Source organism: Emydura macquarii, unplaced genomic scaffold, assembly GCF_026122565.2.
Source record: "Emydura macquarii macquarii isolate MOO-44397 ecotype Brisbane River unplaced genomic scaffold, CSIRO-AGI_Emac_v2 contig_2863, whole genome shotgun sequence".
In the NCBI taxonomy this organism is placed as follows: Eukaryota; Metazoa; Chordata; order Testudines; family Chelidae; genus Emydura; species Emydura macquarii.
In genome coordinates, this window is record NW_027133000.1 from 229,347 (window position 1) to 290,294 (window position 60,948).

The following is a 60,948-nucleotide window of genomic DNA, read 5'->3' on the forward strand; positions in this document are numbered from 1 at the left end:
TATTCCTGACTACATTTCATTTTGGTTCTGCAAATGCTTATCCAACCAGACAACTACAAATCTAAAATAGTCTTTAGACACTTCTGATATGAAAGCTTCACTGTAGAAAAACCCAAAGCAGGAGTGATTTCATATTAGTGCATCAAGTTAACAGAGCACTTTCTGTTTCAACCTACCACCACCTGGAGGTTGAAATATAAATGCACTAGTACAACATGAAGCTTAATGGTATCAAATACATCACCAGGCTGCAGAAGCCTATACTGAAGGGGACAAGAGTAGCATTGCCACATATTACACTTCTTGTGCTTTTTAGTTTGTGGCGGCTGAATCTCTACAATGCCAGCTTTGTCCTATTTCTTCAAGATATTTTATCAATTAGAGCATTTAGTGTTACCATACCATATACCCAGATCCATCTATTTCTGTACCTGGATCCATCTAATCCTGAACCTAACCTCTTGCAGTGATCAGTACTGGATTCTTCAGCTTCAAGAAATACAGACCATAAAGTACCTAGGCAAAATGCTGTTTATGGGCAAATGGGGGTTGAAGGAAAAAAAATCCTTCTTGACCCTTTGACAACGTCCCAAGCATGAGAGTGGGATGTTCTTATTTTAGCATGAGTAACTACAAACATTGAGTTATACATTCCTTTTTAAAAGTCTACCACACACAAAGGCATGCATATAAAGACTGCCCAAGTTATCTTCACAAGGGAACTGATCTTGCAGCCCTCAAGTCAATGGGAACAGGATGAGAGTCAAAGATGATAGATCAAATCTGAAACCTTATTGCAAAGTTAAGGAAAGCCACCTTTCCAATTACCTGCTAGAATATTAGGTGGTTAGCTCTGTCCATTCTTACAGTCATCATAATTGAATGTTGTCTGTGTTCTCTTCTGCTGGATTTATATGCCTTACAAATAGACTACATAAAACAAACAATTCTCATAGTAAAAGTAAAATTGGTTGTTATCAAAATGCTTTTAATTTTAAACCATGTAGTGGCATAGTACATGACATCTTTAAATATTTTAAAAAACAAAATCCAAAGGTTATAAACATGACTTGTGCTTCTTTGGTAAAAATATTAAACTTTATAAAAGTTTTTAAATAAATTATACACTTCATAATCTGTGTTTCTTAGTTCAGTAGCCCCAAAAGCTATCAGTCTGGCAGGAAAAAAAAAAAAAAAAAGAGAAGTAATTCTTTATATTGACATCACTGCAACTACAGAGCTTTGTAAATTCCAGCAGTTCACATGGCTGATTGCTGTTTTCCTGTATTCTGTCCTAATGTAGCTTTGAACACACATTACACACTGCAGAATATAAAGAGCACACCATGCTGTCAAACATCAGTTTTAGAAGTTTTCTTACGTGGCTTCTATAATTTCACCTGCATTTGTTTCTTTAACACTCTTTCACGTAGTACGTTTGATCACAAAACTCCTTGGGATTATATTATATTTTAATTGCTCATTCATTGTATTTGCAGGGAACACAAGATGGCATAGTATGCTGTAAAAAGTTTCACTGGCCTAGGCTAGCATGCATTACGAGTGGCAGAGCAATGAGTGAGTTGTGCAAATAATCCCAGCAGTGTCAATAAAACCTTGAAACCACATCACAGCATTATGTACAGTAGAACCTCAGATTTACGAACTGACCGGTCAACCACACTCCTCATTTGGAACCAGCAGTATGCAACCAGGCAACAGCAGAGAATTAATTAAATTAATTAATTAAAAAAAAAGCAAATACAGCACAGTACTGTATTAAACATAAACTACTAAGAAAAAAAAAGGGAAAGTTTAAAAAAAGATTTGACAAGGTAAGGGAACTGTTCCTGTGCTTGTTTCATTTCAATTAAGATGGTTAAAAGCCACATTTTTCTTCTGTATAATAAAGTTTCAAAGCTGTATTAAGTCAGTGTTCTGTTGTAAACTTTTGAAAGTACAACCATAATGTTTTGTTCAGATTTATGAACATTTCAGCGTTATGAACAACCTCCATTCCCGAGGTGTTTGTAACTCTGAGGTTCTCCTGTACTCTGTAAATGCCACAAACTATTGTAGAAATCTTGAAAGGATTTTAAAAAACTATTATTGGGACTATTTCATTAATCCCTTTGTTAGTAAAACCTATTGTTTTAGGCCTGTGCTTAAGGCCAATTCGATTCAGCAAAACACATATTAATATTCCACTGGCCTAAAGTTAAGCATGTGCTTAAACATGTGCTTTGTTGAATGGGGGCATTAGTTACCATGAGTCCAACTACACAGAACTCAAGGGGAAAAGTGCGAGCTAAGAACGTGAGCCTGTGTTCCACATTTTCTCTCATTTCATTTCACTTTACACTACTCATGACGGGTTGCCGTAAGAAGGCAGAGACACATCTCTCCACAACTGCAGTTCCTGCTGCCTTGCCATGACTGACTTCATGACATGGTTTTGCAGCAGCTGTTCATGAACTCATGTTCAGTGCTGCCAGCCCAGTGCCAATTTCACATGAATAGCAGCAGAGCAGGGCCAACAGCTATGTCTTTGCAGAGTGGCAGCAACTCAGCAAGAGTCAGGCATGCTGATGGATTTCACAAGCCCTAACATACATTATTTGTGTGTAACCAGGGATGAAGATCTTGTACTAGACTTAATGGGCTGCTGACTGGAACGGCCAGAGGGGCTGCCACAGTTAAAAAATATCACTTAGCCCACTCTTCCCAGTGTGACTGTGGGGCAGCAATGCAGAAGATCAGACGTGGTGAAGGAGTGCACAATCAGAAGACTGGGAAGTGGACTGCGACCCCTCGATGATGCAGCAGTTAGATGGCTAAGCAATCTAAATGTCAACTTGTGACACGTACTAAAGAAATGGGAAAGTGAAACTATAACTCATACATTTAACTACTGTCTAAACAGCCTTTCACCATATAAAAAAAAAACATGACGTAGAGGTCCAATATCTGACGCCTTCCCAGGGCCAGAAACAAAACTTGAGATCCCCTGCCTTGCAAAGGGGAATACCCCCCATGATGTAACGTTTTAAATTCTAGTTTTGCAAAGTCATGAGATATTGGATTTCAGACCTGTCACTGGTCCAGGAGTTAATACAGCCATCATGGGTCAATTTAGTTTTAGAAAGAAACTTTCACTTTTTTACTTGGAGGAGGAGGAGGAAGAGAAAAACAGGGTTACTTATCAGTAACTGATGTTCTTCAAGATGTGTTGCTCATGTCCATTCCACTATAGGTGTGTGCACGCCTCCGTGCACGGTTACCTGGAACTTTTTTCCCCTTAGCAGATCCCGTAGGGCTGCTTCTGGTGCCCCCTGGAGTCCCACTCACATGCCGCGGTATACGAGGCACTGCCGGCCCTACGCCCCCTCAGTCCCTTCTTTCTGCCAAGTCCGGCAGTGGGGATGGGGGGAGGATTGTGGAATGGACATGAGCAACACATCTCGAAGAACATCAGTTACTGGTAAGTAACCACATTTTCTTCTTCGAGTGCTTGCTCATGTCCATTTCACTATAGGTGATTAACAAGCAATACCTTGGAGGTGGGTACGAGTTACCGGTGAGCTGCCCTCGGCACTGCTCTGCCGAATCCCATGTCCTCTCTTGCCTGCTGGACGATGGCATAGTGGGATGTGAAGGTATGCACTGACAACCAGGTGGCGGCCTTGCAGATGTCCTGCAGAGGCACTCTCTCCAAGAAGGCTGGGGATGAGGCTTGCACTCTGGTTGGGTGCGCTGTGATGGTTCCCAGAAGCAGCATCTTCACCTCCTCTTAGCAGAACTTGATGCATGATGTAATCCACGAGGAGATGCGCTGGGTGGAGACAGGTGAGCCTTTCATCCGTTGGCCACTGCGACGAAGAGCTGCGTCGATTTCCAGAAAGCCTTTGTACACTCAATGTAGAAGGCCCAGGCTCATCTCACATCCAGTGAAAGCCATCTCCTCTCCTCCTCTGAACCGTAAGGTTTGGGAAAAAACACGGGGAGAAAAATAGCTTGGTTACAATGAAATTGGGAAACCACCTTGGGTAGGAAGGCCGGATGCGGCCTCAGCTGTACCTTGTCCTTATAGAATATTGTATAAGGGGGTTCCGAGGTCAAGGCCCTAATCTCGGAGACCCTCCTAGCTGAGGTAATGGTCACCAGGAAGGCTACCTTCCATGAAAGCAGGAGCAGAGGGCATGAAGCCATGGGTTCAAAGGGCGGGCCCCATGAGTCTCGAGAAGACCAGGTTGAGATCCCAGGGAGGCACCGGGTCACGGACCTGCGGATAAAGCCTCTCCACCCTCTTGAGAAACCTGACCGACATGAAATGGGAGAACACGGATCTCCCCTCTAGTGGCTGATGGAAGGCTGAAATGGCCGCTAGGTGAACCTTCAGTGAGGCCAGTGCCAGACCTTGAAGCTTTAGCTGGAGCAGGTACTCCAGGATCGCCTGTATAGGCGAGAGACTGGGTGGAATACCCGGGGACTCCGCCCAACAGGTAAACTGTCTCCACTTAGCCCAATACACGACCTGTGTGGAAGGTTTCCTGCTGCCAAGCAGGACTTGTTGGACCTGCACCGAGCAGGCTCTCTCTCCCTCCGTCAGCCACAGAGCCTCCGGGCCATGAGGTGCAGGGAGTCCAGGTCCATGTGCAACAGGCGACCATGGTCCTGGGAGAGAAGGTCGTGCGGCCTCGGGAGCTCCAGGGGTGGGGCAATCGAAAGGTCCAGCAACATGCTGAATCAATGCTGTCTCGACCAGGCCGAAGCGATGAGTATAACATTCACCCTGTCTCTCTTTGTTTTCAGCAGGACCTTGGGTGAGAGCAGAATGGGCGGGAACGCATATGAGGGCCCCTGTCCAGACCATGAAGAACGTGTCGGAAATCAACCCAGTCTCATGACCCCGGAGTGAGCAGAACCTTGGACACGTCATGTTCCAGGCCGACGCGAACAGGACAGTTGGGAAATGCCCCACTTCTGGAAGATCATAGCTACCTTTATGTTATGTGCACAGTACCATCTCAACTGGATTTTACTGAAGTGTTTTGTTGTGTTTGTTTGTATGATACGCACACGTATATGGATACACACACATTATGCCATTTCAGAAATGCACAATATTTTTCCTTTAACGAAAATATATTCTTTTTCCTTTTTAAACTTCACATGTTAAAAATGTAAGTGCTGGACATAAAATTGATTTAAACCCCTACCGATATTAAGGGAAGCCCGAAGTCTACTGTATGCACTTGATGTACCCACAATGCATACTATAAAAACAATTCAGTATTGTTAGTATAAGCGGGCAGCTGCACACAAGTATGGAGTTCAAATGCAAGTGCTCCCTCCTCAACTAAAAAAAGAATATAAAATGGTCCGTTCCTGAAAGTTGCATTAATGACTCCGTATCTCTGATTGGAATAGGGGAGCAGTTGCTCCAAGAGCTAGCTCCTCTGCCACTCCAAGATTCAGTTGGAAAAAGGTGCCCTGAGAGCAAAACAACAGGCACTTTTTCACTTCAGCTGGCAATATCATGCACCCTGACTGAAGGCTTACGGCAGGCTCAAGGGCAGGAGCGGATTTTGATAGTGATTAGACAGGAGGTTTGAAAGGTGGGGAGAGAAGATACAAATTGTAACAGGTTACTTTGGAAATCAGATCTGAATTAGATTGTACTGAATGTGTAGGGAAAACTGATGAAACAGTAAGAAGTCTAGTGTTTGAATTAAGCAAAATGAAGAAAAAAAACACATCTGGGCCTTTTGCCCCTCCACTGAGATATTTCTGAAGCAGAATCAATCAAAATGTACATTTCCAGATATTACTGCACGTCTCATCCACATGGAATCTGTCTTTCTATAAAGATCCATAACACCCCATGCTAACAAACCCTGACAGGTACATACCTTACTTGTAAAAACTGGGTGGGAGGGGGAGACGCTTTTTCAGATATTTCCTTTTTCCCACAGATGCACAGAGCGTCCACCACTTTCCAGCATTCATTTTGCTCTTGTGCTGGTCTGTTCAGGCTTCTGAATGCCACGCTAATGGATCTATGGCTCTATAGTTCCATTTAACGTTTCTCTAGGTCATCTTTCTTTTCTTTCCAGGTGGTGTCCATATTTTTCACTTGCCATGGCAGTCATGTCGGTGGTATCCTAAAAGCATGTCCTAAATATGTCCATCATTGCCTTCTTACCATAGTTGATGCTTTAGATTGGTCTGCTCTCTTCAGAATTTCTGATGTTGCAAGAAACTCTTTCCGATGGACTCTGAAGATCTGCTGCAATCATTTATTTTGGAATGAGTTGATTTTATCATTTCCTATTGTAGGGCCAAGCTCTGTCTTTGCAACTTAGTCCTCCAGCCAGGTCACTGTGTTTTCCCCTTCTGGGGGTTATCAAAGTCTCTCCCCGTCCAAAATGGCAGTCTTCTCCCTCACTGCCCTGACTGTGCCACTTCCCCAGTGGCTGGCAGGTGAACCCAGGCCCACCCTCTACTCCAGGTTCCAGCTCAGGGACCTCCTAATAACCAGCCAAAGTCTGCAATGTCCCACAGCTTGCTGCCATTTTTCTTTTCCTACTCTGCATTTCTCAGGCTTTTGCTCCACCACCTTACTAGATAAACAGTTCCTCCAAGGCCTGGATCCCCCTAGGTTTTTTACTCTCACCCTGGGTTTCCTTTCTTCTCTAACAGCCAGAGTGTGGCTACAGGCTCCCTCAGGGTAAATCTTCTTCTGCTGCCAAGTTCCTGGCTTTTATATTAGCCCTGCCTGTTCCTTTTCATCTAAGCTCCCTCATCAATCTGGGGTTACTTATGTCACCTAGTTCCTCTCAGGTGTGGCCTATCTGCTTAATTGGCCTCTCCTCAGCCTCATTAACTCTTCCTAGGCTAGTGTGGGGTGAACAGCCCATCACAGACAGACATGATGCCATGTTAAAAAATCCTATTTTTGTGTCAGCGCCAATCTTGCTAGTTTCCCCACATCTTTTCAAGTTTTTGAAAGTTGTTTGCGGCTTTTGCTATTTGTTGCTTGACATCTAGCAGGGTGTCACCATCACTGCACATCTCACTTCCTAGAGAGGTGAAACGACTCAACTCGTCTAGTGTTGCTTTGTCCACGCTAAACATGCATCTAGTTACGGCAGGCACGTAGAGTACAGACACTGCACGCCCAGCTAGCCTGGGTATAAATAGCAGGTAGATGATGAGGCACTGTCCAGGCAAGTAGAGTGCCTTATATGCCTGAACCCCCGGGTTCTCTGCATACCCAAACAATGCCCCCCTTGTCTATGTTACTATTTTTAGGAGCGTAGTGTCCCATTGCCTCTCCACGGCCAGAGCCTTTCTCTGCTGCTGTGAAAGGCTCTGGCGGGGGAGGAGGCAGCAGGGAAAGGCTCCAGCAACAGGAAAAAGTTCCCTACTACTGGAGCCTTTTCCTGTTGCCTCTCTCCCCTGCCAGAACCTTTTCTTGGGGCACTGAAAGGCTCCAGCACTGGGGAGCTTTCCCCTGCGTGCAGCTATGTGTAGTTCCTATAGCCCACGTACTGCCGTCAGTGTAGACCTAGCTCTGTGGTTACTTTTCTGACACTGATAGTCACATATTGTCCTCCCCTGGTTGATGAACAAACCAGCTTGTTTTGCTGTATCTGCCCAAAGCTGTGTCTTTTCCATGACACAATGTACTGAACTAAACAGGACAATGTCATCCACAAAAACAACTCATCCAATTGTGCTTTATCATTTTCCCATTAAACTCCTCAGTTGCCATTTGCAGTTACTTTCCTCATGACAGTCAATGACCAGGGCAAACAATAACGGAGACAGAATACATCTTTGCCTTACTCTGTCGCTACAAACCGTTGGCTAATGCTGTCATCGTCTCTGACTGTACTTTCAGCATGATCATATAGATCTTTGATTAGGCTAATTATTTTTCTGGTGTTCGCTAATATGCAATAATTCTTCAAAGACTATGTGTACGCTGTCAAAAGTCTTCCAGAAATCTATACAATTTATCACAAGAGGTGCTTGGGAACCACACTTTGTTCTATAATATGTCTAAGCACAATAAGGTCTCAAATATATCCACTCAATTATAACTTTCTTCAGAACTGCCTTTCGTTCAGCAAGGTGGAATGGGGGCATCTTTCTGTTCCATATTTTCATCAGTGCTCCTCATTGCATTTTCAGGGACACACATCATTTTAAATTGTGATTGCTATTCTTTTGTCTTAATCACAAGGGAAAAACGACTGCTTGAAGATGAAAGGCTGTTCCTTTCATTTTCTTCACTATCCACTGTCAATCCAGTTACCTATCATCTGTGCAAATGATCCACATTTCATGGATCAGACGTGAGTGAGGAGGAGAGTTACAGGTGTTAACCCTCTGTATTTTTTTAAACAAGGATTTATTTTATCTTGATAAAACTATAGAAATTCAGATGTCAGAAGTATCCTCTAATAATCATATTTTCCCAGCCTGTTTGGTGCAACCCATGGGTAGGTCACCAGGGGCCACCAGCTGGGTCACACCTCACAGATTGGAAAAAAAAAAAAAAGTAAGTCAGCGGAATCTGTGGTGGTTGGGATCCAGCAGGAGCCACGGAATGGCAGGAGTAACTCATCCTGCCCAGCTCCTGCTCTGTCTGCAAGCGCTGGGGCATGGGAAGTGGTGCTCCTAGAGGCGGTGGAGCTGGCCTCAGAGCTTCCTGATGCAGCAGTGTACCAGGGTCGAGTTGCGTGTGCGGGGGAGGGTGCAGAAAATGCAACACCCCTAGCAGTAGCCATCTCAACATTAAGCAATCCCTCCCGTCAGCATCCCAGCCAGCCCCCTACCATCTCCAAGGCTCAGTCTTCCAGCAAGCCACTCCCACAGGCATCATACCAATCCCCTGTGCACCCACTCACCACCCGAACCCTCCTGCAATTTCTTGCTATTTCTGAATCCCACAATCCTGTGCAGCTACCAAGGACTACAAGAGATTTGGGTGGATCACAACAAGAAAACGCAGGTTTGGGGGGGTCCCAGATGGGACAAGGCTGAGAATCACTATCTTAGGTGCAGGATTATTCCATACACTGTGCACCACTTGTCAGGTGCATGGTCCTGTCTAACTTTAAAGGGCTCCAGGGGCTCTTACCTCCTATTCCCCAATCTCTGATCTCACCATGAGAAAGTTATTCCTGATATTCAATAAAAAATTTCTTCTGTTTAAATTTCATCTCATTACTTCCAGTTATATAGCCTGAACAGCTATTTTTCTGTGGTGCTTACACCCATGTCCTTCAACTAACCATAGACCATTATCCTATCCCATCAGTCATCATCTAGGCAGCCTATGTACTGTACACTTATGTCTTTTCATCTGTCCCATAAGGCTCCATTAACAATTAAAAATATTTTGTAAAACACTGGGGCTGCTGTTTTAATAGGACCAGTAACTGATTGTTACTTATTTCAGTTTCCTTCAGAACAATACAGATATTGTGTTTACTAAGGAACCAGTAGCAGCAGTTGTGAGACCATTATACTTCTTTCCTATGCGGGCTCAGAGAGTGCTGCTTCTTCTCCTCCTTCAACACCGTCCTCCTCTTCACCACTGCTTATTTGAGCCTTCTGCAGAAGTTTGGGCCCTGCCAGGCCAATAACCAGTGCTCCAATTGGAGCTGTGATCAGGATTGCCAAGAATGCCACCGTCAGCACATCCATTCCATACTTTTCCAGCTGCTTATCCTGTTGTCCCCTGGCTGTATCTAAGGCAAGGGAACCTATTGCAGCCTACAGAGAAAGAAAAGCATTGTTAAAGAAAACAGTGAAATGGAACAACTAACCATTTACATTTAAAGATAGAACTGAAGTGGCTTAATCCTACACTTGAAGGTGTGTGTGGACATGTGCGCATGTCCATTCCATTATTAGCCTGCAGACATTCTGGTGGCCAGGAGGATATCTGCTTTTCACCCAAAACGGCTGTCATCTCTCTACATTTCAAAAACACCCAACACCATAAGACGACTATATACAAAATTAAGGGTTATGTTATATTTGTCTAAGAATGGCATTTATTCTTCACCCATTTCAAGCTGCCTTTTCAAGTGCATTTGCCCTTGGTGATTATCATCCTTGAGAAACAAGGTTGTTACGTTACTCCATTATTAGGGAAGGCCTAATTAAAGAGATGAGTCTACATTTTCAAAAATGACTAGTGAGTGCTACCATTTTTAGATGCCCAGTTCAATCCCAATAAGGGGCCCGATTTACACTTTAACTTGTGCACCCAAATCACAAGGCACTTTTGAAAATTTAGGTCATGAGTCTTGCAGTAGGCCTTAAAAGGTGCAAAACTCAGGTTTGTCTCATCTCTGGAGACTGCAGATCCCACAGGCAGGGCCCTCTAAAGAGACAGCTTTGCCTTCAGTCCCTGTTAACTTTATTTGAGGATTGTCAGCAATGGCATCTCCTGAAGATCACAGCTGCCAGCTTCAGTGGTGGCTTGTCAGAGTGGGTTTTAAACAAGTGCAACCCCACGTGGAAAGCACCTTGAAAACGCTTTAGCCCAAACTAACATTATGCAAGATAGGCTTATTGCACTTGAACTGAAGTTGAGGCAGCTGACTCTTTTTGGCTCCAAACTGGTATTTGACACACAGTTTTTATAATTATATGCTTTTCAGCCTAGGGATACTGCTGTTAAACAGTCTGGCTTTGCAGATGGTCAGACTTTGCTCATGACACCCAAACCTCCCTGGGACAGTATGGAAAGAGAGGTGCTTTCCCTTGTTTGACAGTTTGCTTCCTGGCTGCCTAGAAAGCTGCAGTGAAGTCCCACCTCATGGCCAAATACATATTTAGCATAGCTTTTCTGCTGCTCATATGCTGTCACTACGTACTTTCACTTTTAAAGGGCAGATGAAGGAGAGCAAGGGTTGGAAAAGCAGCACTCAGAGGAATCTAGTCCTGACTGCTGAGGTAGCATGTCTCTCTGTTCAACTAGGAAACCAGCTAGTTATAGGATGGCAGAATGAAAGACAGAGAGAAAATACATAGAGGATGAAGGCGAGAGACCTGGAGAGAGACAGAGACAGAAAGGTTCCAAGCAAACCAACAGAACAGCCACTCACCTTAGGCTATGTCTTCACTGACGGCGGCAAATTTGCTGCCATCAGATCGACTTATCTGGATCGACTGAACAGTCAGTGAAGACCCACCCAGTCGATCCAGAAATCGACGTATTAAGACCACTTTCTCAAGTGGCGCAGTGCAGTGAAGATGGCGTGCAGAACAGAAGCACAGAAGTCGACGGGAGTTACGCAAGTTTTTTGCGTAGTTTGCATAACTCCGGTCGACTGCCGCCAAATCTCCAAGGTAAGTGTAGACAAACTCTCACTTTGCCATTTCTCTCCATCTCCTAGATTGTCACAAGGGACTTACTTTTCCAGTCACTGTCATCAGTTTCTTTTTTTAAATTTCCACCTATCCAGTTGGCCAGTATCTTTTTTTAGCTGTTCTATTTATTCGTTTCTGTTTACAAATGACCAAGCCACTGAGACCAGGATCAATGGCATCAGAGAATAGGAGTGCAGGACCCATGTGGCAGCCCAGGAATAGACAGGACCTGCTTGGGGCTTCTGAACAGTCTCTAACGATAGGCTTCTCAAATCGTCCACTACAAATATCTCACAAAACGTAACTCCCCCGTGCTTTTCCAGTATGGCCCTCCCATTCGCTTTGGGTAGGCTACCTGTGTTTGCAAGAGGAAATGGAGTGTACATTTGTCCATGAAAGCCAGGCCCGCCAACAGCAATTCCGGGCCCCAGTCAAGGTCCTCTAGAAAGGGATGGCTGAGTTTTACAACCATGAGATGGGCGGTGGGTAAAACTGTTCCTCAGGAAGGCTAGCTCCGCATCCCACCTCTTCTGTCTGTGGCCCTGCCCACACTCCACCCCAGGCCCCACCTCCCTCTTGCCACCATGTCCCTCCTCCCCTGCTCGGTCCCTCTCCTCTTTTCCACACCCGTTCCTCCAGGTGTTGAGTGACAGCAGGGGGACTGAGCAGAGAGTGGAGGAGGGACATGGCGGCGAACAGAGAAGGGGGCAGGGCCAGGTCTGGAGTGGAGCGGGGGTGGACTGTGGGTGGGCCCACAGGCAGAAGAGGTGGTACAAGGAGCTAGCCTCCTTGAGGGGAAGCTTCACTCGCTGCCCATAGCCTGGGCCCTTTTAAAATCACCAGGCCCCTGGGCAATTGACCCCTTTTCTACCCCTCTGTTGGCGAGCCTGATGAAAGCTCTTGAAATCTTTGTCACAAAGAAAAAAGGGCTGTGATATTCTATAAATGGTCCTACTAATATTAAGATAATATTGAATATTAAGAGTACATTTGCCTATACAAGTCACTTTCATTAATTGCTCTCCTTAAGAGACTGCAGTGGGCTCCACTCATTGGGTGCAGCTGCAACACTTACTGCATATTCTCCATATTACCATGCAGCAGTAAAACTAAACTGCTTTCATAGATTCATAGAATCAAGGCCAGAAGGGACCATTGTGATCATCTAGTCCAGGGGTGTCAAACTCATTTCCTATGGTGGGCCAGATTTGAATTAAATGTACTTCAAGTGGGCCATACATACCATAAATCAGAACAAATTTTTTTAATTAAAATTATTGTATTATATTGGACTGTATTACTGTATTATAATAAAGTTTGACAATTTCATTATATATAATCAAACCTAATTTGCTTCTTGGCATTTCTGCCAAGAATGAGCAATAACACAACTCTTCTGAAGAAAAGAAATTAGAATAGGAATTTGAAGAACCATTAAATTGACATTTGTTTACAGTATGTGTGAGGTCACTTGTTTTACTAGGGAAATCAGGAAGTAGGTCTTATTTTTCAGGACCTATAGGAATATAAATGACCAATTAAAGCAAGTTATTTGTTCCTTTTTTGGAATTTCAAAATATCTCTTTTTTTCTCTCCCCCTACCTTTATCAACTTTATCTTCCCCACTGGGATTGTTTGTTTTTAATCTTGTGAAGGCATCAAACAGATTTATAGAACAGTGAGTAAAATGTTAAACAGATTTAAATATCTAGCAACCGCTTACCGAGAGCTGTGTCTTGTGCACACAGTGCTCCATGCGCTGCCGCCAGAGTACACAGATCTCATGGCAGCACGCTGCCGCTGTGAGATTTCGCGGTGTCATACCCTCTGGCGGCAGCGCGCGCCGCCACGAGATCTTGCGGCGTTGTACCCTCTGGCAGCAGCGCGCGCCGTCGCCAGAGAGTACAACACCACGAGATGTTGCAGCAGCGCGTGCTGCCGCCAGGGGCTGGACCAAAAAGGTACGGCCCGCGGGCCAGATGTTTGACACCGCTGATCTAGTCTGACCTTCCATATAACAAAGACTATAGAACTTCCCCAAAATAACTCCTAGAACATATCCTTTAGAAAAAATCCCATCTTGATTTTAAAATGGTCAGTGATGGAGAATCTGCTATGGCCCTTGGTAAATTGTTCCAATTGTTAATTGCCGTGACTGTCAAAAATTTATGACTTTTTTCTGGTCTGAATTTGTCTAGCTTCTACTTCCAGCCATTGGATCGTATTATACCTTTGTCAGCGAGACTGAAGAGCCCATTATTAAATATTTGCTCTCCACGTAGATACTTATAGACTGTACTCAAGTCACCCCTTAATCTTCTCTTTGTTAAGCTAAATGGATTGATCGTTTGAGTCTATCACTATAAGGCATGTTTTCTGATCCTTTAATCATTTTCATGGCTCTTCTCTGAAGCCTCTTCAATGTATCGACATCCTTCTTGAATTGTGGGCACCAGAACTGGACACACTATTCCAGTCGCACAAGTGTCAAATATCAAGGTACATAATCTCTCTACTCCTACACAAGATTCCCCTGTGGATAATAGGGCTGCTCTTGCATTTTATAAAGACATACAGCAATAACAGTAAGTCCAAGCATTTGAACTTTCAGGTAGTAAAAATCCCTTGCCATTGTGTCTAAACTGTGAAATATACTCTTATTTAATGTGGCATATTTATGTCAGCCCTGGAGGATCACAAAGCACTTTCCAAACATGAATAGCAAATAATAAATAACCTCCTATTTAGCCTTTTCTTTGATAAGCCTGAAAGCACTTAATGAGTTTAGCCTCCAGCTGGACTTGACTCTGCAGAACATCACAAGATGCAAAACCTTCAGAGGGACTGGAGGACCCTCAATCGATTTCAATGGGAGTTATGGGCCCTTCGCATCTTGCAGGAGGTATTTACCCTTCTTAGGTTGGGCCCAGTATCCATGTGATACAGGTACATATTTTACAGATGGGGAAAGTTAGGCAAAGAGAGGGTTAGTGATTTGCCGAAGGTAACACCATAAGACCGTGGAAAAGCTTGACTACCAGTAGTCCCCAGTTCAAACCACTTGTTCATGCTGCCTATCCAAAATGAAGCTGAGGAACATAAGTGGAATTTCTGAGCCAACCAGTGGCCTCTGTCCGACTGAAAAGAAAGTGACGTTCTGTCTCTAGAAGTATGTACAGAGACTGAAAACCAGTTCCTTTCTGCTCTGTTGCCAGCCTGGGAAGGGAGGCACAAGCAGAGACCTAAACTTAGATTTCCTACAAGACAATGGACAGGAAACTTAAGCTATGTCTACACTGCCATGCAGCTTAGACCACAGTGGCGTGGACAGCAGCATGCACCCAAGTGTCGCACTGCAACTCTCCTGCCCATTTCAATGTGGAAACACAGAATTCATTATTTCAAAGTGCCACACAGATCAGTCCATGGGCCTAATCCTTCTCTCACTTGCACCAGTGCAAATCAGGAATAATTCTACCAAGGTCAATGAATTTAGACTCGTGTAAAACTGGTGTGAGAGGAGAATCAGCCACGGTGTTTTCTATGATCCTGTCGTTCCTACTGTTGCCATACTCTACCTGGACAGTGGCTTTGGGGATCCACGCCAACGAGACAAATATTTTCTCCTTGAAGTTAAAGCCGGCAAAAGACACCATCAGGAATGTAGCAGTGATTCGTACTATTAAGGCAATACCCAGTGTGGCAACACAAAGTCCTACAGCAGAGATAAAAACAACTTTTTGAAACAGTGGGCATATCTGAGAAGAATATGCAGTTAAAACTGCAGATTAACAACATTTCTGTGTCAATTTTTTTAATAAATCAGAAAAACAATGTAAAGACTATAACCAATACCATGTGTATTTTATAAAGCTAGCTTTTTCGTGAATCGGTAATAATGTAGGCGTCTTGAGGTGTGGAGGATCTACTTCGGACAACAAGGACCAATGCAGGAGATAATGCAAGATGATATCTTGACAGAGCAATTGTCACTTAAAACCATTTGTGACCGTGCATTTGTGCAAATAATGTTTTCAGCATACAGGGCCCAATTGGGCATTCCTCACTCAGGCAAAATCCCACAGAAGTCAAGTGTTTTGCTTGGATAAGGAACACAGGCTTGCCCCATAATGTAGCACTTTGCTTATAATTAACTCTGCAGTACTGATTAAAATGCAGACTTTATTCAGAACTTGAGGAGAATGCTCAAAGTCCCACCTGCCACCCATCACTGGCAAACCCTACCTGTTACACAAGTAAGATGCTCAGAAGAGTGTTTGCTGCAGTAGGCCTACGGCAGGTAAAACAAAGGAAACAAACTTGTATAGCTATGCCACAACCTACAGGTAAATAGTCATCACAAACTGTTTTGTAGCGATTCTTTCAGCAGGATAGCTAGCCAAAACTACTGGCCTTCCAAGCAGTCTTACCAACAGTTTCAGGCCTGAGAGAAAAAACAGATATTTCTGCTCCAATTAAACCAAAAAGTAAGGGTTGAAAGATGTCCCATGCGACTGCAACAATTTCTTCCACAGCCATCTGTAAGAAAAGGGGGGTAATCTGTAAAGTTACAAAAATTGGACCATGTAGCTTCAGCATTTGATTCATCACAAAACAGAATGAGATTGACTGAGATAGTGTTCTGTGTCCATTTTTGTATGTGTTATATTCCAAAATTAACATAAAAACAGAGAAAAAAGTGATGTAATGGGGTTGCCAAGATACAGACATAGCCCATTATGATTTTAGGCAAAATTATTTTGGTGAAGCATCATTGCACTAGGCCTGTACAAGTCATAATTCATAGCAATTACCTTCTGTTTGATAAACACAGTGAGTGAAAGTGCATTTGTACTGCTCAACCCTTTGCCATGTGATTTCTTATACAAAGAAGGATTTTGCAGCTAGAAGAACAGGGAAAAGACTCATTATACAAAAGGAATTTGATGTTTCTTTCATGACAGTACATATTGTACCATTAGCAGGATACTGTGAATTTGCAGGAAGAAAGACCAAGTTCCTGTTTCCTTATATGTTTATATTTCCAGAGACTTATTCCTTCAACACAGCCAGAGAAGATCTTGTATCTCTTTTCTCTGTGTGTATGTGCATCTATACCTACATGCACATATATACAATAGTTTTCAAACTACAAATCCCTCACATGCTGAAGATAAAAACTGCCAGATGGGATCACTATTAAGGCAGATCAGCATTGACATCTAATGTCTTTGCCAGTGTCTCCGTACAAGCATTGCAGTGTTAGAACTGAAGGATTGTACAGGTGTTCTCCATTACTATCCCATGTATACTGACCAGTTGCAAAAGCAACTACATTTGTTAGGCACCAATCTGCAGAAATACTTTATTAAATAAAACTCTGTTTAAGTTACCCAAAAAATGGGAAACATTCTTTAAGAAAGATATCCACCATGCACTAATAAGTTGATTCTAGTTTCTCTCACTTAAGGATGGGCATTGCCTTATAGCAGAATTTAATGCCCGTGGCCGGGCGGGAAGTGCGCATGCCGCCGAAACCCCGCCGCCGTCTGTTCATTTTCGGCGGTGGGGGATCGGAGACGGTCACTGGTCCACGGCACTCCGCGGACACTGTAAAACTGCGCCGCCGAAAAGGCGGAAACGGCGGCGGCATTTCGGCGGCCGGGGTGGAGTCGGCGGCGGCGCGGTTTCACGGCGGCGGCGGGCAGTGCCCCTTTTCGGCATGGCCCGCGAATGACCGTAGGCATGTCAAAATGGCCCTTGGCAGGGAAAAGGTTCCCCACCCCTGCCTTATAGCTATGTGACCCTACTCCTGCCCTGAACAGGTTCCAGTTAACACCCTCCAGACATCCAAGATCACAGTCTCAGCCTGTGTGATTAAGGAGACTTTGGCTGGCTATGAGGCATGAGTATCTAAACATTCACCTTTTCATTGGACCATCCCATGCTTGCAATGAAGGACAAGACCAGTGTGCAGAGTCCTCCTGATCCTGGGAAACCGAAGTATAGGCTGCCAAAAACAGCAAATATGGATAGACCCAACACAAAGTATGCTCTCTTCCATACAAGAGATGCCTAGAACCAGGGAAGGAACAAAAAAGTACATTTAAAAAAAAAAAAGGATAAAAGCTTACTTATATTCATTAAAACATCAATAAGAAACTGCACCAAGATGGAGGAATTATAGCTTCCAGGCGTGACTTTCAACTATGAGGGTGTTTTGTTTGTTTTGTCTTCTTTTTACTTCTATTCCTATAGAATTTTAATTTTGGCTGTTCAATATTTCCTTTGTTTTGTTCATCAGAAATCTTTGTGTGCAAAGGGCTTTTTGTAACATAGGGATTGTAAACATGAAGTTCTATACAAACAATCTTGTTTAACCACGACCATTGTATTTAATTATCTGGTTGTTTCTGTAATGTGTTCTTCATGTTGATAATCAAGAGACTAAAAGATGAAATCCTTGCCCCAGTCAAATCAATAGGAATTTTGCCATTGACTTCAATGGGGCCAGGACATTACCCAGTATCTTTTGGATATTTTATAATCTCATATTCCTCTAGTCTAAAGGCATTATGCAAAAGGTAAACAAATTTCTGTCCACTTAATCTTAGAGCCAACTACTGAGACCTTATGTAATTTACAATAATGTAATCTTAATTTTTATTGAAGGCAACAAATACATAATACTATTGAATGTTCAAATATTATTCAGAACATAACAAGCCAGTTAAACTCAGGAAATTCAGTACTATCATTGTCACTTTGCTCTTAGTTCAGCATATTTTTTACCCATCGCAGGCATCTTACATAAAAAGGAATGCCCTCAGCACATGTGTGAAACACCTCAATCTAATTGATGCTTACATTATTGGCTGAAAACCGGGGCCAGATTTTGCTCCCGCTGACGATGAAAACTCCCAGTGACTTCAATGAGAGTAGGACTGGGGAATATGGGTCTAAACTCCCAGCACATTGAAGGATTATGAAATCACACATCATTACTATAACAGTAACAATAACGTAATCCGTTATAATAAATAATAACATCTCACCAGATTCACAACACTTGGTACCAGACACATGCCATTCTCTATGAAGTCATATCCACCCTCATTCTGGGTTAGGAAATGGATTGTCTAGTTCTCCTGCTAACTATTCTCTACTCTTAGCAAGAGAATTACGTATACCTCAGGTGGTATCTTTTCAGAAAAGTGTTTTTGGTTGTTTTTTTACCTGATCTTTGCTTGGAAAATATTTAATAAAAAGTCCTAGAAGCCCACCAGCTGCTATGCCAACTGCAACCTCCAGCACCCCTCGGAGGACATTATAAAGTGTGGAACCTGTTCATAAACAGTAAGAGAAGAGGGTTTAGACACAAGTATTTATGCACAACTCGTCTCACACCACCCACTGGTCACCAGACCTTCTGCAAAAGAAAGCGTAGAAAGAAGCAACCCAAATGTTGGACAATAAATAAGGGTCAATAAATAATGACCCCAGATACATGGTAATGTTGTAGTTTTAAACTATACGGTGAGCGCTTCTACTCTTCTGCACAGAGGGAAGCAAAGGGACACGAATGCAAGGGCCCAGATGCTATGCCTGGGGATGGAAATAGTGCTGTACTCTATGCTCTCTCCGCAAGATTGCAGATATGCATCTGCACAAAATATGACGGAGACTTTGGTCTTTTCTGTGGACAGGGCTGGATTTAGGGGCAGGCAACCCAGGCAACTGCCTGAGGTGCCAGGCTTGGGGTGCTATTTTTGTTGTAAGAGGAAACAATTTTTTTTATTTGCTTATATATGGCATGAATAAATACAGATTTATAGATCCTAGCGTGCAAATATATTGTCTTATATGACAGGGATAAATCATGCATGCAAATCATGCATCAAAGTCATGAAATGGGCCACAAATGCAATAAAAATAAGATATTCAAAAGTTTAACAAATTAAAGGGGAGGAGGTGCTTAAGACACTCCTCCCTGAGGTGCCATTTGGTCTAGGGCCGGCCCTGTCTGTGAGGGTAGCTCAATCCCAAGGTAGGGGCAGAGTTGAGGAGCAGGAGATATACATGGGAGGCCTCCCTCAGGTTCCTCGGTGGAAACCAGTGTGGGAATTAACAGTGCTCACGACAGCACTGATTTCCCCTTCTGCTTCCTAAGAAAGAGATTAATGTGCAATCTGAATGGCAAGAGCTATCAGGGAAGACAGGGGAGCAGCACAGAGAAGCAGGGTCCTCACACAGATGTCTCACAATCTGTCTGCCCAGGACATGATGTCCCCATAAATCCCTGGATGCCATATTATTGCTATATTACATATTCTGCCTCCTACGTGTGGCTGCAAACTTTTCCCCATGACGGGATAATATCTGGAGCTCTGAGTTCATACTAGAAGATTTAGAGTAGTCTTTTTCCCCTTGTGTTTTTTTTCTGGGGCAGAGGAGAATTTTGCTCACACAGCATGGAAGTCACATGCATGTCCTAAGAAAGATTAGTTACTTTGTGAAATACAGAATTACTAAAATATTTAATTTGCAAACATTTTCCCCTTATTAGCCATTTGTTGATTTCTAGCTACTGGTATTGATGATACAGTATTTCTTAGGTCATGTCTACACTACAAAATTAAGTCAACCTAACTTACATTGGCATTACAGTGGTCACAGTAACTGCATCACTTGTGTGTGTTTACACTTTGCTCCTTGTGCTGGTGGTGCGCATCCTCACCAGGAATGCTTGTATCAATTTTACTATCAGTGGGGGACTTTGGGGGATGGCTCCTGAAACCCAGTGACAGTCGAGTCGACATAAGCAACACAGCATCTACACAGCTCTGACATCAACCTAACTACCTCAACCTTGACTCTACACCACTCGTGGAGGTGGAGTTCTTAAGTCGGAGTTGCGGGGCACTTACGTTAGTGGGAGTAAAATTTAAGTGTAGACACTTCCATAGTTAGGTTGATGTAAGCTGCCTTGCATCAACTTCTCTGTAGTGTAGACCAGACCTTAACGTTGGCCTATGTTTCCCTTCACTGCTATTCCTCCTCACACGAACAAGACACTACCCTTGTTGCCACTTAGACAAGCTGCCCCTTAGAGATACATTAAAATTTTAATTGAGTTTACAAAGCATCTAAACTGGGTTCATCGAAAGCGCTTAACACTAACTTAACTCTGCTCCCATTAAAGTGAGAGTTCTACCACTGTCTTTGTTGGGAGGAGAATTAGGCCAATGCTAAGGTGCTCGGAAAATCCCACCCCTAATTCACTGCCCTAAAACATGACTTCAAGATTGTGTTCTAACTCTGCCTTATTTTCTAGTGAAGATAAACCTTGAAGAGGCAACCTAGTTTAGGACAGCGGCCTGGTTAATAGTATTTCTCATGGGATGAGCAACAGGGAGAGTGGGAAACGTACACCATCCTCACAGGGATAAGATGGCCATATAGGCCATCTTTACCCTATCGTCAACATTCAGTAGCTGCAAACGATAGCAGGTGGTAGGAGATTTAAAATGGTGTAAAACAAATTAGTGACAGAATTCTCAGTGATAACAATAAGAACTATCTATTTCCAACACTCCACTCTGGAACTCTTCCCCTAAAACAGTCAGAGGGAGCCTTTCAAGGCAAGTTAGTAATAATATCTGGTAAATTTTGTATTTTTTCAATCAACTGAGACACTTTCCTGCCACTATTTGTTTTAGTGAAAACCAGTTACTTGATTATTTTAAAACATGGATTTGTTTTTTTAGTAAATATCACAGTTTGTCTAATATCTGGGAAGAAGATGTTGATTCACCCAAATGACTCTCTAACTTTACATGGGCAGCACGAAGTGAGTGAGGGAAAATGCTGATGGAATAGCTTGCCACATGTCCTTCTTCAGAATAATAAATTACTAAAAATAATGAAGACAGAGAGTTTTAAGAAGGTGCCGAAGGTCACCCGGCGAGTCAGTGGCAGAGCTCAGAACAGAACTCAGGTCTCCCAGGTCCCAGCACATACTAATGTACTTTCATGCACACCTACTGAGTAGATGTGCATCCCTCTGTACATGGGTAATTTCACTGATAAGTATTATCTGAGTCTCCAGTATATTAACTGAGCCCCTAAAGACTTATCGTTAATTGGTCACAACGGACTACAGATTCCTCATAATATTTCAGTATTTGCCCTAGATTTTACCATCTTTGGATTAGCTAGCATACCTGTAGAGAAGGCCATCCCCAGGCATGTGTTGAAGCCAGTGATGGCCAGGATGTCATCAATGCTGCCAGCAGCCATTAGCAAGGTCGGGACACCCTTTTCAACACCATACCCTCCTGCTTGCAAGATCAGCATAGAGGGGACCACAACAGCAGGCGAGACAGCACCTAGGACAAAACTAAACAAAGAGAAATTCATTCAACCCTTCTTAAAAATAAAATACTCAACTGGAAAATCCACCACAACCCTTTTTTAGACATACAGAATTCTCCCCGTTTTGTATTTCCCTTCTCAGCACTGCTGATTACCAAGACAGGTCCGTGTAAACCTACTGTCCGCTTTCGCCACCTGCCCAAATGAGTGACATCAAAATAAGGGGCATGAGGAAGATGATGAAAAGGCACCCCTCCCCCATGGAGATTGTAGCACAAGCGGAGGACACATCAGCTACTAGCACTTGATTTTAATGGAACGGCTATGCTATGGATGGCTCTTTAAGGGGAAATTCTGAATTCCAGTACTTCCCTATCCGAATAGTATGCCTGCAACAACATTTCTTTTTGCTCCTAAAGACCCCCAGCATTCCAGACCAAGCCCCCAGGATTCTATCACCCCACTGTTCTTTTGTTTTGGCCAACTCTTCACCCTCAGGGGCCCACCTCACAAGCAGCAGCCCTGCCAGACTAATGCAGTGAGGCTAGATTCCCTTTCTTGCCTCTGAACACCTCTCCCCTACATCAGCCGCCGAGCATCGCATGGAGCTGCTAGTCATTCTCCCCCAGTGGCTGAGCTCAGCTTTCACAGCATGGCACCACTGCAAGACACACAGGCAAACCGGTATTGAGCCCATGTCTGCTGCCTGGCAGTGCACTAACGACGCACTGGGCCAGCTGTGGCATTCATGAGTTCAAGGGAAGATCCCTAGCAGGGAGATAGGCAGTGTGAGGTAGAATTAAGCCATTTTTAATTTTTACAGAGGAGAAAGGAGAGCACATTACCCTAATATAAATCCCCATTGCCATGGCAAATGCATGAGTAAGTGGGCAAGAACAGCAGCTGCGCATGTCTCAGTGAGGCAGGGCCCGAAAGAAAGCCTTAGACAGACTGCCTTTAACTTCTTCAGAGCCTGAAAATATAAACATAGTGACACATTAATAACATAATCTTTCAATTTCATGAAGAGAAAAGTAGCTCAAGATCTGCTCTGGTTTATTACTGAAGTCCCAATAACGGAGTATCGCACAGTATAGTCTATGGTAAAAGCTAGGACTTAGGGTATTTAGTGGCTTGGACTAGCTTTTGTCTCCTTTGGCCTGAAAATGATCACATCACAGAGGGAAAAGAACTCATATTCTGAACTAGACATCCAGTCTGTGTGTAATGATGTACTCAGACACAATGTTTGAAAGTCCTCTTCAAAGTCTTCATAAAGAATAGGATGCTACATTGGAAAACGGACATTTTAGAGAATAACCATAGAACTGTTGCAACCTGATTTTCTCAGGAAAAATCTCACGTCACGTCATATCATACACTTTGTATCTAGCCTTTACTTTGACTAGAAAAAGTGTATGAGTTTAGGTAGACTTAGCTAACGTGTGCTAGTTATGCTTCACCTCCACTCTACCTGTGTTAGAGCGTAGAGACAGGGCAACGCCTTATAGCATGATTTTAGTTGGTCAAGTTGTAAACTAGGCAGGAGCCCCTCTTCTTTCTTCCCTCCTTTATTAGCACTGATGATATCAAGTTTTGAAGTGGCTGGGGGAGGGATCATAGCGATATCATGGGATTTATTATTTATCAGGACTGATGTCCGATGTCTTTTCAACTAGGGCAGCTGGACTCTTTTTTACAATTAATATCCTCTCATAAAACATGTAAAAAAACCATGATTTCTATAAAATATTACTTGTAGGGCTTCCTTTCTCCAGAGTGTCTTTCACACATTCTCTTCAATGTCCTGGATCCCTGCATTGTTTATCTTACTTTTTTCTCCTTTTAAATGATCTCTTAGCTGGACAACAGACTGTATAGGAAAACTTACTAAGCGTATGGAACTCTTCACACTACTTGACAAATCAATAAAAAGCGCATCTAACTGAGATGTCGGCTCACAAATTTTTTTATTTTATTTAAGAAAGAATTGTATTTATTTATTTAGTGAAAAATCACAAAATGGACAGCTCACCAATCCTATGAATCCTGGTGACAGGGTATAGCTATTCTTACCGTAACAATATCTTACCGTATTTTAAATCAATTCCAATAGAAACAAGGCTATGATATGCAAAATGTATTAGATTTAACAATAGTATTAACAATATTTAACAATAGTATCTATTTCAAGCAAACAGCTGATCAAATATTTGTATACTGTTGTGGGTTGTTTGTATAATTCTACACCAGAAATGTCTGATGCTGTACCTTTGGATCAAGGCCAAGCCCTGCTCGGACCAAGATAACGGAAAGGGCAATATTTCTCAGTGCTGCAGACCACTTCATATTTATCTGGACTATGTCACTGATCAATGGCGTATTTCGGATGAGAAAACCGGCAAGCAACATCCCTAGAAAGAAAGAAAGAAGGCAAGTATCTTTTGAAAGAGTTGTTGTTATTATTAATGTATTTCAGTCGCGTCTAGATTGAAGTCAAAATCTTCTGTGGAAAATTTCAGTGAGCATATTAGGATCTGCTATGCTGGGACAGGAGCACGTCTCTGAAGAGTTAATGGCGTACTTGACAGGTATTAATCTATAACCTGAGATTTCAATTGAAAATTGAAAACTTAAGAGGACAGGAGGCAAAGAAGAAACTGAGTAGGAAATTACGATGGTGAAGGTTATTGGAAGTCATGTGGTTTGACTGACCCATATCACACTGGTGGTGGATTCAGTGCTATTGGTGAAATGTTGGCTGAAATGTCCTATATTAAATGTAAATTTGTTATGACAGTAAACAAAGTGAAGCTCATATCAATTTAAGAAGTTCTGCCTGAGGTGGTCAGAGACATGCAATTTGATGGCTCTTGAAAAAATGTTTTTTTCTAATTTCCAAAGGGAGTTAGCAGATCCACAGATCAGCAGTGAGCATCATCTAGGCCTCCTTTACATTACCGTTATTACTTGCATTACTGTAGTGTCTAGACGCCTCAGCCAATAATGGGCCCCCCGTGTACCAGGTGCTCAGACACATAGGCCCTACCAACACTAAAGATTTTTGTTGTGCTGTAACTTAAGTCAACTGATTGCTAAATAACTCAAGCTGTCTAACATCACTAAAAATGAAAATGTAGACACTCCACAACCATCGGGCCATGAGTCATTCCACAGCTCAGCCTAGGATTAGAAGCCACATCTCCTGACTCCCAGTCCAGTGCCCTATCGAGTGCACCATACAGCCACCCTTTCAGTGCTCTCAGTATGGGTTTTATAATCGTCTCCTATGTACTGCAATCATGTACTCAGAAATACAATAAATAAAAGCAAAGAGATCTAGAGTCATGCATTAGGTAAAATGAGGAAGTGAGAGATACAAAACAATAAGATGGGCAGCAGGAAGAAACATATTGAGGCCTGATTTTAAAACCTTATTTTTCTTAAACAAATACACTGAACACACATGGCACTGGGGATAGACATCGGAATTAAGATCTGCCATCCAAACATAGCCCATTCCAGACTACATAACCCACCATGAACGCAGACAGCTTTATGTCTTTTAAGTGAAACATTTTTTTATCAGAAGAAAGGAAGATGAATTAATATTTGTCATTTATTTAGAAGCAGAAAACAGCAATGATCCATTCTAGCATCTTGCAGGGTTAAAGTCAAATGACCAGATTTTCAAAAGAGCAAGAGTCCACAACTGGGCCAAATTTTCAAAAAAGTTCAGTTCACACGTCGGCATGAGAGTGAAGTAGCCAGACTTTGACATGTACACAACAGTCAGCGGCAGAGCGCCTTTGGAAATCTTGCCTAAAATATTTAATACGAGTAAAAATTAAATCATAGATTTTTAAAATTCTCGAGACTGCAACAGTCACATAGAAGGAACTTCAGTCATTTGTACCCATCTTCTATTTGAGCCACTAGGAAAACTGAACCTTTTGCAAATGCTTGCTTTGCAGTCTCCAGTTAGTTGGTTTTGCTACCAGAACTGCTTTGTGGAAATGTATTTTAAAACACAGGCCTGCAATGTCCATCTTAAAGCCTGAACCTGCAAACACTTAATTCTGAAGCAGAGCTTAATATTTATCTTATGAAATATAAAACCATACTAAGATTTTTTTGTCAATACTGTGCTCATGTTGCCCACAGCCTGCCTGCTGTGTACCGACTGGCCTCGGCTATGGCTTTTGTTTGACCTGGAACACTCCTACCTGATAAGTACTATTTGTTCTTCTTCCCACGCTCTAGGAGAAACAAAGGCAGCACCATGATTAATTTGTGCTTCACTGTGACAATTACAGAAGCCTAAAGGCTGGAACGCTTGCCACAGTCGCTCTGTGTTTCTTCTGCCATGTTAGGGTTGCAGGACCTGCATAATTATGGAGGTCATAGCCCCTTCTCTATTGCTATCTTCTCCTTCAATCTATGCAGGGCTGGCATAGAGACTCCCTGAAGCACAGGGAGGATTTGCAAAATGCCCCCATGTAGCTGATCTACTGGCGATTCCCCCACTCATCCTCACTGTAGAGGAGTAGGTAGTGGGAAGTCATCTGCATTAGACTGAACTCCTTCTAAAAGGGGTAGATCAAAGAAAAGGATGCCTATCCTTGTATTTTTATCACCATTTTTCATGTGAAAACAAAGAATATTTAATATTCCCTTCTCCTGCCTTGATTCCTAGATTTTTCAGATTTTCCTCAAAATACTAGGAACCTCAGGCACTCATAAGCTTCTCATCAGGCACGTGCTATCCTGCTTATGCGTCTGTTCTTCAGCATTACCCACCTGATAAGTAATTTCATGCCCAAGTCACAGCTTTTGAGCAAAGGAGTAGTTTACAAAAGTCAGAAGAATCAATATGGTCAGAAACAGTAGATCAAACTTGCTTTAAAAATAAAAATGTTTTGACTTTGCAAAATTTTCTCTGTCCTTTCTCTTATCCATTAGAATCTGTTCCTACTTGTGAAACCGAATTCTTGTAAAACGAGTTGACTGTCTAAAGGCTGCTATACTTAATGTTATATGCCACTTCGTACACTTCAGTAATCCATGTTCAGATTCCAAATCATGGTCAGATCCAATGGGTTTACTTATTATTTTCATAATCTCAATGGACCAGATTCTGAGCCACTTCTTCATGTTACCCTGCAAGCATTGCCATCTTCTTCATGTAAGGGTGGCAATAGAGCTGATCAGAAAAACACTGACGGAACCATTTTCCAATCGAAAACACAGTTCCATCGAAACGGAAACACTGTGATGAAGACAAATTTTTCAATCATGTGTGACATGGGATTGTTGAATCATAGGTGGGAAAATCTGGGCCTAAGTCAGAAGCCATGGTGACAAGCTTGAGTCAAGACAGACAAAAGGGGAAGAACCAGACCACTCAGGGTGAACGGGGGAGAAAGATTCTGACAGTGCTAGAAACTTCCTTTTGAAACAGTTCCATAGCCTGAAAGAGACACACATAAAACAGCCAAACTGTAATACTCCTTGCATTATGAATCCATTATTCTCCTGTAACCCAGGGGCCTAGGGGTATGGCTGTTGCTTACTGTGCCAGAGATCCCAGGTTCAAATCCCACTGTGGCAGGAGTGAAATTTATAGAAGAAATATTAAGCCTTGTGCATTAGGGCCTAAAGCCTAATTAGATATTAGGATGAGACCTGTGTGGGGGCAGATTACCCCACATCTGCCTATTGGGGGGGTCTTTACACCTTCCTCTGAAGTATTTGGTAGTGGTTACTCCCAGAGGCAGGACACTGGACTACATGGACATCAGGTCTGATCCTCTATGGCAATTCCTATGTTCCTAAGCAAAATTATGCAAGAATAAAAAGAGGAAGAATATATCACACAATACTTACCGAGAAGAGGAGGTAAAGGAGGCAGTGTTGGTATTTTAATGAGCCCAAATATTTTTCCGCCAATGACAGCAAAAAAAAACAGAAACAAAATTCCAAATAGGTTCCCCCCTGGAAGACACTCGCTGCCTGTGATGGACCAGACCACAGCCCAGACAAGTATCACTGTTACAACTGGAACGAGACAGGAAAAATATATTTAATCATCTGTCAGGAATGGCTTAGTTCACTTTAGAGTCACATTTGCAAATTATTTTTTGGGGGGGAAAAGTATGATCTGCTTAATTTTAGAAATAAAACATTTACTTTTAATGTCAGTTTATCTACAACAATCTTCTATGTTCCTTGTGGTGGAGCTCTGATTTTATTGGTGCTAAAATACTGCAGTAAGTCATAACAGTGTATGCTTTAGGGGCACTGTACTGCAAGGTGCTGAGCGAGCGTCTGTCTCCAATACAGAGAAGCACTTAAGCACATGCTTAACTTTAAGGCGAGTAATCCTATTAACACACCTTGCTGCATTGTGATGTTTTCAGCTGCTTGAGAAATGCACCAGTAATCTCCTTCTGTACACTTTGGCATGGTTTATTGTTGTTCGAGTACAGCTCAAATTTCATTTTGAAAGAATAAAAAAAATTGCAGCTGGGTGGATTTATGCACTGGATTCTTCCACTTGGAAAACAATCCCAAGCAAAAGGGGATGCACAGGGGGTCTCCACACAACCTAATGCAGGGCAGAGAGTTTCCCCTGATACATTAGTCAAGCAGGGGAAAATGCAGATATTTTATAACCTGAAGGCATCTTGCTCTTCCAGGCTCATAACTCTGGTCCTGCAATCAGCCAGACGGATGCAAACAGAAGACTGACAAAGAGAAAAAAATCCCAGAATAATCCATTCTTGCCCTTTTGCACTACCTCCCCACGGCCACACAGGAGAGTTACTGCATTTCAGAGTTGGAGTTTCTTCTGCTTGTGTCAAGACCCAGGCTGCCAGGGGGAGAGAGCCATTGGGTAACAAATGTATTACCTTGTGAATCCAGAGTGGCAGAGCAGAGGATAGAAAGGTCTCATGTACTTATGAGCTCCTTCACTTGGGAAGCTCTGCAACCCTTGGCCAGCCAAGAATTTTTATCTTTCTTGGACTTCCATAGCAGGCCAACCTTTCTACTGAATGGGTCAATGTACCTGAGGGCCAGGAACCTTGGGTGCAAAGCCTTAGGTATGTAGCACTGGACTGAGTCCTAACTAACAAAAGAAGGCACTTCTGCCAACTGGTGTATTCATGACCTAATTTCAACACAAGCCATTTATTTTGCCAGAAATGCAATGATCTTTGCAGTTCACTTGCAGGTCAGAACATTGAAAACAGGCTGAAGAGCTCAGGCTTCTGATCAATACAATTTCTAATATGAAGATAAGCCAGCTGATTATAAGACAGAAAGAGCTGGGGAGAAAAGACACTAGAAATTGAAGTCCTTGTTCTATATCAAAATTCTTCCATCAGTGCACCTAAAGATTTGCCTGACAGGTCAAAAGTAACAATCCCTTGATGTTTCTTCACTGTTTACAGAAAAGCTGTCAGCTATCACATCTACAAATACATCTAAACACTGGCGTTGTCTACTCGTATGTCAAACAATTAAACATTTTGCATCGCCTGTCCCTTACATACCATTTGTCACTGCTTGGGCAAGGAGGCCTTGAGGAGGACAAGCAAATATTTGCCTCAGTTTCCTTGGAGGCTTTGACTCAGTCAGTGATTCCTGAGGTTGCTGTGCACAGCTGTGCAATAGAGCGGTTTTTTCCGTTTGTGCATTTCCATCTGTGCCTTTGCATTCCAAGACAGTTACCTCCTGAGTTAAAACAATAGATCTTTCTCAGAAGCAGCATTGTATACAATTGCAATGAGCTACCAGATGACTAAATTTACTATAACATTGCTAACTGCAGGTCAGGACTTCTCAATATATTTTTGCATAGTGTGCAGCACAGTTTGAGAGAATTGCTCCTAGACCACCAGCCCTTCCATACACAACTGCAAAGGCCATCTGCCAGCCCCAGCCATATTCGAATAACATCTCTGTGGCCACCACAGCAATTTACTACATGGAAAAGCAACATTAGGAATGTTTATGACATATTTTCAAGCTGTATTTTCAAGCAATTTAGCAGCTGGAAACAAGTAAAGAGGCAGCAGCAGCAGCTGCCCAGTGAACTGCCTATGGTCCACAGTTTGAGCATTACCGCAGTGATCTTTTCTCCACCTGAAACATTTTTGTGCGGGTGTTTCTCACTTTTAAACTGATTAATTTGACACTTTCAGTTGAAGTCAAGACCACTGATTTCAGGCAGCTAAACCCACAAAAGAAAAACTTTTATAGAATATATGGTAAATGTAAGAAAGGCCCAAATTGAGGGGTTGTTAGTTCCCCCTGCAAAACTAATTTCCTTCAATATTTTAATGAATCTGGAGAAAGGAGCGCTACCCTGGGTAATCCTGTTCTATGAGAAGCCTGAATACAGATACAAATACAATTACCTGAGTTTTATGATTCATGGGAATACTGCCATTTTCCACATCTATAGACAGCTCTGGATCTTCACTCTCCTCTACAATATCCTCCTTCACCATGTTGACAAATCTACAACAAAAAAATAAAACAAGATAAAATAAGAACAAGCAGAAGCAAATCAGACCACGTTTATTCGCTGTTTCATGATTTTTTTTTCCAGTTATATTTCTTCCTTTCCCCATGAAAGGAGAAAGCCTCATGGACACCAGCAAATGTACATTACATATTGGAAAGTATATAATGAAGCTTTTCTGTGCATGTGTATATCTATTAATTCTGAACAACAACAACAAAAAAACTGTTAGAAAAACATTATTGAGGTTGCAAAGTCAAGAACTCACAACTTAAAAAGTGTCAGAACTATGTTTGTCTCTGCAGCCTTAAATCATCCCCCCCCCTTGTGTGTGTGATTCCAATAAGTACTTTTTTCCCCTTACAGAAGCAATAGGAGGAAGAGAATCAGATTTTCCTGTGTCCAATCTGGACTTCTAGTTCTGCATGAAGCACGAGCACACGATGTAAGAAGCTCAGGGGCCTGCAAACATGCTCAGTGCAACTGGAATTTTCAGAAAGTTAAGAGCAAGCAAGCAACAATTTCTAGCAAAGCACATGTACAAATGTTGCTTTTCCATAGTCTAAAACGTGGCCAAATTTAGGTTGGATTTCAAGGGAGCAGGGAAAGGCGCTTCTGCCAAACGTAAAGTTCCTGCTCCAAACCATGTTAAAGCTATTTAAAACAAAAAGTCCCTAAGAATGACAGAAACCCATTAGAATTAAGATCTCAAATGATCTATTGATCTATCCAGGTTTTTATACTGTCCTCATCAGATGTCGTATCTGAGCATCTTAATAATTACCAAGAAACCAGCCTGCAGGATTCCTTGATTTCAGCAGCACTCATTTTACTACGCATGTCATCTCCTGCACTTCTCAGACCAGTCACCAGTCAATAGGCTAGTGCAGTTAGTTTTCGTGTGGGTGGAACATTCCATTAGAATGTTCTTATTAGAATGTTTATTTATTTATATATATTTCCTTCAAAACAAACAAGAAAATGAATATACTGACTCCGTTAAGCTCAAGGAGCAAAAGAAAATTCTCCCAGGGCTTTCCCCAGAAACAGAGTGTTCAAAATAATCTTATCCGCTCTCTTAGTCTCTTCTGGCAGCTCGACACCTTTTTCCCCTCTCAACCCAAGGTGGAGTGAGGGGGAAGGTGTCTCTGCATCATTGATGGCATGCAGTGAATACCACCATCTCACTCCAATGCTCAATGTCCCACATCTCCTTAAAGCCAGTCTGTCAATGATGCTCTTTAATCACTTGGGAAGAATCCCAGTTTAGTTAAGGCACACACTTCCTCCCTTCTCAGAGGCTGAAGTCACTTGCCTCCAGGGCCATCTGATCCCACGCAACCCCAGAGAAGGACAAGACAAACTCAGGTCAGCATGCATGTGTGCCGATTTGTGGTAAAGGTGATAACGTGATGGAGCATGGGTTCTCCCATCCCACCCCACCTGCAGACCAAATCCTGGTGGAGGACCTTTTTTGGTGGCGTGGGAGAGCCATCTCCGAACTCTGATTCCCTTTTTTACACCCGCTCCCTGGCGAGGTTCTGGGGGCTGATGTTTCCTTATATTTAGCCCTTAAACAAGGATGTAATAATTAAAAGCCCAATCCTGATGCCACTGAAGTTAGGGAGAAATATATCAGTGCATTCACTGGAAGAAAATCAGGCGCTAATGTACATTTACCCTATTTTCTGTTATCTAAGCCAATGGGCATTACACACATATCTGAAGATAAGGATGGGATCAAATTGTTTGCTAGCATTGTTCTCGAGCACACGGAAACTGTACACACCCGCTGTCAAGTGGTGATTTCTGCACTATAGCCTGATGGATGTGAATGGCAGTTTCTAGAAATCTAACAAATCATTCTGGCTGAATTTCTGCCTCAGTAGAACTGCCACCCAACTCAAAACCTAGGGTGGGTTGGAGCACCGACCTCTGAGCCAAGAATGGGCCTTCCCCCATGATACAATACTAGAAATGGATTTGTAACTCCCACAATTATCCCTCATTTGCAGTGTTGACAAACCTGGGAAGGCCTGACTTGGTGAACAAACTGGGTGTTTGTGTTGAACTAGTCAAATATGAAACCTACTTTAAAGGCAGCAAAAACATATCTGAGAACATGTACTGTTTTTACGTCCTAAAATAAAATAATATTTTTGCTCCATCTCTTTTTTTTTTTCCTTTTGGTTTCATATTACCCCCATCAAGCCACCTTTTTCTTTAGTTTAGGGTGCCAGTTTCCTCCAGCACCAGCATTTGTGCCACTTTCTTTGACCTCTGTTCATAGAACAGAGTTGTTGTGGACTTTTAATAAAGCCACTATTTGCTTAACTGATGTGTCTGTTTTTGTTCTTAGATATGTTGGGTGAAATATTAGCCCCACTGAAGTCAATGGCAAAACCTTCATTAATTTATATGGTGCTAGGATTTAATCCTCTATCTTTAATGTTAAATGATAGACTATTAAGTAATAGCATTATTGGAAATAGATATATTTTACCAATTCCTCCCCTTTGATAATTTGCACCATCTCTTCAATGGTGGAATTTACTAATATTGCTCTTTTCCCTTAGTGCTAGAGATCTCTTAAAGGCTTTGAATTCAAAGAACAAAGACAACATCACTACTGGTTAAAGCTGTGGATCCCAACCTTTTTGGCTCGAGGCCAGAAATATCATTTTTACAACCCTGAAGGGCCACCAGTCTCTGCCAGCAGCTCTTCCCCCCGACCCCCCTTGCGCAGTCAGACAGGAGCAGCCTCCTCGCTGATTTCCCATCTCCCTGGCTGCAGCAGGGAAACCGCATGTGTCCTGTAGCCCTGTGTACTCCACCTGGGTCCCTAGGCAGTGGCTCCTTTCTGCAGCTAGAGGGATGGAAGATCAGTGCTCCTCTCCCTCTGGCTCCAACAGGGAGCCCAACACCTTCAGACTCAGTCAGAGCGCTTTGCTCTCTGCTGGAGCTGGTGGAGGGGAGCGCTGATCTCTCCTCCCTCTGGTTCCAGCAGGAACCCCAGCGCCTAGGGACCCAGGCGGAGTGCTTTGCAGTGCTCCCTGCTACAGCCAAGGGGAGGGGAGCGCTGATTTCCTGATCTCTTCTGCAACCAGCAGGAGACGAGCCGCAGGCCACTTTGAAAACTCCCGTGGGTCACTTTTGGCCCCCGGGCCACAGGTTGGGAACTCCTGAGTTAAAGCCTCAACCCAGCGAGGTGTTTTGTACATTGGATCCCTGACTCCAAGGTGGCTCTGGGCACTTTGCAGGATCAGGACCTAAGTTACTATGAGACAACACTTAGAGGTCCTAACTAACATGAACTGCTATCCCAGGCCAGTTTCCAATGCACAAGTGTTCATTTCACAAGGCCTCTGTTACAACAGGCAATGCAGGCAGTGGTCTCAGAGGAGAAGCCAAGGATTGATGGGACAAGGAGGCAGGACTTAGAGGTGATCCCTCCGAACTGGAACTGAGGCACAGGGGATAGAGGTCTGAGCTGGGCTGTGGAGAGCGCTCCTCCCCTCCAGCATCCAGTTCAATTAAGAACAAGCCATCCCCTGGTATGGAGTCACAAAGCCAAACCAGGCTTGTTAAATGCATGCCCCAGGCCAGCTGAATGAATGAGCCAACATCAGAAGTCGCAGAAGCAGAATCCATGCCCGGGTCCGGGCTTGAAAACTTCTGAATCCCCCCTGGCAGAACATCCCCTGGGACATCCACGTCTTCCTTTGAGACTGCAGACCTCTGCACAACCCCCTCATTTCATGCCTGACTGGGCGGAGACTGAGACCTGGTTGCCCCGGGCAGCCTCTGAATGTCTGACCAGCTCTTGCTGCCCTGGTTACTGCCAACCTTCCCTTCCCCCCCCCCGGCCTCTGTCAACACGGGGAACGGACCAAACCACTACAACCTACCAGCTTCGGTCCCGCAGCGATCCCTGGAGAAGGCAGCACGGCCAAGGACCACCAGCCCTGCACTTGTGCTGACATGGGCCCCGCCCCCAGGCAGGCAGAGCACGAGAGAGCGGCAGAACACCCACCCGGGAAACCACAGCAGGTCCCGGCACGCGCCGATCCCTGGGCAGCCCACGCGCCGGCAGGGCTGGCTGCACCGCGAGGGGCCGTGCACACGACGGTGCCCCCGAGCCGCCGCGCCTCCTTTCTCTCTGCCGGGCGGCCCAGGCGGTCCCGCCCCTCGCTCCCAGCTGTGGGGCGGGGGTGGAGAGGGACGAGATTCAGAGCTGCAGCGTGGAGCCCCCTCCTCCCTCTGCTCCCCGCTGCAGGGAGGCAGGGCTGATCAGATAACGGGCCCGCCCCAGCCCTGCCCGGGAGAGGAGGAGACAAAGCAGCCGGGGAGCGGAGAGGAGAGGTGAGGTGTGTGCTGGCTTGGTAGTCAGCGCTGTGGGAAAGGATGCACGGGAAACGCATGTGTGTGAGTCACGCTTACACTACACGGCAGCACTCTCGGGGGCGGGGGTGTTAAGTCCAGGGTTGCCAACCTTACATTTGAGTTTTTACTGACATGAGGATCTGAAGTTGATTTTTTTTTTTACTGACATCACTAAGAACACCCCAAATACAATAATATCACACCAGTGTGTACTCGCTCCCAATTGTCTGTCCACAGGAATTTGGCAATTGTTTTAGCTGCAGTAAATTGATCAGTTGGGTTCTTGGGGCACCTGCACTAATAGAAAACAGGAAACTGATAAAGTCATGATGAGTGTAGCTTTATGATACAAGAAGGGATTCTGAACAACAATCAAAGTCAAAATACAATGTTTTATTTCTACCCAATTTTACGGACATTTTCATTTATTTACGGATTTACTGACAGTGCTAAAATTGTACATTTTTTTACTGACAGCCTGTAAATTTTCAGATGGTTGGTAGCCCTGGTTTAAGTCCAATGAAAGGGACAGAAGCAGTGGGGCAGAGACATGGAGTTTCACTTGAACCCTTGCTGTGTGTGAATGCATGAGAATGAAGTGACTGCACTTTTGGTTGGTGGCTTTTCAGCAAAGACTTTCAAAATGCTTTACAAAGATTAGTTAATAGAACCTCACCTGGGCTTCCTGTGCTGTGCAAATGAAGGAATGAGACACAGGAGTTAAGTGACTTTCTCGAAAACTGAAAGCAAGTTAGGTGTGGAATAGCTGGAAATCTGATAGCAAGATTTTAAAAAGAAAATCGATTGTCCCACTACTGTTAGTCACCCTCAGGAAAAATCAGGGCAGGTCACACATTAAGCAAAGGTCAATTTTGACAGAAAAACAAAGTTGTCCATGGAAAGTGTCAGCTTAACATGGAAAACTTGGACTATTCAGTTTTGGGTCCAACCTTCTTGATTTTTTTTTTTTTTTTTGATAAAAGGTCAACATTTTCAGGGGGCGAGGGGGAATTTCTGCTTAGCTCCATAAAAATATAAACATAGTTCAGGTTTAAGTGATGATGAATTTTGTAACAGGAGTGCTCTCAATGTAGCTCCAATACACCTATTAGAAAACTCCAGATTTCATAATAAATTATTCACTATCAATCTGAAATGTTACCTGTGAAAGACACTTCTAGCTAAGGCAATGGACTGGGACTCAGAATATCTGGATTCAGTTCCAAGCTCTGCTACCAGCTTCTCATGTGACCACTCGCTGTAGGTCAGTTCATCATCATCATCAAATGGGGATATTATTACTTCTTTAGCTTCATTCATTCAATTCATTAGTAGGCAGCTGCTGTTCAGATACGACACCAGGTTGCCTAAGAATACTGACTAATAGTTAGAAAAGTTCAATTAACCTCTGGATATGCCAACAGAAAAAACACCAAACTTAAATTTTTTATTTTCTAATTGGGCAAAATGAGCTTCTACAATGCTGAGCAAAAAAAGAAAGCTCTCTCCTCTTCCCACAAAACCAACGATGACAGTTGTCAAAGAACAAGGACTTTGGCCTTGATGATAAATTCATAAAAGGTGGAAACACTATTTTGCCAGACTGAAATTTGCAACATTTGGGCTCAGATCAATGATCTCTAACCCAACCACTTTAGTCAGGTTGGATTTCTGCCCTAGTTTTACCCAGCCCTGCTTAAGCGATCCCTTTTAATTGGAGATTGGAGGGAGATCTGTCAAAACCCCACGTCATCTGTACAGTATACACACAAGCCAAAGGGACTGCTTTGTGTCAAATATTTGAAATATCTACTGTGCAGAGGATCAGAATTCTCCACCATGATTATAGCCCCCCAAATTAAGCATTATCTATGTCCCCAATTAGATCAAAGATTCAATGGTGTATTACAGCAGTACTTCCTTTTGGCAGTCATTCCTACCGTGAGCGCTTAACATATGTATGGCTCCCTCCCTTTAACTCCCTTCCCATCAAATGCCCAGTGAAAATACCAGTGTTTTTGAGGCAGTGATCTTTACACAACGTCAGCCGGCAGCACACAGGGCAACTATCCAAGCCTTAGTAACTTTGAGGAATCTAACCTTAACATGTAAAGGGAAGAATATGAAGTGAATTTAGTTCTTAGAAAAGATGCACTTCAACATCCTAAATTCCTCTGACTTTAATGGGACTTGCACATTGCACAGCACCTTTCAAAAAGTCAGGTCCACGCTTTCTTGAGATTACTGTTCAGAATTTTGCAGCAGCAATTTTTCTTCAATACATCTAGAGCAATTATATTTCTTAAGTAGCTACATTTATAGGCAGACTTCCCTGGCATCTATGGCTGTAATAGTGTGCTGGCATGGCAGGTTTTGTTGGGATTCAGATTACTTAGAGTGTAAGATCTTTGGAATAGGAAGTACCTTTTGGTTCTGTGTTTGTACAGTACTTAGCACAATGGGGTCTCAGACTCATAGACTATAAGGTCAGAAGGGACTATTATGATCATCTAGTCTGACCTCCTGCACAACGCAGGCCACAGAACCTCACCCATCCACTCCTTTAATAGACCCCTAACCTGTGACTGAGTTACTGAAGTCCTCAAATAATGATTTAAAGACTTCGAAGTACAGAGAATCCACCAGCAAGTAACCCATCCAGGGTTGCCAACCGTCCGTAAATTTACGGACAGTCAATAAAAAATGTACAATTTTAACACTGTCAGTAAATCCATAAATAAATGAAAATATCCATAAAATTGGGTAGAAATAAAACATTATATTTTGACATTGATTGTCGACATTCAGAATTACTTCTTGTACCATAAAACTACACTCATCATGACTTTATCAATTTCCTGTTTTCTATTATTGCACATGCCCAAAGAACCCGATTGATCAATTAACTGCAGTTAAAACAATTGCGTAATTCCAAATTCCTGTGGTACAGAATATCATGAGTGAGTACACACTTTTGTGACATTATTGTATTGTTTGTGGTATTTTTAGTGATGTCAGTAAAAAGTTTACCATGTCAGTAAAAAAAACCAACTTCAGATCTTCATGTCAGTAAAAACAAAAATGCAAGGTTAGCAACCCTGCCCGTGCCCCATGCTGTAGAGGAAGGCAAAAAGAACCCAGGGTCTCTGCCAATCTGCCCTGGGGGAAAATTCCTTCCCAACTCCAAATATGGCGATCTGTTAAATCCTGAGCATGGGGGCAAGACTGACCAGCCAGACACCCAGAAACAATTCTCTGTAGTAATTCAGAACCACCCCATCAAACATCCCTTCACAGGCCATTGGGCACATTTACCGCTAGTAGTCAAAGATCAGTCAATTGCCAAATTAGGCTTTCCCATCATACCATCCCCTCCATAAACTTATCAAGCTCAGTCTTGAAGCCAGCTAGGTTTCTTGCCCCCACTGCTCCCCTTGGAAGGCTATTCCAGAACTTCACTCCCCTGCTGGTTAGAAACCTTCGTCTAATTTCAAGTCTAAACTTCCTGATGTCCAGTTTAAATCCATTGGTTCTTGTGCCCACATTGGTGCTGAACTTAAATAACTCCTGTCCTTCCCTGGTATTTATCCCTCTGATGTATTTATAGAGAGCAACCATGTCTCCCCTCAGCCTTCTTTTGGTTAGGCTAAATAAGACAAGCTCTTTGAGTCTCCTCTCATAAGGCAGGTTTTGGACCAGGCAGGTCCTGGTCCATAACTAGTGCTCCTAGGTAATACTGCAATACAAATCATAGTAAGAAGTAACTCAGCTACTGTAGAATGAGCGTCATTTTTGCAATGTGACTGGATTGGCTGTTGTTAGGTAGTGTTTTACCGGGCATTCCACTGGCCTTTCAGAGTCAAGGAAGTTTCATACCAGTAGATTCAAGCAATAGAAAAAGCTAATTTTGGCATAACTCATCCATTCGTTGCATGTGACAAAATCTTCATTATCAGTGGTAAAATCAATTTATCAACTGTTAGTCCTTGTACAACTAACTCTCTGCATTCTTTAAATTGTACAAGCAAATTTACCACACTGGGATTTTTGTTGTTTTTCTTCCTGAAGATATTAACACAGAGTGATGCCATTAGGCAGTAATTTGGCTGTCTTGTTGAAGCATAGCAGGGCATAGGATACAGGGAAGATACAGAATGCTGCATCGTGGGTAGTAACGCATCCAAACTCATTTTTTAGAAACTGAGCCACGTCAGTAATGAAGCAGTTCTGCTCTCTGCCTTTAGCATAGTCTAGCTCACTTTGGTTCCAGTAACCACATACATATTTGATGTAATTACACTGAAGAAAATATTTTACTGTTGGCAAAATTATATCACGATTCTGTACACTAACACTACAGGAGCCTTGTCTTTTCACAATCTCACACTGCATCATGTCCATTCCCATAATTTCCGCTACATGTAAAGCTTGTTCCACAGCCTTTTGGGTCTTTGGAACACGTTTAATTTTCCTCTCTAATGTCTCAGGAACTATGAGTTGCTTTGTAGCAGCTATTAGGGTCATATAACAGGTTATTAATGATAGTGAAGAGGGAAAGGGAATAGATGTAAATCTTTGGAAAGTGAAAGATGGTTTTGTCTGATGTCGATGGTGCCGGTAGGTGCTGAGGGGCTCCCCCACTCCCTAGAATCAGGGAAGGCTCCCTGGCTGGAGACACTGGCTCAGGCAGCGGGTCTCCGTGATTCGACCTCGGTACGGATCGGTGCTCAACCCCACCTGCTTAAACGGTGCAGGGGAGTGTCTGTGCTCCGAGAACTGATTCCATCTCTTCGCGGTGCCGAGTTGGGTCAGTACTGATGGTGCCCTCTGCATTGATGGCACACTGGGTAACGAAGCAGAGCAGGTCGGCTCGGAGCTGGTCAGAGTCTCCATGAGCAAGACTTTCAGGTTGATTTTCTGGAGGTCTGAAAGCCTTGCAGATCCGTTCTTCTCCTTCCGAAGAGCTTCCCCCCCAGCGGCTTCAAGCAGTGGGGGTCAGTTAGTGGGAAAGCCTTCCGCCGGAAGCACATGGCTTGCAGCCATGAGATCGGAGTATATCCGCTCCTGGTAAAGTCTCAGCCAGACTATCCCTAAGTCTCTAACTACCACTAACAACAATTGTTAAACTAACTAACACAAAATATCATGCTTAAAGTTCAAAACATGGGGAATTAAGCACTTGCAATACAAGCACAGGCAGTTCCAGCAACCGTCAGAGGCAGAATGAAGGAACTGAGGGGAGTAGGGCCGGCAGCACCTCATATACTGCTGCATGTGCGTGGGGCTCCAGGGAGCGCCGGAGCCGGCCCTATGGGATCTGCTAAGGGGAGAAAAGTTCCAGTAGCCGTGCACGAATGCGTGCACACACCTATAGTGGAATGGTCATGAGCAAGCACTTGACGAAGAACAGCAGTTACTGGTAAGTAACCTTGTTTTTCTAGCATTTGATTTGCAAAAATGACTATCCCATTACACGAAGTAAGAAACCACTACCCCCAGAAACACTTTGATCAACATTTCATGTAGTTCAGATTTCTAAATCCACACATTCCCACTTAATCTGCTATGGGCTGCTGTTGAATCTAAACTTGCACAGTTCAGATCCAATTCAACAGGTTTAATGCAGCCTTTCCCCATTTCTTCCATTGCCCAAGGCTTCTGGGAAATCCAAATAAGAATGTTTAACTTCCAAATGTGGCACATGCCAAGAGCAAGTGGCATCTAATTCTTTCCACTGAGACTTAATTATGACATTGAGACTCACATTTTCTTCTACATATATTTTTAGAACACCTTAGACATCCAGCTGCTATTCTTTCGTGCTGTTGAGCTTCCACAAAAAACAAAGTTGAATAAAGTGTGCTTCATTTCTAGCATTCCAGTATCGTGTGAAGTATGCAAAAGAAAATCAGACAAAGTAGTTTAGAAAACGAGGTATCGCATGTCTGTGCAAATACACTGACTTTTATTTGAAGGTCAATCATTTCAGTCATTAAAAATGATGCAAACTATATTAATAGAGAAATGTGATAATCACTTCATTATTTGTCTTTCACCTTGTGAATTTCCATTTGCAAACAGACTCTTCAGCAGAAAGTTTCATAAGTCACAAGCTCCATCCTCCATCAATGATAAGCTCATTGCCTGTCATATAGGCAGACTGAAATGATAAGAAGAGGAACAGTAACTATCATTTATTACTAACACACAGAGGAAAATGCTAACAATTATTGAAGTTAATTTAACAAAAACATTTCTTTGTTCTACAAACAATCCTTTAATCTTTACAAATACAACAGTGGCTCTGAAAATTTAAAGGATTAATAACTTTAAAAACTAAAGCCTTTTAGCTACGACAGTGGGCTGTTGCAAAGTGAAAAATCACCATCACACGGCTTTAGGAATTCTTACTCTTACAGATGGTAGGCACAAATGTGTCATGCAGGGACTATAGGAATGCTCAAGAGGGTGGAGTTAAGACATCTGGCCTGCAGCCATATCACTTGATACTGTGAGATCATTAGTTCTCATGGGCTAAGCAGGGTCTGACCTGGTTAGTAAGTTAGAGGAGAGATCTTAAAGAAAAACCCAGATGGTGGAGGAAGGGTTGTTGTGGCACTCTTTCCTCTAGGTCAATACTAAACCATATTGAGTTCAGATCTAATATTGAAGTCCTGACCATATATGGGCAAAGATCCTAGGGCCAAACTAGACAGAATTAATAATAAGCTTTACCAATAATAGACTGATAGGATTAGTGTCTGTGTGGCCCAGATGAACCTTGAGAAAGTGACAACTGACAGAAATACTGGGACCCAAACACTATCCTCAAGGGATTCTGCTGGGCTCAGTAAGATTGTCCTGATCACTGGGCAATTTCCACGGAATCTAGTCCTATTTTATGTTTACATTGTATATGTAGCATATTATATCAATTTAATTTGACGTGTGCTGTTAAATTAGTGTTGGTGCTATTTGTGGCCAGATTTGGGCCATCTGGCATATGGATAACCTTGCTGGGTCCACTATGTGGCCCGTGCCCTTACGATGCCCTTTGGATGTAGTTTCCCTAGACAGGGGAGAATTTGTAGTTCAAGTATTTGTAGTGATATGATATGTTCCTGCATCTTCATTCCACATCATCACTTGCTGGTGACTGATTGTTTGCAGGGTAACTAAGGCCCCAAACCTGTAATTATTCTAAGCTCTGTTTACCTTTCTCTGAGAGATCTGTCTAGCCCAAATGTTTTGTTGTTGCATACTGTATTCAGGTTACATATCCACTGACCCCACTGTACTGAAGGTGGTGTCACTTGTGGTGGAAGCAAAGCAACCTTGTGGTAGCAGTGGGATAGAATTCCATGTCTCCCAGCCTCCGCAGAACTGCGCTGTGCACAGCCAATTTGTTCAGAATGCATGCAGTGTCCAGAATACGGTCCTCAGCAAATAATGAGTTAACCGTCACTTTCAGTGCCAGGAAGTAGTTCACTGATTGTATCTGGGGCTAGACTTAAAGTATGTCAGTCTTCTATCACTGCAGTAATCTGTCTCCAAGACTGTGTAAGCTCCTGCAAAATAGCATCCCTGTACTGAGAAGCCACCAGATGGGGTGGGATTCTGTGATTCACATCAGATTCTGTTGTACAGTACTTACTTCATCAGAGGCCAGATACACAAAGAGGTGGGCCACTTCTTCAGCAGTAGCCATCCTACCAGTCTTCTGTCTAGCCAGAAAGTCTTTCAGTGCCTAGAGATACCAGAACATTCCATGCATCACCACCACACACTGAAATATAGAGACCTGATTACTCGGTGGTACATTAAAAAAAAAAGCTTTGTTTTCAGACGGCCACACGCTCACCACATGGTTACTACACTGTGCCGACAGTACATATGATGCTCAAAGAAAAGAAAGGATGACTAAGATAGGGTACATCACCACAGGGTTAAAAAACCCCAACTAACTCAGGTCAGCTGACTCAAGCTCACAGGGCTCAGGCCCTAGGGCTGAAAAACTATTGTGTAGACTTTTGGCAGTGGCTGGAGCCCGAGCTCTGGGACCCTGCAAGCTCTGGGACCTGGGCCAGCCACGGCCAGGGGCCTTTTATCCCTGGGTAGACATACCACTAGTGAGCTAAACTTCAGGATTGCAAAAGACCTCACCACCTGGAACCAGAGGTTTACATTCCAGTAAGGTCGACTCAGCCATTTCTCCTTTTGCAGCAGACAGAATTCCATGCAGAAGTCTTGCAGATGAGAACCTAAGAATTCAGCTGAGTGTTTGCTAAAATGTTCTCTCCCTCACTGTTGTGTAGTTTACTGCACATCAGTTTGTTGCTGTCATGTGCCCAAGAAGTGGCTGTATTTTATTGGTGCTATAGATATAGTATATGGTTGTAAAACACTTGGAGAGGCTTCAGGATGAAATGCACCGTGATTTTCTTTAACACGGTGTCCTGGGAGGACGTGCAGATGCCACTCTGGGCACCAAATGACCAAGCAGCCAAAGTACAATCACTGCTGTTGCTACTTTCGAATGCTGAGATTTAGGCAGAAGTACTGTTCAGTTTTTCCCAATTGCTTTAACATAGCTGTGTGCATGCACAAACATAAATTAAGTAGCCTGCTTACCTGTTCCGGATTAGGCCTGGTTTGGATTCTCTCCTGTAGAGATGGAGTGTCAACAGTTCCTAAGCAAATGTTCAAAATTTAAAACAACCACTCAGCCGCACTCAACACATGCAATCATGACAAAGGACTCCATCACCATTAATCCTATTATTTATACAGTTCCATGGCTGTACAGGACAAAATTGGGATAAAGTTTTCAAAAGTGTCTAAATGACTTAGAACCCTAAGTCCCATTGACTTTCAATGGGAGACCGACTCTTAAATGGCGGAGTCATTTCTGAAAGTGTAACTTAGTAGCCGAAGTCATAGAGGTGCTTTTGAAAAACGTTACCCACCGTTAACCAAAACATGAGCAACATCCCTTCCCCAGCGTGTTTACAGTCTCAGCATATGAATGGAAATATAAAGTGTTAAACTGACTTACTATTCTGGATACTGACAAAGAGAATCTTAATACTGATAGTAATCTATGCAAGAGGCAATCTAGACTATTATTACAATAAAGTATTTTCATGACAGCTCACTTCCTTAAGCAATTTTACAGGGCTGATCATCACCACAGTTAGGTAATGCAGCGTTGTTTGATGCCACTGAGCATACACTAATTAGAATGCAAATCAATATTTTAAAAATAGATTGAGGCATTCTTTGTGCGTAGAGATATAGTATAGTCATACAATGTGGACTTCTAGTTATCTACCCCAAGGTATCATCCCATTCCATTGCAGTGACTAGGCTCCTTTGTGGAGAAAGATCAGCATGAGAGGTGGGGTTTCACTTTGAGCTAAGGGGCAGAGAGGTTACCACTATTTTGCCTCATTCCTGATGTCTTGCTATCATACTTCCAGCACTCTTAATCAGATACGGAAACCACCACTTCCCCCCCTAACTTGCAACTTTCATGTCCCGATAATAACTGGTATAATACACCATCAAGATACTCTGTGCACATGTAGGTGTGCTTTTATAGTCCTGAAGGGCCTTAAGCAACTTGGTATCTAGATTAATAGGCTACTAAGCATATTCCTTCGCCTTGCCCCACAAATATTGGAATGCTATAAAAAAAGATGGTTACTTACCAGTAACTGCTGTTCTTCGAGATGTGTTGCTCATGTTCATTCCATTTTAGATGCATGCACGCCTCCATGCATGGTTACTGGAACTCTTTTCCCCTTAGCAGATCCCGTAGGGCTGGCTCTGGCGCCCCTCAGTTCCTGCTTTCTGCCTGTGACGGTTGCTGGAACTGCTTTTGCTTGCATCGCAAGTGTTTAATTCCCCTTGTTTCAAACTCTGATTGTTTGTGTTAATTAGGTAGTTAGGTTAAGTAACCGTTGATAGTAGTAGTTAGGCACTTAGGGTAGTCCCGGCTGGGACTTTGCCAGGAGCAGAGTATGCCCCGGTCACCGGGCTTCAAACCGTGTGCCTCCTGTGGGAAGGCTTTCTTGCTAAGTGACCCGCATGATAGCTTCCTAAAGTGCCAGGGGAAGCTCATCGTAAGAAGTGTAAGATCTGCAAGGCTTTCAGGCCTTGGACTCAGAAAGATGGAGAAATCCGCCTGAAAGCCTTGCTCATGGAGGCAGCGCTTTGACCGGCCGCTGAGCCAGCTGCGCCTTATATACCGTGGCTTATGCATGGAGTTCCAGGGGGCACTGGAGCCGACCCTATGGGGTCTGCTAAGGGGAAAAAAGTTCTGGTAACTGTGCACAGAGGCATGCAGACACCTATAGTGTAATGGACATGAGCAAGCACTTGAAGAAGAAATAGTAATTCTTAAATTTGCATTTCAGGAAATGTCAGAAGAAAGTCTTAAATGTGGTTTCTCCCTTGATTGCTGATGCTTTCAGCAGCTGTTTGCATGTGGTGGGGCTGTTTTCAAGTTTCATGTTCTATCAACAACCTCAAACTAAATCTGGAAAATTAAATAGGCCAGGTGCTTTGCGATAATGCTAAAGACAAACCTGCGTTTTTCAGTGTCAGCTCCAAGTTTACAAAATGCTGCAAGAACTTTCTTACCAGGACATATGCAGTTACATCTGATGCCTTGTTCAATGAAGTCAGCAGCTACAGACTTGGTTAGGCCAATAACTGCTGCCTTTGAAGTGCTATAGACACATCGGTTTACAACTCCTGAAAGAAGAAGTTCGTGTTAGGGTAACGTGGAAATAAAAATCACAATAAAAAAAAAAAAAAGAAAGAAAGAAAATGGTCACATTTGTTCCATATGGGTCTAACTTTTGGGCTCTAGATTTTTCCGAATGGCATCTCTTTGAACAGATGATGAATGAGAAGCTGGCTCGAGTACTGACTGCTAGACAAAGCAATCTGCACGACTAGAGTGAAGTTCAAGAACCAGGATACAGTACTATACACTGACCAACAGCATAGAATGAAAATATCTGGGGAAATAGCCGAGGAAATTTGTTTTAAAAAATTGCATAAAGATTTATTAAGGAGAGGGGACTATCTGCCCCTCGCTCACAGAGTTCTTGTTGGGTAGCCCTTGTGCAGCTGGAATTAAGGAAGTACTGAAAAACAAGACAAATTATATATGTGGCATGGTACCACATATATAATTTAATAATATATAATAATATAAATTGTGGCATGGTACCACTAAATAAATTGCAGCAATCAAAGTTGCTTGTGCAACCTTAGTTTTCCCCTTCTTGTCCCTATTCAATATGATATGGTCTTTAGTTACATGTTTTTCCACACCACCCCAACTCATTCACTGCACGGTGGCTAGTGCTCCCTGGAAAGCCAGCTATTAAAAATTCTTTTTATCCTCATCATTCAACCTGTGGCCCCATGCCTTTTTTACTGCGTACCATGCAAACCTGCACTACCACAGAATTATTCATCTCCTCATGGGCTTTTCTATGATGCTCTTGTCACGTTGGCTGGATTGGGGGGGAGGAGGGAGGGCATTTAGTATATTGTTTGACATCAGTATGTCAAAATCATAGTGATTCATGTAAGATATGCCATGTCAGGTACTGTTAGAAAGGCTATACTGTGCTAAGTAAGATGATGACGTTTATGTTCATGTGTTATATGTGTAATGGACATTATGGATATGTTTGATATATCTTTATTTCAAATTGTGCTGTGTCTGGGCAACACCCCAGACAGGATGGCTACAGAACAAAAGCCTGCTTGACGGCCCATTAAGAAATTCACAGGCACAAGGGGCCCAGGAGGAGAAGCCAGAGGTATACCTAATGAATCACCAGGTCTTGCTCATGTGACTCTGAACTCCATTTTGGTTCTGTAAAATTCCACAAACAGCATGGAAAAAAGCTAGAGGACATAAAAGGGAGAGGCCCGGGATCCATTTTGTCTTCAGTTGGGTTCAGCCTTCAACCACCTGTCTACCTCTGGATCAAGTCATCTGCAACTGAAGCTGTGAAAGAAAGGACTGAGACCCCTCCAAGTACTGGATGTATACCAGAGGGACTATACAAGCCTGCAAACTCCACAATTCTCCTAGAAACCTGAAATATATGGACTTTCAAATCATTTGTATGTATCTGATTGCTTTAACCCTTTAACATTTCTCTTATAGTTTGTTTCTTTCTTTTTATAATAAACCTTTCGTTTTGGTTGCTAAAGGATTGGCTGACAACGTGGTATTTTGGGTAAGATCCAAACTTATATTGATCTGATACTGTGGCTGACCCTTTGGGGTCAGGAGGAACTTTTTTGGTAAAGAGCATAGAGTTTAAATAACTGGTCTCTTTACTGGACCTAGTGGCTGATTGGGGGCTGGAGACTGAAATGCAGTAAAGGGGGCTGTGTGTATTTCTGTACTGGCTTTTTAATAACCAGTGTGGGGAATCAGAAGCACAGTTTGTGGCTGGTTGGGAAGTCTGACTTCAGTGTCACCCACCAGCGCTGGGAGAATCTGCTTTTCTTTTGCAGCCTGCACTGATCTCAGCATTTTCAGGTGGCTACCCTGGGCACGGACGGGTCACAACTCTCCTTGTAGCAACTTAGTTCTTCACAGAGAGTAATTCATTTCTCTCACAAAACCCCAGTGAGGTGGTATTATCATCTCCATTTTACGTATGAGGAACTAAGGCATAGAGATTGAAGCCCAATTGTCAAAAGTGCCACTTAATTTTGGGTGCCCGATTTGAGACATCTAGGGCCTAGTTTTTCAAAGCACTTGGCATTTTATATCACTTCAGATGTTCAGAGAAGAGCTACCCTGACTTCAGCTGCAGTTGTGAGTGCTCAGCACTTCTGCAAATCAGGTGTCAAGTTGGGTACTCAGGAAAATGAGCAACACACAGTGACCACCTGTGCCCAGCATCATGTAAGAATTCTGTGGCAGAGACGGGGCAGGGGCAGTTCTCCAGAGTGGCATTCAGCTTCCTACACCACAGAACCATCCTTTTGCTTCCTGCAGTCCTCTCCCTCATTCACTACAACCGTCCAGCTTCTGCAACAAATGAGGGAGGTGTCCTACAGACAACAGCCTCCTTTGCTGCACAGCCTTGTTTCATCACCAGAGCACTGGCCCTCCAGTGCACTGCATGAGGTGGGACTCCTGTGAGAAAAATGGCATGTAAAAGACTGCATCAAAATGCTTATGCACAAAGGGGTTAAATGAAGGTTGCACATGTGGGTATAGTCTCATCATTCCTAAAACAGGCACTTTCAAAATTGGACTGACAAAATATTATTCTTTAGGTTCAGAACGTCAACCTTGGACACGACCCAGGAATATCACAAGTATGTATATGACAAAACACCCCTCTAAGAAGCCTATTACCTTTAATGCTGGATGCCACAGAAGACATGTTGATAATGTTTCCAGATTTCTGGGCAAGCATCTGCAAAAAAAAAAACCCACAACCGCCATGATACCATTCAAACCAAAGCTATTCTGTCATATGGGGACCAGTCCTGCCACCCTTACTCACATTAAGTAGTACTTTATTCCACAAGTAATTTCTCAGAAATCAAGGGAATTACTTGTTGATCAAAATACTACCCCCAAGGGCAGTGTTTGTCTCCTATTTCATAGTCATATCATCTTAAGTTACATTTTGAAAAGTCTCATTCTCTTCATCAATAATAATAATAATACCCACTTCTTACTATGTACTCGTATAGCACCTACCTATAAACAATGAATTAAGCCTCAGAACAGCCTTTTGAGGGTAAGTAGTTATTATAGAGATGGGGAAACAAAGGATAAGTGCCTGCAAAAGTTACACACAAAATCTGTGCCAGAGCCAGAAACAAAACCCACTTTCCCCGATTCACAATTAACACTATAGCATCCTTCCTTGCCTGAGCATCACCTCACTAGAGAATTCTTGGTTATTACATTGCAATGCACTCTCAGCCAGTCAGAGTGGGGAATGCTGTACAGTGACTGCCACAACTATACCCTTTTCACAACTAAAATGGCCAAGAGCTATTAGTAGCCACAACATAGGGCTCTGCATACTTAATGGTTATTTCTCTTATGGAATAGCTTTGATAAAAACTGTGATCTAATCGGATGAAGAGGCTTTCAAGTGAAGCAATTATCTGCTAACCAAAGTACACACCTGGGACAATAAAAGCTTCTTCAGTAGCAAGGTTAACCAGGCTAGGGCCCATTCAAAATTTGATATGAAAGAATAAAAACGAAAATGAAATATATTACATTTCAATATATCTAATGATCTTTCAAATTAGAGGAAGATGGTCTTACGTCAATAACTCAGTCATAGGTGGGGGTCTATTACAGGAGTGGGTGGGTGAGGTTCTGAAGACTGTGTGGTGCAGGAGGTCAGATGATCATATTGGTCCCTTCTGACCTTAAAGTTTATAAGTCTACAGTGAAGCACTGGACTGGGACTCGGGAGAGCTGGGTTCAATTCTTGGCTCTGCCACAGACTTTCTGTGGGACCTTGGGCAAGTCAGTTAATCTCTGGTTGCCTCTTCTATAAAATGGGGATAATTATAAATCCTCTCCCACCCTTTGTCTGGCTTGTCTATTTAGCCCGTAAACTCTTTGGGATAAGGACCGTGTTTTACTACTTGTATGTTCAATGCCTAGCAAAATGGAGACCCAATCTTGCTTAGCGCCTGTAGATGCTACTGTAATAAGTTATATTAATCAATGATAATGAAGTTATATTTGAAACAAAACATACTCTTTCTGATCCACTGAGGAAGAGCAGAAACAAATCTTGGAAGAAGATCCATGTTCTACACCACCCTTTCAGATGATTTAAGGGCAGAGGGGATAGAAGGGAATTCTATTTCTCTTCCACTCTCTTAACAAGGCTGAGGCTACTTCCAGGAGCTCCACTATCTTCTCTGAAGAGATTGGAAGCTGCTGATCTTTGTGGGACTTATGCTAAGGCTACGCCTCATTTTCCAGGAACATGGCTATGTGCAATTGAAAAAACGAGGAACGAGGCTGGGGACATGGAAAACACTCCAGCTGCTTGCCTGACTCCCAGATTTATCTCCCACCATAAGGCTTCTCAGCCCGAACACGTACGCCCTTCAGACATGTTCAAAGCATTCAGCTACACCTTGTAACTCAGCATATTCAAGGGCTGGGTGCATTCATTGACAAGTACATCTTGTCATGAGCTATTGCTTGTATAATCATATAATATTCTAAGCACTGCCCCCCGATTCACTGCTGCCTTCATAGCCCCCCTGCCAGGTGCCCAGCATGGACATGTCTTCTCAGTTCCTCTCTCTTTCTCTCTACCCCAACTCTTCCTGTTCTCGGGGAAAGTTTTAGCCCCGCCCCCACGAGTATTCTATCGCACTATATCGGTTATTTTGTAGGTAAATTGATGTGTGCACCCAGAGGGTGGGCAGGGCAGGGCAGTGAAAGAGGGGGTCTTAGAAGAATAAGTGGGAGTCCGCTCCCCAATATTGCTTCAGAGCACCAGACCCAGGTGTGTTTGCCAGTTAGAGAGAGAGAGTCTCCCACAGTCAATCATGATTCAGCAGTTTAAAATAATCATTATTTTGGGAAGGATGCCCAACTTGAGATGCCTTAAAGGCACCTGATTTTCAGACAGTGCCGAGCACCCACCATCTGGCCATCATGCCCTTTTAGGCATCTCACATTGGGCACCCCAAGAACTGAGGCACCTCAAATCACTAGCCACTTATGAAAATGCAGGCCAGTTTAATTAGCACAATACTCGCTGGAACTGAGGGTTTGAGGAAAGCAGGGATTGAGACTGTATTTCAGGATCATAACCACTGCAGGCTGCATCCCTGTTCACATTGGTGACAACCAGCCTTGGGCTATTTTGGCCTTCCAGTTTGTTCCTCGTAAACACCGCAGCACCTGGCCTGGGAGTTCGGCCAGAATGTAGTTATTATGTCTCAAACAGGAAGTGTCCTCAAGCTATGATATAATTGTACAGGTGAGCTGTTTATCTAATGGGATGAGTGCTTCCCTATATAAGTAGTGTGTTTTCGTCAATGGTATTGGACAGCTCTGCAAGGTAGCTTCCTGTTATGGGTGCAAGGGAGAAATCACATAATTAAATCTGAATCATTACAAATACTTTTGTAGAGATGGGATAGCCTTGCATTCCCATGCACTCTCTTACTGCACTGCAGCTGAATGATTCTAAATACAAATTGTACAGTGTGAAAACCTGAATTAACCTGCCCTATCCACTAGTAGTCAGCTAAAAGGTTAGCTTTAAACCAGGACTGAATGAAAGCAGTCCTAGGCACAATATGATACGAGGGCCCTCCGTGGCCACATCCCCACATTTTCACCCACCATCATCCTCTTAAAGTGCCTATAACTTAATCCTGCCCTGCTTAGAACACACTGCAATGTCTTTTACACTAAGGAGCATGGTAGACAGAGCCTTACCTTTGGAAGGAATGTCTTGATCATTAGATACATGCTGTGAACATTGAGGTTCATTGTGAAGTTCCAGTCTCTCTCTTCACACTCCAGAATGGTTCCATGATGTACAAAACTGGATCAAGTGCACAAAATGCAATGGATTATTTCCTGCGCCTTTAATGTATAATTCATATTTTTTCTCCTCCTCCTCTGTAATAACTATCCCTCCAATCAAGAAAAGTTGGACAAGACTCCCTTCAGAGGTTATAATGCAACATTCAGCTTGCACAAGTTTCCAGTGACTAGTATGTGTAGTTCAAGGCAGTCATAATATGCCACCATATACACAGATAAAGATTTGGTGATAGGCAGAATTGATCATAAAAAAGTGTGTGTGTGTGTGTGGTGGTGGTGGGGGAATTCACTGTAATTATCCCTTTCCTCATCCATCAAAATTATTGGTCGAAAACTGACATTTGAAAAATTTCAGTGAGTGCTAGTATAAAGATATTTTTATTTAGATTTATCTTTTTCAAGTTAAAAATAACATATCATGTAAGTTCTGGAGGAGATATTGGTTTTATCACCAACATATCTGAAGGTGGTGATGAAGGGTGTTGAGACGGTGCTGAATATATAGTATCACAATGGACAAGTTTGGTGAGCCTGAATGCTAGAGGATTCTGGGAACAGGGGCCTCATAGCACTAGGCTGTGGAAAAATCACTGAAAAGGCCAAACTTGCACTTGGCATCAATATGTGTCACAAATGTTTGTCCAGATCCTGTGTAAGCAGCTGTGCTAATGTGGAAGACCAGTGGTCACGGTCAGCCACTGGCCAGTTCGCCTGGTGTGTACATGTGTAGGTGTGTAATGGCGAATCTGGGGCGAGCTGACCTGGGTAAACTGACCCTATAGAATGATGTGACATCAGGTGCCTGGAGAGGAGTGGTCCACAATAAGTGACTATCAGCCAATCCCTGCAGCTCCCTCCCAAATTATGAATTAATTAGGATCTGCCACATAATTTGCTGGCAAAGCATATTTGGGGACATGTGACTTCTTTGGGAAGAGGGTATAAGCATTGAGAAGATCACATGGTATCGGGCTTTTCTATCTATATCTCATATATCGAAGAGGGCCAGTGATACTTTCGGACAGAATAAGGATTAAGACCAGAGGGCCTCGGTGTAACCTCGACCCTGCTCCGAGGGATCATAGATCAGAGGGCCTCAAGGTAGCCAAAACCCCACTGCAAAGAACACAGAAAATAGACCAAGGACCTGAGCGAACCCGAAGGAGGAAGAGACACTCGTCACCAAGAAGTGGTAACTATCATACTTTGCTTACCAACCAGGATACTCTGTGGGGCCCGCATAGTTACTGTGGGTTTATGCCTGCGAAACTAAGGCTTACTAAGGAGAGGCATTGTATAGTCCTTTCTATTTGTCTGTGATATCTGCTTTTCAATCAACAATAGCTCTGTATTGAAGATATTGACGTTTGGTCTTCACTGGCATGGTCACGGGGTGTTCAGCTGTGGGCAAATGAATTGATCAGAATTGGTCCCCAGTTTAACAAAGGGTGTACGAAAGAAAGCCCTGAAAGCTGAAGTCCTCTCTCTGCAGAGCAGACAGCATTACGCACTTCCCGCACTGGTCTTCCTGAACCCCTTTGATGGGGCTGCCACAAGTGGTGAAAAGATAATTCAGTCTCATTGAGCCACTGAGTCTGTGGCTTGTCTACTTAGCTCACCCTCAAAGAAGCCAGATTGTGATGGAGGGTTTTGTTATGCAGAAACTAGAAAAACATTTACGAAAAGTATGGGGGACACATCAATTTGAATTAAATACCTTTGGGGCATAGGCACTGGAAAGAGAAGGGAGTTTAAACAATAGGATCTAGTTACCCTGCCACATTACAGAGGACATCAATCTTCTCAATCTCCTTGGCCAGATTTTCTATTTGTTCTCTGTTAGTGACATCCAGCAACCGTGTTTGAATGCCTATAAAAATAAAATGTTTGTATTTTGCTTTGGTTTATTAAAAATGAATGACCTGATTATCAGAGGTGCCAAGTGCCTGCAGTTCCCACTCAAGTCAGTGGCAGCTCACAGGTGCTGAGCAGTTCTGAATATCAGACCGTAACATTTATACCCTGGGATAATATGGTCTTTTACCCTTACCACCAAAAAGCTACACTGTTTTGTTAAATTCTCCCAGTACTGAATTGCTATAATAATAAGAGCATGGACTACTATCCAAGAGCCCAGGGGAGAGTTAGAAAAGACAACTGATTTTATTGTAAGAGAATAACAACCAGACAAGCAGGTGAGCTGGTGTCGTCTTTAAACTGGAGCTAATTCCAATACACTTCCTTTTCACAGAAACTCAACCCATCAAAGTACTCATCACCCTACTGAATTTCAACCCCTAGTTTCAGCATCTGTGCTATACACTACTCCAGCACCCTCAAACAAAGAACTCCGATTAAATCACCAAGATTAATTTCCTGTGCACTGTGCTGAAAAAATATTTTTGTGGTTTGGTCATCTACAGCCAATTACACAGAGTTTAATAGCAATTGGTTGAGTCAAAAGAGGCTGATGGAAGATAATAAATCATTCTCCACTGGAAAAAACTCAAACTGATAAATCCATGCACATGTTCTAAAATGTCTCTGTCAACTTCTCTAGGAAATGTGTTAGCAAGAAAGCTAACTTCTCCCTGGCAGGCTGACTAACAGTGGAATTTCCTCTTCTGCATTATGTTAAAAGTCCAGCATATTCTAATTCCAATCCTTAAAGGAAGAGTTAGGATTTAACAAAGCATGTATCTGAAGTTCCTTTTCCTAAGACTAAGAGGGAGAAAGACTGTGTAGAATCTTGATTCTACTTCCTGGTGTTCCTGTCAGCGCAACTGAACGGATGTGTTGGAGGGTAAATAATCCTCCTGTTTGAGAATTCATGAAATACTCAGAGGATGAGTTGGAAACTCCCCAGAGTGCCTAAAGAGTCACTCAGAGGCTGTTTGCAGTGAGCCTGAGGAAAAGATTGTTATTAGACCTTCTCACAGTCATGGATGTATGTAGGGACCAGTGATTTAAAGGTATTTTCTTTCTGTTTTATTGTGTATATAGAATAGGTTTAACCCAAAGTTTTTATGTTACACATAAAAATGAACTCGTGTTATGATTTCCCTATCTTGTTCTAACTAAGGAACAATTACGTGAAGTCTGTGACCATGAGTAATTGAGACATGCTAGTATAGTATCAGCAGGGAGGTAACTCTTAGTCCTGAGAATTTATACAAAAATAATAGGGGCTGATTTAGTGTCATTCATATTTAAAGAAACTCCAGTTCACAGCGGTGAAAAACTGCGTTGCCATTAATGCATTAGTTGGTCACACTGAAATGCAGCGCACTCAACTTGATTCCTGTGTAGCTCATGAAGTGAGTTCTTTAGCTCAAGTGGTAGAATTTCATGCTTTTAGCACTAACGGCCCAAAGCTCAAGTCCCATGACTGAAACAAGAGGTAGTTATACTTGTTGGTCAGCCCAATGGCCTGGACAAGTCAGTGAAATGGATGCTATGGTGAGGAGTGGCAGCAGTTAACTGCTTAACTACTGCCTAGTCAAATCAGATGCGTGGGGTTGTTCTATGCACCTTGTTGTATCCTTTTTGAAATGCTGAAGTTTCAGTGGAACACTAGCGCCCCAACACCCAGCCTCCACATTCTGCTGCAGCATAGAAAAGCCCACATGCCAACACCAAGGGGTCACTTACATTATTCCAGTTTCCACTGCCTTTCGAATTCTGTACTGTCCTCATAGGAAATTTCTGCAAGCAGCTTACAAAATACACAAAAGTTGGACTGATGTCTGTTGTAAAGCATTTACCTGAATACTCCTCCAGTTCTCTCAGCTTGGACTCACTGATGTCTGTAGCGATGACCTTTGCTCCTTCTTTTGCAAAAGCCTTAACAACACAAGCAAAAGGTACCATCAACCTTTAGATATTTTAGGTTTTACAAGGAATAAAGGCTGCCTTCTCCTCTCACTTCCTTCTTGGACTGAAACAGGAGCTGGCTGAAGGCAGCTAGTCTCTTGCTTTTCTTTTGGTGCATAAAGAAATTATCTGTATCTATACCTGGCTGCATAACCAAACGCCATGGTGTTAGCTGAATGTAGGCATGAGAGAGGGGAACAAAACTTACAGTCTTTATTCCCAGAACCAGGAAGCTGTAATTAAAGCAACAGGTCCTGTTACTTGACCCAGCTGAAGAAACAGATATGCACAAGAGTGACACTCATACATTGTCTCCAGTAAGGGCAGCACGTGTACAAATGTATAGGGTCAGATCCTAAGATGGTGAAAAATCAATGCATCACCAAAGATGTCAGTGGAGCTATGCCAATTTGCAAGAGCTGGGGATCTAGCCCAGAGTTTATAGAAATTGAGGGCTTTTGTGTAAAAGTGCTTTGCACCCACCTCATTTAAGAGTGAACGACTTAAAGAAACAACTTATTAATGGTTCTGTTCACTACATTCAACAGAACCAGGTACCTATTCCTGAGAGAGACCCCTAAACACAAGGGAACCCTCATAATCATAGTGTCTATTGAGAAAAAACGACTTGCTCTGTTCCTGAGTGAGTTGTTGACAAGCAACTGCTATTGAAGAAACTCATCTGCTGATCACAGGTGGCCTGAAGGCTCCAAGTCAGAAGCAATTCCCCACAGTAAGTGGCAGCAATGAGTTTCTGAGAATGCCTGTTCACAACTGTGGTGCATCTTTAGAAGGCTCAGGTCCATCCGCAGTTCGTTGCATATTTACAAAGCAAATTCATGAGGAAAAGGAATCTGTTTTGCAAATTAGCTATTCCATTGAAAGGATGTTTTAATGCAAGTGATAGGATTAGCAGTCCCCAGCACCAACTAAAGGCATTAGTAACTAACTGCTTGGCAAAGTCTGTGAAAATCAAAGTTTGTGACAATTAGGTATCTTTCATTGCACATCTCATGCAAGCTTTGCTAGTCTCCCTCTATAGAAGCCAGTTGTGGAGAGCAGAGCTGTTAAAAGCAGAGAAAAATGGCAGACATTTCAGGAAAAAAATGTTTTTCATTCTGCTCTTCGGAATGGTTTGGACTTTTTGTTTTTCTCAATTCTCCATCGATTTTTTTATTAAATGAAATGTTTCAGGTTTTTAAAAAAAAATCCCAATGTGACCAAGATGATCAATCAAAAATTACCAATACCAGAAACCAAGAGCAACAGACTAAATCTTTCCATTTGCCAAAAAAATTTAAAAGCTTAAGATGTTTTAAGGAAAAAAAAAATCCTTAAAAAAATTCCAAGACCAAACTTCAAGGAAAAAAGTTCAGACAAAAGCTTTTGATCTTGCTTTCGTGACCAGCTTGACATATGCACATTCCCTTCATCGCCCATAGATCAACGAATGATATTCGGAACCAATTTGGATTGAGTTACATGAATTAGCAAGGAACAGAAGGGCCACCACATTCTACCTGGATTTGTTGCCACAAAGATCCTTGAAACAATCTGCTAATTGTTTGACCTCCAATCTGGTACAACAAGAAACCTTGGGACATCACCGTCCCCAAACAAAGCAGCAGAGATATCTGAGGAAGGTCACTGATCCACCGTCCAGAGAAGCAGCAGCAGCAGCTCTCATCAAAGCAGGAAGCAACTCCTGGCTAGTTGTCAACACCAGTATCCCCAACCAACCCCTGTGAAGGAACAATCAGTTGCACATGTACAAAATGGGAAATGACTGCCTAGGAAGGAGTACTGCAGAAAGGGATCTGGTGGTCAGAGTGGACCACAAGCTAAATATGAGTGAAATGCTGTTGCAAAAAAAGCAAACATGATTCTGGGATGTATTATCAGGAGTGTTGTCAGTAAGACATGAGTAGTAATTCTTCTTCTCTACTCCATGCTGATTAGGCCTCAACTGGAGCATTATGCCAAGTTCTGGGTGCCACATTTCAGGAAAGATGTAGCCAAATTGGAGAAAGTCCAGAGAAGAGCAACAAAGATGATTAAAGGTCTAAAAAACATGACCTATGAGGCAAGACTAAAAGAACTAGGTTTGTTTAGCCTGGAGAAGAGAAGACTGAGAGGGGACATGATAACAGCTATTTCAAGTACATAAAAGGTTGTTACAAAGAGGAGGAAGAAAAATTGTTCTTCTTAACCTCTGAGGACAGGACAAGAAGACATGGGCTTAAACTGCAGCAAGGGAAGTTTAGGTTGGACGTTAGGAAAAACTTCCTAACTATCAGGGTGGTTAATCACTGGAATAAATTGCCTAAGGAGGTTGTGGAATCTCCATCATTGGAGATTTTTAAGAGCAGGTTAGACAAACACCTGTCAGGGATGGTCTAGATATTACTTAGTCCCACCATGAATGCAGGGGACTGGACTAGATGACCTCTCAAGGTTCCTTCCAGCCTTATGATTCTATGATCTTTGGGGAAGTCTATTTATAGAGCAGCAGGGAATTTAGACAGTGTGACTCTTGAATGAATTTTTCCAGAATGGAAGCAAGGCTCTCATGGTGTAGCAGTAACATTTTTCCATGTGCTTTTCAAGGAAAAGTTAAAGGATTTAGCTTTGATTTAATTTCCAAGTTGACAATAAAAGACAGTTCAGTACAGGTATCATTGAGCTAATCAAAACAGCAACGCTAGCAAGGAAATAAGGGGGGAAAAGAAGAATGATGCTTTCCAGACTTACTATAGCAGCTGCTCGTCCAATCCCTTGTGCGGCTGCAGACAGCAATATTACCTTCCCATCCAGCCGACCCATACTGCAGCCTGCAGGTATTGAAACAAGTTCTGTGACAACTCTCAAAAGGAAAAAGGAGTTAACACCAGCTCCAGGGAATCAAAACCAAATGCATTCTATAACTGACTAGGTGACTCAGAGCATCTACCACTGAAGAGAACTGGAGAGTGGCTTGTTCTTTCCACAAGCTAAACACATTTTTCAATATGCCTATTTCCTACCTTGGATTATAAAATGAGAACTTTTAAAGCAAAAGTTTTAAAACAGGACCTGCCTTATCTCTGTAGGCAGATCGGAGTCTCCAGTGGCGTTTAGCAGAGTGTGACATCATCAGCAGAATGCATGATGTGGGCTACCACACTGAGCAGTTTAACATTGTACAACAAATACAGAGAGATACATCACACCACATTGGATGTGAAATCAGTCTGAGCCGTGGTATGTTTCTCAGGAGACCAACGATCTGAGATCAGAGTTGAAAACTGAGGGAGACTTACGTCAGACCTCCTGGTTATCTCAGCCATGGCTTTATTTTAGTCGTGTCCCTTCTATAAAAGGCAGCTATAATATGTCGCAGGCATTTTATCATTAGTTAATATAAACACTGACAGGAAAAATTCAGGGTGGAATTTTCAAAGATGCCTAAGACATTTAGATGCCCAGTGTCTGTTAGAACTTAATAGGAATTAAATGTCCAAATCCCCTTTGAAAGTCTCAACCTTAAAGTCAATATGAATACTACATATGTTTGAGAAGTGAGTTTGCATGCCTCGACTTTAATACTATCCTGAAATGCAGAGTTTTCAGCACTTCTGTAGGAAGGGCTACATTTTAGGGAGTTGGATATTTTCATTGAAATGACTCAATCATAGGTTAAAGTGAATTTTAATGCCTATAAAAAGTAGTAAGTGCTCGTAAGACCAGCCAGTGTGGGTAGATCTGTGTGTGCAAGCTCCCCTATGTCAATCCACTATGTGCCGTCCTCAGGATCCCTTCCAGTTATACCAAGTCAGTGGCTTTCATAGATTCCAAGATTCCATGGCTAGAAGGGACCATTGTGATCATCTAGCCCGACCTCCTGCATAGCACAGGCTATAGAACTTCCCCAACATAATTCCTAGGTCACAGGCTGAGCAGAGCGAGTCTGTCTACAGAGGTGTAATGCGATAGCTTTTGAAAACCACATCTGATCAATTCCAAAATTTCAGGGAATGTTTTAGGTATCAATGGGCAGAATCCTGTTAATTTTGGTGAGAATCCAAAAACCAAAGAAGCCAGATTGCCACTAAAATCCAGCTCACCGAGGGCCCCTTTGGTGCTGCCGGCAGAGAAAGCTCTCTAGTGCCCTCTGCTTCTGCCTATCCATATCACAGGCAGCAGCTTCCTAAGTGCTTGCAGGCTTTCTTTCTTACCTAAACAGAACTGTACACCCAGCCAGGTCCCTGGCTAGTGCTGGAGTCCTAAAAAGAGAAGTCCTGGCACTCATTGAGGCGCTGGCTATGCATACTGTGAGGCAGGAGCACAATCTCATGTTGCCTCAGGTCACAGAAGACAGACCTGAGGCGGTGAGAGATATGAGGGGCAGGGGGAGCACACCAAAGGGGACTAGGGGTTAAGCAGGGGAGATATTGTGGGTTAGTGTTAGGGGGCAGGGGGACATTGGTTGTCAGGGGAGAATGTGGCCTTGTAATTAATGAGGAGAGGGCGCAGGGAGTCATGATCCACCAGAAGAGGGAGAGCGAAGGGGGCCTGGACAGCAGGCCTGTGTGCTCTGTGTGGCGAGGCTGGAGAAGGCCCCTGCTCCCTTGCAGGGAGCTAAGTGGCTCTTGTGTGGAGGTAGCTCTGGGCCGCTCCTGGCTGCCGGCCCCAGAGAGCTCAGCTGTAGGGGATGGGCTTCTCCGGGATGGGCTGTGCAGTATAGCTCCCTGTATCTGGCGGTGCAGATCCTGGTGGGAGAGGCTCAGGCTTCTGAGCAGATGGAGAGATGGCAGCTGAGCCAGGCCCAGACTCTGGGGGATCCCTTTCAGCCCTGGCTCCCTACTGCGGAAGGATGGCTTCTGGGTTACCAAGCTGCTATTACTCCTTCTGGAGTGGGCCCAGGGGCAGAAGAGGCAGCATGAGGAGATGGTGCCATGTGACATGGGTCATCATCTCTCCTTCCGGAACAAGGACCAAGGTCCAGCCCTGGCTCTGTGTTCCAGAAGGAGGAATGAAGGCTTGGTAATCAGAAGGACTGGAACGATGTTCCAGCTCCCCCCCAAAAGTACCAGAATGCACTTCAAGCACTGCCTCTGGCTCCCTCCCACTCCAGCCAGCCCCTGGCCTACCTCCCAATTGCAGTACTCCCATTTGCACTTCAAAAGTTGGATAATGCGCAGGGCTCGGCAATGAAGTGTGCAGCCTTCCAATAATGTGTCTCTTGGCAGACTATAAGTTCATTAGAAACTAAACTGAAAGTATCAAATAATTCTGCTTTTGATTTAGGCCAGATTTTACACCACGTCTCCAGTTATAAAGGTTTACAGCATATGATACTGCGCCCCTCCCCCCCGGGTCAACACGAGGTGTATAAACATTCAAATCAGCTTCTCAGCCCTCTAGTCACAACTTTCCTGACTGTCATTCCAAGTGAAACTAACAGGATGAAACATATAAGGTTGAATAAAGCCACCCACCTCACAGCCACCTTTCAGGATTTACAGACTCTTGGACAGGAAGGAGTAAAACACGGGTTTTCAGAGCGAATGCTGGGTGTTGTAGTTCAGCTGGTGAATTGCTCTTTAAACAATACTGTTCCCTGTTAAAAAGTTGAGATGCTGCCATCTAGTGAGGCTCAGGATATAAAACCAGTTATTTTATCTCAGGGGAAGAGAAAATTGTCAGCAATACCTGGCAGTTATTCACAAAAAATCAACCACCCAACAGTGGATGAGTATGTTTTCCCCAGCAGTTTGTATTGACTATATATCAGTCAGCAGAATCC

At 43.1% G+C, this 60,948-nt stretch overlaps 2 protein-coding genes across 2 annotated transcripts; both read right to left on the reverse strand.

Annotated features, from left to right (window-relative positions):
* Positions 1-8,064: 8,064 nt before the first annotated feature.
* Positions 8,065-34,291, reverse strand: SLC9B2 (solute carrier family 9 member B2). Its single transcript, XM_067568223.1, has 12 exons — positions 34,210-34,291; positions 30,195-30,297; positions 29,328-29,508; positions 27,658-27,828; positions 24,043-24,185; positions 22,617-22,744; positions 21,621-21,796; positions 18,634-18,740; positions 17,323-17,472; positions 15,828-15,936; positions 14,976-15,112; positions 8,065-9,789 (listed from the first exon to the last, which is right to left on the reverse strand). The coding sequence occupies exons 2-12, from the start codon at positions 30,285-30,287 to the stop codon at positions 9,550-9,552; spliced, it is 1,635 nt and encodes a 544-aa protein (XP_067424324.1). The 5' UTR covers positions 30,288-30,297; positions 34,210-34,291; the 3' UTR covers positions 8,065-9,549.
* Positions 34,292-40,628: 6,337 nt separating this feature from the next.
* On the reverse strand, positions 40,629-60,674 carry BDH2 (3-hydroxybutyrate dehydrogenase 2). The gene is made up of 10 exons (XM_067568189.1): positions 60,641-60,674; positions 57,915-57,994; positions 55,055-55,133; positions 53,064-53,160; positions 51,180-51,288; positions 48,093-48,153; positions 45,329-45,442; positions 43,316-43,374; positions 42,339-42,431; positions 40,629-40,844 (listed from the first exon to the last, which is right to left on the reverse strand). The coding sequence occupies exons 2-10, from the start codon at positions 57,984-57,986 to the stop codon at positions 40,791-40,793; spliced, it is 738 nt and encodes a 245-aa protein (XP_067424290.1). The 5' UTR covers positions 57,987-57,994; positions 60,641-60,674; the 3' UTR covers positions 40,629-40,790.
* Between the last annotated feature and the right edge of the window lie 274 nt (positions 60,675-60,948).

Coding starts and splice junctions, on each gene's coding strand:
- SLC9B2 (XM_067568223.1), bottom strand. CDS start 30,287: ATGGTGAAGGAGGATATTGTAGAGGAGAGTGAAGATCCAGAGCTGTCT. Junction 29,509..30,194: donor CCATGAATCATAAAACTCAG/GTAATTGTATTT, acceptor GTTTTAACTCAG/GAGGTAACTGTCTTGGAATG. Junction 17,473..18,633: donor ATTTTCCAAGCAAAGATCAG/GTAAAAAAACAA, acceptor CCCTGGTTCTAG/GCATCTCTTGTATGGAAGAG.
- BDH2 (XM_067568189.1), bottom strand. CDS start 57,986: ATGGGTCGGCTGGATGGGAAGGTAATATTGCTGTCTGCAGCCGCACAA. Junction 45,443..48,092: donor TGTGGCATCCAGCATTAAAG/GTAATAGGCTTC, acceptor TTCTTCTTTCAG/GAGTTGTAAACCGATGTGTC. Junction 42,432..43,315: donor CCAGGCCTAATCCGGAACAG/GTAAGCAGGCTA, acceptor TGGTATCTCTAG/GCACTGAAAGACTTTCTGGC.